Raw genomic sequence first — 70724 nt, forward strand, 5'->3', positions numbered from 1 at the left:
TTTTCTTCTTTGTAATTATTGCCTATTTATTTGTCAAGTGAACTTTCACAATAATTTTGTTGAACTCCAGTTTGGGATTAGAGGATTTAGATTGAAAGCGCAGTTAAATGTATAAATTAAATGAGAAAGTATTCAGTGTTTCCATCCAGAAACTGCTATATACTGCTTCATTCATTTCTCTCAAATCTATGAATACATTTTTAAAATTTTCTTAAGATAGGTAGCATTTGATAAGAGTATCCTTAGATGTGTTATAATTTCTGCAGAAGTGTAATATCTTATTGTATTTCCTCATTCTGGATTATCAGCCTATAGGAATGCTACTTATTGGTATCGCTTCTCCTGAAACATGAAATAATAAAATTACCGCTCAAAACCCACGAACATCGGAAAGGTATACACTTTATTCAATAGTGTTCAAAACATTCAGAAAAGATTTGGGTCACATGAAAGGCTACAAAGAGAATATGGTATTTTTAGTCATTGTTTATCTATGTTTTAGTTATGCATTCAAACTACTGTCAGTGATGCGTTTTCATATCATTTTCCCCAGAGTAAGGCAGGAGGAAACAAGCAAATTACGTCGCTCTCCATGACCCATCCCAAGGCTCACAGTTCAAGCTAATCATTGACAGAGCTTTACAATCACAAGCTTTACTGAAGCGTTTGATAAGACAGGCGGGCAGTGAGCTGCCAGCGAAGCCAGGCTGTGCGGCTGGATCTCCAGGGAATGAATGGATTTTCCGCAGCGCCCATGAAAGAAACATACACTACAGGAAAAAAATGTGCAACCGCGGTCTGCAAAGATCTGTCATCCTGTCGGCATTTATTCTCCTACGAGCTGTTACTGGATTGTCTGGGGACGGAAGCGCTGTATGGTCTAAAACTCCTCATTTTAGTCCGGTAAATGAAAGTCAGCTGTTTCTCTATGACACTTTTCCTAAAAACTTTTTCTGGGGTGTTGGGACTGGAGCATTTCAAGTGGAAGGGAATTGGAAGACAGATGGAAAAGGACCCTCTATATGGGATCATTTCATCCAAACACACCTTAAAAATGTCAACAGCATGAATAGTTCCAGTGACAGTTACATTTTTCTGGAAAAAGATTTATCAGCCCTGGATTTTATTGGAGTTTCTTTTTATCAGTTTTCAATTTCCTGGCCAAGGCTTTTCCCTGATGGGATAGCGGCAGTTGCCAATGCAAAAGGTGTCCAGTACTACAATGCTCTTCTCGATGCTTTAGTACTGAGAAACATTGAACCTGTAGTTACTTTATACCACTGGGATTTGCCTCTGGCACTACAAGAAAAATATGGGGGGTGGAAAAATGAAACCATAACAGATATCTTCAATGACTATGCCACCTACTGTTTCCAGACGTTTGGGAACCGCGTCAAATACTGGATTACAATTCACAATCCGTATCTAGTCGCTTGGCATGGGTATGGGACAGGTATGCATGCTCCTGGAGAGAAGGGAAACTTAGCAGCTGTCTACACTGTGGGACACAACCTAATCAAGGTACTGTACCACCTGTAAGCTGGCTTCATGTTAAAGCTTCCGAATGTAAGGGGCAGGAGTTAAAAAGAAATGCTAAGAAATGTATCTTGTGTTTAAATAATTCTTTTTATTGACAACAACTCAACTCATGGTAGTCTAACTCACAAGTTCTCGCCTCTAATTTCACATTTAAGGTCGAGCTTTATGTATCTAAGCTCTTAGTAATGTGTTAAGCCAATTTTTATCCTTAAGGGTTGCGCTTTAAAAATTTTTTTAACTCTTGGGGGCGCCGGGGTGGCTCAGTGGATTAAAGCCTCTGCCTTGGGCTCAGGTCATGATCTCAGGGTCCTGGGATCAAGCCCCACATCGGGCTCTCTGTTCAGCAGAGAGCCTGCTTCCCACTCTCTCTCTCTGCCTGCCTCTCTGCCTACTTGTGATCTTTATCGTCAAAGAAACAAAAATCTTTTAAAAATAAATAAATAAATATGACTTGCAAAATTAAAAAATAAGTTTAACTCTTAAAATCTACAAGTAGGCATTAGAGTGTGAGAACATGAGTTTCCTTTCATTCAGTGAAAAACCAGTACTTTAGAAATCTAGTTGCTGAACCCTTTTCTGACAATGTGTAACCATTTCAGAAATTTTTTACAGCTTGACCTTTTCCAGTCACCCTTTGTGGTTAGTATTGTTATTCTTAGTGACACTTAGCAGTAATAAGCTAAATACATGTTAACTAACTGATCTGTATTAAACACAGGAATGGAGAAAAATGCACTTCACAGTTGGTTTTATCTGTGTTACATGGCAGAAAAGATGAGGCTAACTGTTCTAGGAGGTAAAATTACACTGGTAATATAAAAACTGGGAAAACTATTCTCCACTCGGTTTTAAAAGCTAGAGTTAAAGTTGGGAGATGTTCAAGTTACTAAAACAGTGAAAATGTAAGCAAAGTAATAGCAAATATTGGTTGGATGCTTACTGTGTACCAAAGACAATACTAAGCATTCTGTATGCATTATCACAGCTAATCCTCATAATAACTTTGTGAACTAAGTCCTATTAGCATCCTCATTTTAAAGATAAGGAAACTGAAGCTTAGTAGGATTACGTGAATTAATTCATAGATGACAACATAATTAAACACCAAATGTCTTTATTAAGAATGTTTTTAAAAGAGCGATATTTCAGGGATTTTTTTTTTAGGATTTTTTTTTATTAATTAAATTTATTTATTTTCAGCATAACAGTATTCATTATTTTTGCACCACACCCAGTGCTCCATGCAATCTGTGCCCTCTATAATACCTACCACCTGGTTCCCCCACCTCCCCCCCCCCCCCCACCACTTCATTCCCCTCAGATTGTTTTTCAGGGATTTTTAAAGTGACTTCGTCTCACACTGAAGCCAATATCTAGAATCAGGTTAAACTTCTTGAGTCCAATAGTTTCCTTGGGGAAAATAAATTACTCTGGACTCTTGTCACATTTTGAAAATGAAGACAGTTTATTAGTACTGTTTCATAATGTGCTAGGAGGAGTAATTTGATTTTTGATAATCAAACGTGAAATGTGTAAAAGTAGAAAAAATGTATAGGAACATAAAATTACTCCAAGGTCTAAATTTGCACATTCAAAAATACCTACCCACCTTCTTTTCTTTTTGAACTTGCTGGGCGATTATATTATACACAGGTGTTGTACTATGGTTCAGTCGCATCTGCCTTTGCCATAAACAAATTGTATTATAACTTCAAGGTCATTTAAGGTATCTCTGACTAGCGTTGTCTATAGAACCTATGATTGCTGTGAGGGTGTACTGTAATTTGGCAAGTAAGACCTTAAAGGGGAGAAAACGTAGAGCTATTAATGATGAAGATTGTGCATATATAAGTTAGAAAACTGTTCCTTTTATCTAGTTCTTTAAATTATTAAAATGTATGCATTTATAAATGCTACAGGCTTGTGTAGATTGAGAAACATCAGATTGTACCAGAGTATATATAGTGAAAAAGTTCAATTCCTCTCTCCCTTTCCACCTGACAATTTCAGCCTCGGGGAAGCTACTGTTGGTGGTCTTTTATATAATCTTTTTAGAGTTAAATAGGCACATACTTGCCCATATATGTTTATTTAACCTTCTTAAAAGAAAAACGTTCTCAATTGTTGAAGTTTTCTGTCACCTTGAAAAATGTTCACAATAGGAATTTTCAGGAACAATATACTTTAGTGGTTAATTTAAAGCCTTAAAAACTGGCTATTGGATAAAAAAAATACACGGGAAAAAGTTGTAACTAACCAATAGACATTGCTTTCAAACTTCACATATAAAATGCTGTATTTTCAGATGTTTTTCATTGTCCCCTAATTCAAGACAGACTCTGCCTTTAACACAAAATTAGTACTCTCCAATAGTGAAATAAATTTTATTGTTTTAAATTGAGGCATTACATTTTTAAATTATTGACTTTTCCAAATAATTTCTCCTATCTCTTTAAAATTTCTAAATCACTAGCTCAAATAAGGAGTGTAAGGGGTCCCTTGAAATCAGCCAGAAAGTGGAATATCCTTCTTAGCCCAGAGACATAGAGCTCCAGAGAGAAATCTTGCAATGGTTTGGTAGCCCGAGGTGAACTCATTTTTCCCACTGGTTCCTTCTCTGTTCTTCCTTTGACATGGAAAAGATTAATTTGATATTTTATGTCGTAATCAGGTATTTATTCCTTATTTTCCCACCTGTGACCCAGAAGCAGCATTCTTGAGGATTTGTTTTGAGTCCGAGTTCAAACATTTCACTAAGTTTTAAAAAAAAGCCTAATATAAAAATCAACTTGGGGCGCCCGGATGGCTCAGTGGGTTAAAGCCTCTGCCTTTGGCTTGGGTCATGATCCCAGAGTCCTGGGATCGAGCCTTGCATGGGGCTCTCTGCTTAGTGGGGAGCCTGCATCCCCTCTCTCTCTCTCTGCCTCCCTGTCTGCCTACTTGTGATCTCTGTGTGTCAAATAAATAAATAAAATCTTTAAAGAAAAAAAACCTCAATCAACTTTATTCCTCACCCCTCAGACACTGATAAAAGATTTCATAGTGGCTCTTGGGGTCTTTCCAGTTCCAGGATAACCTTGAAAACTCCATTTCAGTCTGCAGTGTCCTGGTTTGGAGAAAACCTGAATGGCCTAGTCAGTTCTGAGACTGACCTGGACTTTAAATCCCAACTTTATTGCAGATTTGGTGATTACATTACAGTGAGTCTAAGCTTCAGGTAAAAAAAAAAAAACCAAAAAACAGAACTGCCATAATCATACCCATTAAGAGATGCTCCACTCTGGGTTTTGAGGAGTATTTGGAACAGAGAGAGTACATTTTTTGACTTGGCCATCTCTAAGCATGATAATCATGGCTTTAAATATATCTGCAATCTTGGCAACAACCTTGCCAGGTGCCTATTATTATCCTCCATGCTTTATGCACAGAGTGATTATTTCTAACATACATCCTGCCTTGCATACAATCCATTTAAGTGGCTCTCCAAAGCTTTTGGGACTAAAGTCCTGATTTTTCACCAAGATACTCAACCCACAACCCCTGGCCTCTATTCCAGGCTCCTTCCTGGCCACTCTCCCATGCCCATCACTAATGCCAGCCCATTGTACCCCATGATCTACTATAGTGCATGAATGGCAGTGTCTTGGTCTTACCTCATTGTTCCTCTCCCACTCAGCCTTTACTAACATTCTGTCCTGTGAGGATGCCCTTCGAACTCCCTACTTGACCCATCTGATGTCCTTCAAGACTCCGTTTAGGCAGTCACCACCTCCAAGTTGTTCTTGACTTGTTGGGGTTAGTGTCCCTCCTAACGGGTCCCATAATTAAGACAGGATTGCTTCTGTCATAGCACTCATACTATATGCTACTCTTTGGTCTCCCCAAGTAACCTGAGAGCTCCTGGAAAGGAGAGGCTCTTCTTTGTCTTTGTGTTTCCAGCACCGAGCACAGAATATTACATACATGCTGTAATGTATGTAATATTTTTGTTGCATGAGTAGTGTAGGATTTCTATCTCAAATCCTGCAATTGAAAAACCAATCTCGAGTTCAAAATTCATACTTCGTTGCATTATAGCTGATTCTTGAAATATTACCCATGTTGATCTACTGGTATATTAGTCAGGACTTTTTGGTTGGGAGGGACAGGAGCCTAATTCAAGACACCTTAGCAAGAATGGACGATTCCCTGGCTGAGTAGCCAAATCAAAGGACAAATGACCCCATAATGAGAACACTGTCAGAAGTCCTTCATCTCCCTCTCTCATGTCCTTTCCTTCTTGGGGGTTGGCATCCTTCTCTCTTCTGTAGAAGAAAGATTTCTCTCTTTCAAGTCCAGTTTTTAAAATCCTCGAGATGGATTCCAGCCTATATGGCCCTCTTGCTCTCATCCCTCAGATCAGCAAAGCCCCAAGTTTTCACATTAGTAAAGGCAGTTAAGATGTCTGTTTTCTTTCTATTTTTAAGCCAATCAATATGCATGAAAATTTAAATTTGTAGGTCCCCCCCTCAAAAGGGAACATCTGAGAGCCCCTAAGTAAACATGCACAGAAGTTGAGGGAGATGAGTTTGCTCGTAAGAGGGGAAGTCATTCCGTTTATTATGCCACAAAATAGCTTCCATGATAGTTTTGACTTCATTGCTTTAAATTTTTATCTTTCGTAGACATGCACTGTTTACATAGTGTCGGGATTTCTCAACCTCAGGACTGTTGACACTTCGGGTCAAGTAATTCTTTTCTGTGGTGGGGTGTTCTGTGCAATGTAGAATGTTCCTTGGCCTCTCCCCACTAGAAAATAGTAACTCCCTTGTCCCCAGGCTTATGACAGCAAAACTGCCTCCAGACATTGCCAAATGGCCCCAGCAAGTGGCAGGCAAAATTCCTCTCCTTTCCCTCTTCTGAAAAGCACTGATATGAACCTCTACTAGATAACTGGGCTGAAGACATGAAGCATAAATAGCAAGGATTTTGAAAGAGAAGTAGTATGAGGGACATAAAGTTCCCTCAATTTTAGAAAATCGTCTCGAGATTTTCACCAGAGCTGCAAGTTGTGTAGATAAACTCTAAATTAGTTTATGTCTAGTTTGGCTTTTCACACGTTGAGAATCGAGATTGCCCCACTAGCTCACGTTGTTGGTGAAACACTTGTAAGAACTGCCCCCAAGGGTTTCTCTCAGAGACTTACTTACTCACAAACCAAACACCAATTGTATTTTTTGAAAGCTTGTACTTTTTCAAAAGCAAAATTCAAGGATTCAAACAAACATAAACAATTTTTTATCCATTTTTGATGCCACAACAAAGTTCGGGTTTTTTGTACATGGCTTCATGTTGGGTTTTTTTGCTGGGTTTGGTTTTGAGGTTTTGGGTTTGTTTTGTTTTGTTTTGTTTTTGGTTTGTTAGCACATCCAAGTGCCACGTGTACCATTATTTACTAAAATGTTTTTCTTTAAAATGTTTATTTTGAAATGAAATTTTTTTTCCTGCAATACATGAGGCCAGTCAAATACCCTTAAAATAAGTTTGTAACATTTAACAAAAAATTTCATCTTCATTACACCTAAGGTGATGACTTTGCACAAAGTGCACAAAGAGGAGGATGTATCAGACTTGGAAAACACCACGTTAATACATTTGATCCTAAAACCAAACACAGTGTGCCATTTTAAAATGTGTCATAAAATGCTTTTTCTTATGTAATTAAAATAGTTTGAATAATGTAACACTATTAAATGGGAAAATGCTAATATTTATGCACATGTTATAGGAGCCTCTTAAATATCCATAATTTATTTTCTGAGTATTTTCAATTTATTTAACATAAACTTTTCAATACAATTTTTAACAAAGTAGGCTTATGTAAAATAAAATATATGCCAACACTTTTTTGTATATTACACACTAATGATGAAATTGTTTTTCAAATTCCTCAGGGGTTCAAGAGATTGCTTAATACTGTGAAAGAGGCTTTCAGGACAAGAAATCTTAGGAAACTGTACTCAAGGTCAAGGCCTCACCAGGGTGTTCCTGAGCCTGGGATAAAACTTGATTTATTCCCTATTTTTCTACCTCTTTGCAGAATGATGTCTTAATATTTCTTGGCATCATTCCCTCAGAGAAGCTCACACCAGGCTGGGTATGTGTTAAGTATCCAACAAATAGTTCAATTGATTTTCAATTATTTCAATAGTTCAATTATTTTCTATTTAAGGAAGATCTACCTGTCCTAGAGAGGATTTAAAACTGCCACTGAATAAAATTGAATTGAATTGAATTTCAATTTCAATTATTGAAATTGAAATGAATTTCAGACAGACAGACAGACACACACACACACACACACACACACACACACACTCCAGCATGGATTCTGGCATTAACACATAGTCTTTTTAAAACAAGCAAATCAATAATGTATGCCTGTTTCTACTAAAAAATTTTACATTAAAAGCCCATCCTGTAACAAGCTGCAGAATATTGAAGACACCTGAAACTGAGTAATGTGTTCATGAAGACCCACTATAGTATTCTTTCCATTTTTATATGTTATGAACATTTACACTGGGTGGCTCAGTGGGGTAAGCCTCTGCCTTGGACTCAGGTCATGATCCCAGGGTCCTGGGATCGAGCCCTGCATCGGGCTCTCTGCTCAGTGGAGAGCCTGTTTTCTGTCTCTCTCTCCACCCACCTCTCTGCCTACTTGTGATCTCTGTCTGTCAAATAAATAAATAAAATCTTTTTTTAAATTTTTAAAAAATAAAAGAAGTAAAGAGATTATTTTTATTTTAAAAGAAAACAATTGTCTTTATGTAGTATACTTCTTAAAGGCCCTATTACAATTCCTAACCAAAATTTAGTGTTAAAATTCAAGACACAGCAATGATGTGAAAAAGCCACCATTCACATGATTAATAGCCAAGACTTCTTTGCCAACAGGATTAGTATGCTGCAACTACTTTCTTGAACAAGAGGGCTGCAGTGTTTTACAGGCACATTTAAATAGATTGAATGTCATTTTTTAAACCTCTTCTGTCTAAGCCCCCACCAATAGCTGAAGACTAAGTATAATATTTTGAAATGGAAAGGGTTTTTTTTACCCTACAATAGTTGCCAGAGCCAAAATTCAAATCTTACCCATCCAAATCCAAGCTAACAAGGTTTGATGACATGAATCAGCTACGTAGCTTCGGTGAAAAAGAACAATTTATGGTCTTGAAGCCCATGGAAGCCACTTGCATTGACACTGACTCACAGACATTTAACTTCACTTTGCCTATTTAAAGACCAGAACCACCCATCGACATGTTCCCCCCCCCCAAAAAAAATCTATAAACAGTTTATCCCTGGGACAGCTGAGTGGCTCAGTTGACTAAGAACTGCCTTCAGTTCGGGTCGGGTCATGATCCCAGGGGCGGGGATCGAGCCCTGCATTGGACTACTTGCTCAACGGGGAGCCTGTTCCTCCACCTGCCACTCTCCCTGTGTGGTTCTCTCTCTCTCTGACAAATAAATAAATAAAATCTTAAAAAAAAAAATTTATCCTTGACTCATACATTAACCATGATATTTCCCATGTGTCCCCAGGATTCTAGAGTTTTATTTGCCCACAAATTTAGTGTCCCATTAAAGTAATGTTTGGTCCTTTCTGTGTGCACTTGGCAAAACCATCTGAAGTTTAAATAAATGTTAACACAATTATTCATTGAATTAGTTAATCCATGATGCTTGTATTAAATCCCAACTCATCTCCCTTAAGATCTAAGACATCTCTAATAAAATATAGAAAGTATGGATCCAACAAGTTAAGACTTGCATCCTTAGAGGCATTTCTGATCAAATTTGAATAAAAAGATAAAAACTGCCTGTGGGTAAGAATTGTCAAAGGCAGTTCCCATAACCAAAATACCATGGTTAGATATGAGTTCTATTTTTAAAAAAACCTATTTATAAAAGACAGTTTGTTTTCTAAAATCTTCAAGAGAGCAATATTTACTTTTTCTAATTGTTAATTAGAAAAAGTTATACTTCAGTGAATGATTAACAAGAGTTTAAATAAATGTAATTATAAATGTTCAGAGAGTAACATTATGATCATATTTAAACAGCTTGATTTGATACAGATACTTTCATACACGGAAAATTTGGCCCAACTAGAAATCAGAAAATACTATAAACACTGAAAGCCGTACTAGATATGATGCAATAAATGAACTGAGGAAAACTTTACATTTGCTGGTAGAGTACAATAAGCCATTTACTTGTATATAAAAAATTAATTGCATATGAAAAATCTTACTGAGAAAACTCAACACTCATTTAGTCTATGTTCAAAGAAGAGGGAAACATTAAACCATTAAACATGAAGGATTCTGTTGCTGAAAAGTGGTAGGAAGCGGAGAAAAGATCCGGACCTTCTAACTTCTTCACCAGGAAAGAGTGACTCACTGACGTCATTCAAATGGTTCCTGGGCGATCTTCTGGAAAATATTTGGGGGATGTCTCCCAGCTGAGGAAACCCCGATCTTTAGTACTGGGGGCAGTGTACTGAAGGGTTCTTCATAGTGTCATATCTTGACCAGAGATTATGCGACTAAATCTTTAAAAAGAGGGCTGGGGCTTTACCGCTATCATTCTTTTATGTTATCTGTATATGTATTGTATGTCTCCTGCTTTTCCCTTTGAATATCAACATACTGGGACACCTGGGTGACTCAGTGGGTTAATGCCTCTGCCTTCGGCTCAGGTCATGATCCCAGGGTCCTGGGATCGAGCCCCACATTGGGCTCTCTGCTCAGCCAGGAGCCTACTTCCTCCTCTCTCTCTGCCTGCCTCTCTGCTTACTTATGATCTCTCTCTGTCAAATTAAAAAAAAAAAAATCTGAATATCAACATACTACTATGGAGTAAAAAGACATCCTTTTTTTTTTTTTCCCCTAAGATTTTATGTATTTATTTGACACACAGAGATTACAAGCTGGGGGAGCAGCAGGCAGACCCGCTCAGCGGGAAGCCTGATGCAGGGCTGGATCCGAGGACCCTGCTATCATGACCTGAGCAGAAGGCAGACACTTACCACCCAGGCGCCCCCAAAAGGCATTCTTTAATAGACAATGGAATCTAGAATAACAACATTTCATTAAAGATGTCATTTATTTATTTGACAGAGAGAGAGAGAGAGATCACAAGGAGGCAGAGAGGCAGGCAGGGGGTAGGGGGAAGCAGGCTCCCCGCTGAGCAGAGAGCCCAATGTGGGGCTCAATCCCAGGACCCTGAGATCATGACCTGAGCCAGAGGCAGAGGCTTTAACCCACTGAGCCACCCAGGCACCCCTTAAAGTATTTTCATCAAGCTTTCCACCATGCTCTGCTTAGTTGTTAGTTCAGTTCTTCTTTGTATAAATATTTCTCAAACCAGCTGATGAATGAATAAGACTATTAATTCATTGTATGTGATATTGGTAACAGATAATTCAGCAATTGGATAAACACTGCAATTTCCAGGGCACCTGGGTGGCTCAGTGGCTTAAGCCTCTGTCTTCGGCTCAGGTCGTGATCTCAGGGTCCTGGGATTGAGCCCCATATCGGGCTCTCTGCTCAGCAGGGAGCCTGCTCCCCCCCCACCCCTGCCTGCCTCTCTGCCTACTTGTGATCTCTGTCTGTCAAATAAATAAATAAAATCTTAAAAAAAAAACACACGCACACACACAAAAAAAACACTGTAATTTCCAGAATTAAGGGCATTTATTAAAAGCCTGAAATATTTTTAGGTAATTTAAAAAAAATTTTTTTTTTAATGTATCTGAGAGAGAGAGCACGAATAGGGGCAGAGGAGCAGAGGGAGAAGGACAAGCAGACTCCACGGTGAGCAAGGAGCATGATATAGGGCTTCATCCCAGGACCCCGAGATTGTGACCTGAACCAAATGAGCCAGCCAGGTACCCCTAGAATAACAATTTTTTACTTAAGTTTCAGTTTTTTTTCCTTTGAGATTTTTGGAACTTTAGAGAAACTAAAGAGTAACAGCGTACAACAATTAAATTAGCAGACAGAAAACATTTGTTTCTACCAATTCTTGACTTTTTTAAACTACAAAAATAGGGACACCTGGGCAGCTCAGTGGGTGAAGTGTCTGCCTTGGGCTCAGGTCATGGTCTCAGGGTCATCCGGCTTCCTTGCTCAGTAGGGAGCCTGCTTCTCCCTCTGTCTGCTGCTCCCCCTGTTTGTGCGCGCGCGCGCTCTCTCTCTCTCTCTGACAAATAAATAAATAAATAAATAAATAAATAAAATCTTAAATAAATAAATTATAAAAAGAATGCATTTTTAATGCAAAACACTCAAGCAATACAGAGAGACATAAAGTAAAAAATGAACAGTCTCCTTTTTCCTTGCTTCCCAGCCCCACACCAATGTCCAAATACTTTTCTATGTGCATATGAACACATACATACAATTACTTCTTTCACAAAATTTGCATCATATTCTTACATTAAGTTTTGATTATCGTCTCTGATAAATTGAAATCCAAAAATATCCTGCTTTTATCCCTATCTTCTCTTCTCTTTCCTATTAGAGGTTATAGTTCATCTGAAGGCAGGAGCTATCTTGTGAACGTTGTTTTCTTTTTCCGAACGCCTACCAAAGTGCTTTGTATATGTTAAATAAGGATTTGTAGACTTGAATTTAAACAATTGTTAGTGTGAATGAATGCAGAGTGCAGAGAAGGACATCATAATAGCTGGGGATTGAAGGAAAGAGGTCAAATGATATTTTGCAACTTGCTTTTGCTGTTGTGTGTAATTTCTATAAGGGAGGAAAAAAAATAAGCAGAAGGTAATGCTGGTGAATTCTTGGTTTGTCTGGGTACTGCTGTGGTGTCCCAACTGGTAAGGGTGCATGACGGTGTCAACGCCAGGACTCACAGCTCAGCTCTTCCCTGAGAGTGTCGCTGGGATCCGAAATCACATGGCTTTTAGGGCGTGCTGGCCCTTGTTTTGGGGCCTCTGTGTCGATGGCATAAAAGTATGCTTCAAAGGCATACAGATTAAGGTGCATAATGTCCTAGAAATGACAGCAAATGAGGAAGCCGAAAGACTTCATTCTAATTCTAGCTTTGCCCCTGAGACCTTGGGCAAGTCCCTTATGTCTTGGGCATCTCATCCACAAAGAGGAGATTTTTGAAGGTTGGGTCAAGTTCAAGGTCCAGGTCCAGGGCCAAGTCTCAGGTCCATCCTCTAACCCAACATAGCAGGCAAGAGCACAGAACTTGGAGCAATAGGGTACCTGGGTGGCTCAGTCATTAAGTGTCTGCCTTCGGCTCAGGTCATGATCCCAGGGTCCTGGGATTGAGTCCCGCATCAGGCTCCCTGCTCAGTGGGGATCCTATTTCTCCCAGTCCTACTTCCCCGGCTTGTGTTCCCTCTTGCTGTCTTTCTTTCTCCAAAAAATAAATAAATTAAATCTTAAAAAAGTAAAAAAAAAGAACTTGGAGCAATACAGCATGCTGATTTGGTTTGTGAAACTGGGCAGGTTATTTATTTAACCTTCTTCCCCCTTGGTCTCCTCTCCTCTAAAGTAGAATGCTTATTAGAGTACCTACCATAATTCTCTTGAATGAGGATTAAATGAGATAGTATGTGGGAAGCACTTTAGAACAGTGCCCAGCACATCAGGCACGAGATCCGTGTTAGTTCTTATGACTATTTATATGATTCATTTTCTATGGTCCTGTAATTTCATCACTGTTCCGTTCTATCTGATCATGAAAGTCACTCATCTTTAAGGACCATTTCATTGTGATTTTCTTGGAAATTGTGCTGTGGGGAATGCTCTCTTCCCATCTTGGCTTTAACATTTACAACAGTGTAAAGATCTGGATCCTCAGTCAAGATGATCAAGTGTGGACGTGGTCCCTAAGGGCTCATTTAGCCTCTGACACCAGTGAGGACAATATCTAATGCCAGCTTTGCGGGTTCTCAGAAAGAAGCCCAGGGAATTACACATGAATGTTCCATGCCATGCTGGGCACTTGGACAATCACATGGCTTTTTGAAAACCCCAAATTTCCTGGAAAGTCCTCCTTGAACTTTGTAGGTGATCCTGAATTTCAGACATAATAAATATTTTCTCAGCATGTGAGAGTAGGCTACAATACCGTCATTCTATCACTCTTCAGCTCTTTTAATCAATTCCAAGCAAGTACAGCAGAAATTAATTTAACATATAACTTTAAAACAGTATGTTATGGTTCGTGTCCAATGGTCCTCAACTGCTTCAAAATTTAGAAGTGATGGGATGGGGCACCTGGGTGGCTCAGTCAGTTAAGCATCTGCCTTCAGCTCAGTTCATGATCTCAGGGTCCCAGGATTGAGTCCCGCATCAGGCTTTCTGCTCAGTGGGGCGTCTGCTTCTCCCTCTCCCTCTGCTCCTTCCCACTGCTCATGTGCTCTCTCTCTCAATAAGTAAATTTAAAAAAAAAAAAAAAAAAGAGCTGATGGGACATACAGAAAGCAGGATGGTTTGGTAAGGTGATCAGAGATGCCTGAGTTCAAATATAGCTTTCCCCGTGTTCAGCCTCTATGAATTTCAGTTTCTTTTCTAAAATGGAAAAAATGACATCTGCTTCGCGGGGGCTATGCGACCAATATCGTCTGTCAGGTGACCAGCTAACTAGCTGATCCCTACTGGGCATTCACTCAGCAAGGATTCTATGCCAGGCTTTTCTCTGTACAATTGTGAACAAGACAGATAGTAAGCCCTCGAGAAGCTCATAGGCCAGGCACAGTTCTACAATGCATGGGCCTGAGACATACAACCTAGGGGACCCTCTGTGAGAAAATGCCCCCAAAAGTATGGACACAGGGGCGCCTGGGTGGCTCAGTGGGTTAAAGCCTCTGCCTTCGGCTGGGGTCATGATCCCAGGGTCCTGGGATCGAGCCCTACGTCGGGTTCTCTGCTCATCAGGGAGCCTGCTTCCTCCTCTCTGCCTGCCTCTCTGCCTACTTGTGATCTCTGTCTGTCAAATAAATAAAATCTTAAAAAAAAAAAATGCTTCTAAATACAATCTGGCTTCCAACCCACTTAGAACATTTTATAGGGACCCACGCAAGTGAGGGGTTCATGGAAAATCGGCCTTTGTTGCCGGGCCTAAAACTAGTAGGTCTTATTTTCATATTGGAATAATGGTGTTATTTGTAACTTCCACAGTGGCTTCTGCATTGACTGTTCCTTCCTAAATCCTCAGGAAAAGCTGCAAGTCACTCATCCTGGCCATTTTAGCTTCAATTATACTCTGAGATATGGTCCTTTTGCATGAAAAAATTACCAACAGGATCCCAATTGTTAATGTAATAATAACAGGAAGCTGAAAATACCATTCCGACCTCTGGAGAGTTGGCACGTCAATGTTCTCCTCGCGCAAGGAAATTGAACTTTAGTTAAGCATCAATTTGCTGCTATTGATTTCTTCAAAGCTCCCTCCCAATGTGGGAAACCCACAAGTGCTTCACTTAATTAATGATGAGCTTTATTCTAGACCTCTTTTCCCCTCTGCATTGCCAGTTTAGACTCTGACTCAAGCATTAGTTGAATTTAGTAATAATATCATTGAAATTAGAATTCTGTAACAATGTTAAAACCATGGGTTTTTTGGTTTTGTTTTGTTTTTTAAGATTTTATTTATTTATTTGACAGACAGAGATCACAAGCAGGCAGAGAGGCAGGCAGAGAGAGAGGAAGAAGCAGGCTCCCTGCCGAGCAGAGAGCCCGATGTGGGGCTCGATCCCAGGACCCTGAGATCATGACCAAAGCCAAAAGCAGAGGCTTAACGCACTGAGCCACCCAGGTGCCCTGGTTGTGGAATTTTAAAATAAATTTTCTTTAACAGTTTTTATTTGATTCTTTATGAAATAATTTTAACAATAATCATGTTCAGAGTTCCCATGAAGATATTTCCACCACAATGTGACTAAAATCATGCACGGCTTTGGAAATTTAGCTTTTGACAAAGGATGCGGGGGCTCCTTAAATATGGACACGTGTGATGTGCTAGGATTTTTATTCCGTCTTCAACCCGTGCCCTCCACAAGCATCCCACCATGTCCTCCTGACCTCTACCCCCACTTACATCTTGTTTCTAAAGTTGTGCCTGCTATCTTATTTGCTTCCTATCATTCAGAGAACTTATCTGAGTCTGGTCTTCCAGAGGCATCCAAGAAAGCTGCTACATTAGAGAAAAGGAGGAACAGAATGAGATATTCGGCCCCTGGCTGTCTCTCAGTGACATCAGGCCCTGATAGCTGGTTCAGAAAGAAAAAGCGGCTGACTTCCCCTTTAAGCTACTGAACCTAAAGAACAAAGGTTGAAGCTCCCTTAAATCAATCATTCCAAAGGTAGATGGCCTTGTACAAGATAGAGGGTAACCTTGAAAATCGCACAAGGACTATTGTGCAAGGTTGCAGGGCCCAGGCTGAACTCCTGCACCCCATTTTAGTTCTCCCAGTAGACCTCCTTTATGAGTGTCAGACCAAAGGACACACCTAGATATCTCTGTTCCATCAAGATCTATGTCTAACTCACTAACTCGGAGCAATACTTTTTACCTTATTACTTGGCAAACAGGATCAAGCTATAACCCTAAGGGCCACTCGAAGCCCCTCCCCCACGGTCCCCACAGGAGAGTGGAGAGCGGTCTTCAGTCCAGAGCAAAGATAACCCTAGATACCTCGATAGCCTCTGCAAATAGTAGCAAAGGTGAAAGACACACTGTGAATACGAAGGTCACCTTGGGGCATGACCACACACGTGTGTATGTAACTATATATGCGCATCTCCAGAAAAGTCTCTTGGAAGGGAATTGCAAATATACGTTGTCTGTTGTCTTCTAAGCGGTCCTTGTTTCTCATTAAAATGCTGATGCAACCAAGATTTTATCATAGGTTACATCACTTTCATATTGTCACTGAACTAGGCACTAGAACATCTGTCTTGAAATCCCCTTCTCCATTTTTTGTTCCTAGGATGACGGATGTGATAAGCACTTCCCGATGCCATCTCTTCCCTTTAGTGTCTGATGACATCGTATGTGCGAGGCAGCTGGTTTGTGACTTGGAATCTGGCTTGTTTAGTGCTTTACGGTTTTCACATCAGAGGGCCCCACAGCCCTGAAGAGACGTATGGATCGCTGTGGTTTTTGTGAATGAAATTACTGAGGTTAGCAGGGGATTAAGGCACAGATCAGAATAGAGCTAAGAATGCTGCCTTTGGGTTCTAATGATTGCTTTTGTATCAAATCAGGGAAAAAAAAAAAAAAAAGCAGTCTTCAAGTCTTTCTATGGGGATTCCAGCCCCAGAAAAGCCCACAAAGAGCAACTAAGTCCACTTGAGGTGAAGGCTGTCCCAGGCTCCCCTGTGATTCCTTCCAGAAGCTGAAGTCAGGCGGCGGCCTGAAACTTCCCCAGAAGGAGACCATTCTTAAGTATCCTCGGGAATGTTTGGGTGCTAAATGATTCTGGGATCTTCCAGTGAAAATTGAGTAAGGACTGGTGGAACATAGGTAATACTTCAAAGCATCTGCTCCTTCCGAAAATCTTTCAGGGGGTGATTTAAATGAGCTATTTTGCGTAAAGCAAGGAGGCATCCATCAGTCTGGGAATCCTTTCTTCCTATGTTAACACCTATCTCTCCCCATCCTAGTCCAATGTATGGGACATTTTCAGTGTCCACAGGATCTATTAGGTTGTTGTTGTTGCTTTAAAGATTCCTTTATTTATTTGAGAGAGAGAGCACACGTCCACGCACATGCACACGAGCAAGGGAGGAGCAGAGGGAAGGGGGTCAAGCAGACTCCCGGAACCGGAAGCTGGTCGGTCGTGGGGCTCCATCCCAGGAGCCCAAGATCATGACCTGAGCTGAAATCAAGCTTCCGACCCTCAACCGACTGAGCCACCCAGATGCCCCAGGATCTATTAGGTTTGAACCATTGCTCAGATTTGATGGTTTCTGGCCTACATAAAGGCATTTCAGATCATTCAACCCAATATAAAATATTTCTAATGAGCAAATGACAAGCTATGGAACAGAACAGAAAGCAGATACTGTGAGTTAAAAATAGTAAGGGTTTGTGGGCACCTGGGTGGCTCAGGGGGTTAAGCCTCTGCCTTTGGCTCAGGTCATAATCTCAGGGTCCAGGGACCAAGCCCCGCATCGGGCTCTCTGCTCAGCAGGGAGCCTGCTTCCCCTCTCACTCTGCCTGCCTCTCTGTCTACTTGTGATCTCTCTCTCTCTGTCAAATAAGTAAAATTTTTTAAAAAATAGTAAGGGTTTGTGCACTTGTTTTAGAAACACCAAAGAGAGGAGAAATTGCAACACCTGGGAGGAGACATCAAGAGGCAAGCAAGTCTGAGGGGAAGAGATGCTGTCACACAGATAAAGGACAATTCTAAGCCTGTCCAGGTCACAAGGTGACCTTGAGCATTAACTAGCCTCGAGTCCTTAATTGTAGGCCTTGATATTTTTTCTTCCTGATACAGCTTGTGGCTCTTCACCAAACTTTTCTTTTTCTTTTTTTTTTTTTTTATATTTTATTTATTTGACAGACAGAGATCACAAGCAGAGAGACAGGCAGAGAGAGAGGGGGGAAGCAGGCTCCCCGCTGAGCAGAGAGCCCCGGGATCATGACCCGAGCCGAAGGCAGAGGCTTTAACCCACTGAGCCACCCAGGCTCCCCACCAAACTTTTCACTAATTTTTCACTTAATGACCTACTTTATGCCATTTTATATTTATATTTATATTTTATGCCATTTATATTTTCACACATTCAGTCTTATTTTCTCAATAAGATGATTGGCTCCTGAAGGCACATTCTCCTGCCATTTATTTCAGCCTCTCCGGGCAGGGCAAATCAAGCATTAAGTAAGCACTCAGTGCATACCTATTAAACAGACTGGAAACCTATCCTGAGGCTCTGTTATCAGAAAGCTCAACTGGAAATATAAATTCTGGGAGGACCAATAGTAATAACAGGCATCTTTGAGCACTACCTCCTACATGCCTTATGGTCTGCTACATATTTAATATATACGTTAGCATTGTATCTAACAACTTTACAAAGGGCATTAGAATTAACTTCATTTCACAGCTGAAGATACTAAGAGATTTCAGAAAGGTGAAGTGAATTGTCCAAGGCCACATGGTAAGTTCCTGAACTTCAAGCCCGAACCCAAAACCCACACTCTTTCCTGCTTTGTATAGTCCCTGCCACCCTTCTTTAATAAGGGTAATAATAACTGTTATATTAATAATAATAGGGTTATAAAAGAAGAGTTTTAAAAATAAAATCGTCTTAATAATAATAATGTTATAAAAATAATAGTCATAGTAGTAATAATAATGGCTTATGTAGGAGTTACTCCATGCCAGATACTGTTCTAAAGTCCTTTACATATATTAATTCAGTCAGTCTTCAGAAGTCTAGAAGGTGGGCTCTATTATCCATTTACAGGATTTTGAGAGTGCATTATCTTGGACTTCTAAGTTAGGGCTAAAAGGAGATTCCATAGAACAATGAAAGATCAGGACTCTCTGCCTGCCCCTTGACAATCATATAGGAGAGGCTTTCTGTTGAAGGCACAGGAAAAGGCAGACAGAGAACAGACTTTGAGATCATCAGGGTTCCCTGATAGCTCTCCCCTGGGTCACCCTGTGTGTCACTAGTTTGTCCATGAAAAGACTTTCTACCAGCCAAATTACAATACGTGTGAGTAAGGACAAGAAAGATTAATGATATTTTCTTCTTATCAGGCTCATTCAAAAGTTTGGCATAACTACAACACAAATTTCCGCCCACATCAGAAGGGTTTGGTGTCAATCACATTGGGATCCCATTGGATTGAGCCAAACAGATCTGAAAACATGGTGGATATACTCAAGTGTCAACAGTCCATGGTTTCAGTGCTCGGGTGGTTTGCCAACCCTATCCACGGGGATGGAGACTATCCAGAGATGATGAAAAAGAAGTCGTTCTCCATTCTGCCCCTTTTCTCTGAAGCAGAGAAGAAGGATGTGAGGGGCACCGCTGACTTCTTTGCCTTTTCCTTTGGACCCAACAATTTCAAGCCCCAGAACACCATGGCTAAAATGGGACAAAATGTGTCACTCAATTTAAGAGAAGTGCTGAATTGGATTAAACTGGAATATGACAACCCTCGGATCTTGATTGCTGAGAATGGTTGGTTCACAGACAGTCATGTGAAGACAGAAGACACCACAGCCATCTACATGATGAAGAATTTCCTCAACCAGGTTCTTCAAGGTTGGTTGCACATTAGCTCGATTTTTTAGACCTTTGAATACTTATACCATAGGACACTTAAAGTCATCTTCAGACATGATTATGGTTGTTGGGTTTTCCCATTGACCTATGTTAATGTTTATGTTAATTTTATGTTACTCTCATGTCCTTTTTAAATAAAAGTTTGGGTACAGAATAATACTAGACTGTAGATATATACCCTTAATTGGCAACAAGGGGCTTATCATGCTTTTTTTTTTAAGATTTTAAAAATGTATTTATTTATTTGAGAGGGGGGGTGCAGAGGGAGAGGAAGAAAGAGATTCTCAAGCAGATTTCGAGCTGAGCAGAGAGCCTCCTGCAGAGCTCCATCTCACAACCCTGAGATCATGACCTGAGCCAAAACCAAGAGTCAGACTCTTAACCGACTGAGCCACCCAGGCACCCTGATGCTATCTCATTCTTTTTAAAAGAACATATACTACAAGAGATATTCCCCAAAGTTTTCTAACAGTAGTAACGTGGTCTAAGATGCTGAAAGCTTTTCCTGAAATTGTGCTTTTTTTAAGGATACCTGGGTGGCTCAATCGTTGAGCATGCCACTCTTGATTTCGGCTCAGGTTGTGATCTCAGGGTCGTGGGTTCGAGCCCCATAACGGGTTCCATGCTCAGCGGGGAGTCTGCTTCTCTCCTTCTCCTCTTCCCCTTCCCCCAGTTGATCTCCAAATAAATAAATCTTAAAAAAAAAAAAAAGAAAGAAATTGTGCTCTTTTTATTCTATTACATGACTAAATGGTGAAAAGGTCTGAAGACAAACAATGAGCCATGAATGGCAAAGCTGAGTAATTTCTGTTGCTCCTGGATATTTCTCTGATCCCTACTAAGCCCCTCCTTCCTTTTCCACTACTCAAGTAGTGACATCTACAGGTGGCTGATTGAAATAATGAAGCAGAAGATAAGACCACGTTGTGGTAGGTCTTTCCCCTACAGAGCTTGGCTCCATTTCACCAAAGAAATTCTCAGCAGATCTTTCTAGAAGTTTGTAGCTCTCTTTAGAAGTCACATGCCAGGATGCCTGGGTGGCTCAGTTGGTGGGGCGGCTGCCTTCAGCTCAGGTCATGGTCCCAGGGTCCTGGGTTCAAGTCCCACCTCTGGTTCCTTGCTCAGCAGGGAGCCTGCTTCTCTCTCTGCCTCTGCCTGCTACTCTGCCTGCTTGTGTTCTCTCTGTCAAATTAATAAAGTCTTTGGAAAAAAAAAAAAGAAGTCATGTGCCTAGTGGAGCATGCAGCTATCTCTCTTTTTTTAGGATTTTATTTATGAGAGACAGAGTACGTGTGACTGAGGTCAGAGCAGAAGGAGAGGAACAAGCAGACTCTGTACTGACCACCAGAGTCTGTCACGGGACTCCATCTCAGAACCCTGAGATCATGACCCGAGTCAAAACCAAGAGTCAGCTGCTTAACCGACTGAGCCACCCAGGCACCCTTGAGGATGCAACTCTCGATCTTGGGGTGGTGAGCTCCAGTCCCATGATGGGAATATTTATTTACTCAAAAGTAAATAAACTAAAAATAAATAAATACACAAACTGATTAATTCATTAATTGATTATTTAAAATTTAGAAGTCGCAAGCCTAGAGGAAAGGTTCTGCTGGAGAACTTTCAGGGAGGGTCCTCGGGGAGAGCAAGATCTTGTTGCCCCAAACTTTGGGAAGAAGCAGCATGAAAATGAAAGCTTTTAAGAAAAGAAAAATAGTTTGAGGTTGATTTGGATATTTGTTACTTTTACTGTTGCTGTTGATTACCATATTTCATTTTTACCCAATTTCTAAAAGTTATTGAATCACAGGTGCCTGGCTGGTTCTGTCAGTAGAGCACGAGACTCTTGATCTTGGGATTGTAGGTTCAAGTCCTACATTGGATATAGAGATTACTTAAAAAAAAAAAAAAAGTTATTATTGAATCAGAGTTTTTAATGCTAGAAAGATCCTGAGAGATGTTTTCCAACCTTTTCTGTTAAGAAACTTGCCCAAGAGCAGCCTCCTAGGAGCACAGCAGCCTCCTGTGCCCTGCCCCTCTGCTGGCGCATTCTCCCACAGCACTGTCCTTGTTTCTTCTTATATGTACGTTCACTTATGTTCATTCCCAAAGCTGATTTTTCAGTCCTTAAAGGGTAGTTTCATAGAAGATGAAATGGGACCTAACCCAAGCTTGAAATGAGACACTCTTGATCACGAACAGACATCTGCCTTGGTCCCAAAGGGTTCTGGGGGATTTCTATGTCTTCTGGTGCAGATTTGCACACTACTATTCTCAGGAATATTTTTAATTTTATTTTTTTAAGATTTTATTTATTTATTTGACAGAGATAGACATAGCAAGAGAGGGAACCCAACCAGGGGGAGTGGGATAAGGTGAAGCAGGCTTCCCGCTGATCGGGGAGCCGGATGAGGGACTTGATCCCAGGACCCTGGTATCATGACCTGTGCTGAACGCAAACGCCTAACAACTGAACCACCTGGGGCTCCAAAGAAGAATTTTAAACTTGACCCTTGAACCGTGTCTTTCCCTTGTTGTAGGTAAGGGGGAGGAGCATTCCGGATGAAAATAGCTGCCGCTTTTCAAGTAGCAATGGGAATTTTCTATTGTCTATCACAAGCCTGCAAATGAGGATAAAAGTTGTTTCCCCATATGCTCCCGGCAACACGTCCCCCGGTAGATTGCGAATCAGAAACACAAACCAGAGTGAACATCTCTGCTTTTCTTCCTCTGTGCAGCTATAAGGTTTGATGGAATACAAGTGTTTGGCTACACTGCCTGGTCCCTCCTGGATGGCTTTGAATGGCAGGATGCTTACGCCACTCGCCGAGGATTATTTTATGTGGATTTGAATAGTAAGCAAAAAGAAAGAAAGCCCAAGTCTTCGGCACTTTACTACAAACAGATCATACAGGAGAATGGTTTTACTTTCAAGGAGTCCACCCCAGATGTGCGGGGTCAGTTTCCCTGCGACTTCTCGTGGGGAGTCACCGAATCTGTCCTTAAGGTGAGTGACGGCTTATGAAGTAACTCTAAATGGGTGCAAATAGGTCACAGTGTTTTTTTTTGTTTTGTTTTTTTAAGATTTTATTTATTTATTTGGCAGACACAGATCACAAGTAGGCAGAGAGGCAGTCAGAGAGATGGGGAAGCAGGCTCCCTGCTGAGCAGAGAGCCCAATGCGGGGCTCGATCCCAGCACCCTGAGATCATGACCCGAGCCAAAGACAGAGCTTTAACCCACTGAGCCACCCAGGCGCCCCAGGTCACAATATTTTATTTTGTGGACTTGATGACAGCCGTCAGACAATAGCAAATATGATTATTTGGAGGTTCTGGAGGGGAGTTGAGAGGAAGAGGAAGGAAGATGAGATTTGGTGCTTTCCCAGAGCCTTTCTTTCATATGCCAGAATTTCTCTTTGGCGATGGTGATGAGAGGCTGCCCTCAAGAAGTATATGGTCTAGGGCTCTCTGCTCAGCGGGGAGCCTGCTTCCTCCTCTCTCTCTCTCTCTGCCTGCCTCTCTGCCTACTTGTGATCTCTGTCAAATAAATAAATAAAATCTTTAAAAAAAAAAAAAGAAGTATATGGTCTAAAGGGATCTTAGTCATTGGTCAGTAGCATCAAAATCACAAATTTTTTTTCTAGATTATGTTTTGCCAAAAGCCAGTTATTGGTGGCCCTTGATTTAAGTGGTTCCTGTTCTTTGACAGGTTTGAAAAATTTGCCTTATCTCTGTATCCTCGTGAGGTCTCCCATTCTCATTCATCACCTTCGTTACATTACTCCTTAAATGCCGCCTTCTCAATAAGGCTTCCCTCCACTCCAAAAAAAAAGAAAAAAAAAGAAGAAAAATCACAATCCTCTCATTCCCCTTTCTTCCCTGTTTCCCCTGTATATCCTATTCATCACTAGCTAACATACTATTATGTACTTCACACATTTTTTTCCTTTAGCCTTATCGAGAGGTAATGGACATGCAACATGGTGTAAGTTTTTTTTTTTTTAAAGATTTTCTTTATTTATTTGACAGAGAGAGATCACAAGCAGGCAGAGAGGCAGGCAGAGAGAGAGAGAGGAGGAAGCAGGCTCCCTGCTGAGCAGAGAGCCCGATGCGGGACCTGATCCCAGGACCCTGAGATCATGACCTGAGCCGAAGGCAGCGGCTTAACCCACTGAGCCACCCAGGAGGACAACATGATGACTTGATATGTTTCTGTATTGCCAAAAACGATGACCACTGTAACAAAATTCCCCTTTCTTTCTGCGGTGAGAACATTTAAGATCTATTCTCCCAGCAACTTGAGAGTATGTCATACTAGTATCATTAGCTATAATCAGCAGGCTGTACATCCGATCTTCAGAACCTAATTTTGTCACTGGAAGTTGGTGCCCTTTGACCAATATCTCCCTATTTGCCTCCCCCACAGCCCCTGATAACTGCTTTATGGATTTTTGTTGATCGTGTTTTCCCCTTACTAGAATGCAAGGCTTCCCTGCATGAGGGTGGAGAGGTTTGACGCTTTGCTCCTCGCTGTGTGCCTGACCAGGGCAGCCACGGAGCACCAGCCACGTACCATGCAAAGTGACATTGTTCAAGTCAATTTTTAGGGCCAGATGAGCCAATTAGAGATCTCCTATTCCAAATCCTTCATTTTACGGATTAGAAAAGTGAGACCCTTTGGTTCCTAATTGAGACCTAAGTGACTTGCCCGAGAAAACAGAAATAGTGGCAGAACTGTTAACAGGCAACTCAAAAACCCTGTATTTGCAGTGCTCTTGTCACAATAATAGCAACTATCTTTTAAGCTCTTATTATGTGCCAAGCATACAACTGTTGTATATATGCACATTCTCTCTCCTAAATCATAAAGCCCTCATTTTACAAGCAAGGAAACTGAGGCTTAGGGAGGTTACATAACTTGTTCAGAGTACCCAGATCTGTTTCCTGACACCATGCTATAAGACGTCACAATGCCACACTACGGCCTGTATTCTAGAAGCAGATGAAAAGACAGCAAGATCTATAAGGGATGGGGTCAGACAAAAGGGCTCAAACCATGAGTGAACAGAGTTCTCAGGTCATGAATCTCAATGCCAGTTGATACTTAGGCATGATTTAGTAAAGGCTCAGAGATAATAACAGGAGAAAAGACACAGAGTAACCTAAATACAGAAGTGACTCATCTTCACTGTGTGTCCCCTGTAGAGCCAACTACTTACCCAGTCGCTGTCTCCACCACATGGAAAGGAAGGCCATCTTTTCCCTACCACTTCAAATGGGTTTATATTTTCTATAATTCCACACCCAGAGAAGAAATATCCCAGGAGAGACAAGAGTTCCTGCCTGTACATGACACAACCTGAACGTTTCTGCTTTACCTCAAAACCTATTTGTGCCCCAGTGATTAGCTGTGAAGGTCTACCCCATCGGGGGCCCCTACCCCTACTCTGAGGAACAAGAGTGAATCACCTGTGGCAGGGGAAGCAGTTCTGTGATCAACCAGTTCTGAGTTTCATGCTTATGCCTGGAGCCCAGTGAGGCATCAGCTTCCCTTGAACTTGGACTAAGAGTGAGGATGAATTGTTTGCCAAGGAAAATTAGAATGCTTTTTGAAAAATCAGCCAGAGGATGTATGAATAGGTGCCCAAAAAAATTGATGTCTTCTATAGAGTGACAAAATTAAAGTAACACCTGAAAAATAGTAGTGAGCCTACCCACAAACATCCCCATCTTATTTTCCCCAGCCTCTCAGTATTCTTTTCTCCTCTAACATTTGGTATTGAGAAATTTCAAATGAGTACAATTAACACCCATGTTCCCTTCATCAAGACTGACCAATTGTTAACATTTTGCCACATTGTTTTATCTCTCTTTTATAAGCCAGTGAAAAGTTGCAAACATTATTATTATATTATATATTATGTATATAATATATATATTATATTATTACCCAAAATATTTCTACTCAAATGTGTCTCCTAAAAATAAGGACAGTCTATGTCATTATAATATTGTCATACCCATAATATTTAATATTGATTCAATATAATCTAACATACATTCCATATTCAAATTATCCTAAATGTTCCCAAAATGTCCCTTATAGATTTTTTTAAAAATTTTAGATCAAGAATACAAACAAGGATGACACATTCATTGTCATTCATCTTTAGTCTCCTTTAACTCAGAATAATTCCCCCAAGAAAGGTATTGGGATTTTTGAAGAGCCCAGACCAATTGATTGTAGAATGTCTCATGTTCTGGATTTGTTTCTTTATTGGATTTGATACAGTTCTGGAAAGATACTATGTAAATGAAGTTGTCTGTTTCCCAATATATCACATCAGGAAGCACAGGATATCATTGTTTCATTATGGAAAATGTTAATGTGTTGAAGTAGTAGTTACCACATTTCTTGACTAAGGTAACATTTGCAAGATCTCTTCATTGAACGGTAACTTTTCCATTTGTAATTAAGAAGTAATGTTCTGGGGGTGCCTGGGTGGCTCAGTGGGTTAAGCCGCTGCCTTCGGCTCGGGTCATGATCTCGGGGTTCTGGGATCGAGTCCCTCATCGGGCTCTCTGCTTGGCAGGGAGCCTGCTTCCCTCTCTCTCTCTCTGGCTGCCTCTCCGTCTACTTGTGATTTCTCTCTGTCAAGTTAATAAATAAAATCTTTAAAAAAAAAAAAAGAAGTAATGTTCTGGTGACACTTTGAGACCATATAGATATCCTCCTTCCGAACAGCATGTCACTAAAATGGTCTTAATATTGATTCATAAACTTTACCTGAACTATTACTTTGCAGAGTATAAAATGGTTAATTTCTAATTATTCCCTCTTCATATATTAGGTAATTCTATTAATTTCAATGCATTATAATTCATTACTGTCATTGTTTTCATTAGTCCTTTCGATGCTCAGATTATCTCAAAGGTGGCCTTTCAAACTGCTCCTGTGTCTTTCTGACATTTCCTTTTCAGTTTTTTTTTTTTAAAGATTTTATTTATTTTTTTTATTTGACAGACAGAGATTACAAGTAGGCAGAGAGGCAGGCAGAGAGAGAGAGAGAGAGAGAGGAGGAAGCAGGCTCCCTGCTGAGCAGAGAGCCCGATGCGGGACTCGATCCCAGGACCCTGAGATCATGACCTGAGCCGAAGGCAGCGGCTTAACCCACTGAGCCACCCAGGCGCCCTCCTTTTCAGTTTTTAAGTACATCCTTATTTTTTCTGGCATAAGATGTACCAGCATCACCTCATTCTCTTCCTGCCGCAGACTGGAATAAACCATTTCTCCAAGGACTCCAGCATCCTCTCAGTGGGAAACAGAATTTTAGGACTAAGCTCTTGGGAGCTAGGGTTGAGATCATGGTTCACCACCCCCAATTAGATCTCTTAGCATAATAATCATACCCACTTGCTAAACTGAATACTTGTTGGAGGTTTTTATTTTTTTTTAAAGATTTTATTTATTTACTTGAGAGTAAACATTAAGAAGTAATGTTCTGGGGGTGTCTGGGTGGCTCAGTGGGTTAAGCCGCTGCCTTCGACTCGGGTCATGATCTCGGGGTTCTGGGATCGAGTCCCTCATCGGGCTCTCTGCTTGGCATGAGAGAGAGCATGAACGAGGAGAAGGTCAGAGAGAGAAGCAGACTCCCCATGGAGCTGGGAGTCCAATGTGGGACTCGATCCCAGGACTCCAGGATCATGACCTGAGCCGAAGGCAGTCGTCCAACCAATTGAGCCACCCAGGCGTCCCTGTTGGAGGTTTTTAAAAGACAGATTTTCATTTGATCTTGCCTTATCTCATAGCAAGATTGCTCTTTCTAAACACCCTTTCAATATTAAGATGTGCTGAGGTTTGAAAACACTGAGATTGCCAATCTAAGCTAGAAGGATTTTACTCAAATAATTATATGCAGATTTAACTTCATGCTCACATGATCGGTGTTCTCTCAGTTTAATGTTCTAGATAACTGGTTGGCAGATGGTAAGTGGGCAGTGATATGGTTTTGTAATTAGACTATGAAGGATGACACACGAGAAAACAATTAGAGGGAAAATATTTACCAAAGGTTAATTATCATTTTTTCCAGGTGCACTTAAATTCAACCACAGGAAGAAAAGTTACTTGGAAACAAGTACAGAACTTGTATTTTCTCTTATTAATTTCAAATTTGGAAGTGTTTTTTCTTAAGCTCTCTTCTGTTTTAATTTAGCCTCAAAGGCCTTGCAGGCAATTATTACAACCACGGAAAACTAAACCCAAGTAATGGCTACCTTATGTTTGTAGATTGCTTTAGAGTTGACAGAGTGCTTTCCCAGAGTCATTGACTCGTCACAACACACCTGTGAGGCGGGTGAGATTACTCTGTCACTAGACAGAGTTGCCAAGCCCCAGTTTCAAAAGGGTAAAATGAGGAAAGGAGTCGAGAGTTAGCTCCTCAGTGGGGGGTGGGGTGTAACACATCATCATCAGATCCAAGAGTCAATTTGGGAGTTTCTGGGGAAATTTTACTGTTTTTTTCCAGTCATAATCCAAACATCTTGCCTTAAGAGGGTGTTCTGTATTCTGTTGGATGAAGAAATGCGGTGTTCTCACAGGCACGTCGGTGGGGACAACATGATACACATGTGACATCACTTGGACTTTTCAAATATAATGTGTTAGAGAGTTGGACTCAGCAAGTGCAAGCGGTGATTTGCTACCTCACTGGCTTCTTTCAGGAACTGTGGCTGGGTCAACCAGCCACCTCAACTCCAAGTCCTGGTCTCCATGAAATCCTCTACGACTAGAATTTTAACTTTGCTGTCAAGTTATGGCAGGGTTTGGAAGGTCCAGCTTTCACGATTCCTTATGAGGGTACAAGCCCAATTTCCTGATGCATTTCAACAGAATCATGTGAGCCCCACTGGGTGACTTCAGTTTTTAGGACAAACGAACTAGGAAACAATTTCTCAGGGGGTTCTGAAAAACAACTTGTCTTTGAGGCCAAGCCCCTGTATGGTTCCTTCCCGGTTTTCTGGTCTCCCTGGGAGATTTCAAGAGCTAGAAGGGAGGTTCATCCAGCAGGACTCTTCTATGATGTCACCATGGGAACTGCAGGAAAGGGCCGGTGGTTTCGAAGGCTACATGCATCATTTATTTTCTCTATTGTCAGGAAGAGGCACAATAAGATGGGGCCCATCTTCCTCTTAGACGATGCATGCTAAGGGCCTGTCTGTGGGGTGTGATTCACTTGAATGTGCTTGTTTTTCTGGATGCCTGGGTGGGTGGCTCAGGCAGTTATCCATCTGCCTTGTGCTCAGGTCATGATCCCGAGGTCCTGGGATGGAGCCCCACATCCGGCTCATTGCTCAGCAGGAAGCATGCTTCTCCCTCTGCCCCTCCCCACTGCTTGTGCTCTCTCTGTCTCTCTCTGTGACAAATCAATAATAAATAAAATCTTGAACGTGCGTGTCTTTCACAGCCCAAGGTGGTGGCTTCCTCCCCACAGTTCAGCGACCCTCACCTGTACGTGTGGAACGTGACAGGCAACAGACTGTTGCACCGAGTGGAAGGGGTGAGGCTGAAAACGCGGCCAGCTCAATGCACAGACTTCGTCAGCATCAAAAGACAGCTGGAGATGCTGGCGAGAATGAAAGTCACTCACTACAGGTTCGCTCTGGACTGGCCCTCCATCCTTCCCACGGGCAACCTGTCCGTGGTCAACCGACAAGCTCTGAGGTACTACAGGTGTGTGGTCAGCGAGGGGCTGAAGCTCCACATCTCCCCCATGGTCACCCTGTACTACCCGACGCACGCGCACCTGGGCCTCCCCACGCCCCTGCTGCGCAGCGGGGGGTGGCTGAACCCGGCCACCGCCCAGGCCTTCCGGGACTACGCCGGGCTGTGCTTCCAGGAGCTGGGGGACCTGGTGAAGCTCTGGATCACCATCAACGAGCCCAACCGGCTGAGCGACGTGTACAGCCACACCGGTAACGACACCTACCGGGCGGCGCACCACCTGCTGATCGCCCACGCCCTGGTGTGGCGCCTCTACGATGGGCGCTACCGGCCGGCGCAGCGCGGGGCCGTGTCGCTGTCCCTGCACTCGGACTGGGCCGAGCCCGCCAACCCCTACGCCCGCTCGCACTGGCAGGCGGCCGAGCGCTTCCTCCAGTTCGAAATCGCCTGGTTCGCAGAGCCGCTCTTCAAGACCGGCGACTACCCGCGGGCCATGCGCGAGTACATCGCGCTCAAGAACAGGCAGGGGCTGTCGCGCTCCGCCCTGCCGCGGTTCACCGAGGAGGAGCGGCGGCTGGTCAAGGGCGCCGCCGACTTCTACGCGCTCAACCACTTCACCACCCGCTTCGTGATGCACGCGCGCCAGAACGGCAGCCGCTACGACGCAGACAGGGACGTGCAGTTCCTGCAGGACATCACCTGCCTGAGCTCCCCCAGCCGCCTGGCGGTGCTGCCGTGGGGGGAGCGCAAGGTGCTCGGCTGGATCCGCAGGAACTACGGCGACGTGGATGTCTACATCACGGCCAACGGCATCGACGACCGGTCTCTGGACAACGACGAACTGCGCAAGTACTACCTGGAGAAGTACGTTCAGGAGGCTCTGAAAGGTGAGGCGCGGGCCGACCCCGCACCAAGGCACCGCGGGCTCGGGCGAACGGAGAACCAGGGCAGGAGGCGCGCTAGTGACCGCGCCCGCTCCTGACGGGAAATTCGGCAAGGTTAGAAAAGTATGAACACAAAACACAGAGCACAAAACCAAGTCACCTGAAATCTCACTCCCGCAAACAAGCTCTGTTGGTATTTTACTGGATTATACCGTCCCAGCAAACTAGACAGTTTTAGTACAAGTGGAAGTTTTGTATCCAAATAAAGTATCACACGATGTGTCCCATGTCACTAGAATTGCCTTAATTTTTTTTTTTTAAGATTTTTATTTATTTGAGAGAGAGAGAGCAAGCATGAGCAGGGAGAGAGGCAGAGGGGAAAAGGGAAAAGCTGACCCTCTGCTGAGCAAGTAGCGGGATGCGGGGCTCCATCCCAGGCTGCTGGGATCATGACCCGAGCTGAAGGCAGACCGTCACCGGCTGAGCCTCCTAGGCGCCCCGTCTTAATATTATTTTAATGATTGCTTAATATCGCATCATATGGACACATCTTTACGCATTTAAGCATTCCTGTTTGACCTGGGTTTTTTTTGTTTTCTTTTTTTTTTTTTTAACTAAAACAAGTACCTTTGAATATAAATCTTTGTCTTCATTTCTGATTATCTTCTTAAGGACTGCCCACTGTGGAATTATTGGGTCAAATGTTATAAACAGCAGTTTCCATCCCCCTGCCCAAACAAGCTCTATTTTTTAAGTATTTTATTTATTTTTGCAAGAGAGTGTGGGAGCACGAGGTGGAGGGGTGCAGAGGAAGGAGACGCTCTGCTGAGCAGGGAGCCTGACACACAGGACTCGATCCCAGGACCCTAGGATCATGACATGAGTCAAAGGCAGACATTTAACCAACTGACACACCCAGGCACCCACAAACTGTAATTTTTTTAATACTTTTTTTAAAAAAATTCCTCAATTTTATCTATTTTAGTGGAAGCAAGCATCAGTGTTTGAGAGTATCTTATATACTCTTCCCAGTACTGGCTAACATTTTTTAAATATTTCTAAATGTCTACAATAGACTTGTTAAAGCAACAAAAAGATCCCAGAAATATACTTATTTACTGAGCACCTAATACAGGCAGAAACTCATCACTGAACAAAGTAAAGATTACTGTCCTCATGAAGCCTCAATTTTTGTGGGATGAGAGTCAACAGATAAGATAAATAGCATGTCAGAGGCAAAAAGTTCTGCAGAGAATAGCAGGGAAGAGGGTGACCCGGAGTGGGGTGTAGGAGTAGTTACAATTCTAAGGCGTGGCTGGGGAAGTCTTCAAAGACCTGGAGGAGCAACAGGGCAAACCTGTGCAGTTCTCTGTGAAGTGTTCCAGGTGAGAGAAGAGCAAATGCAAAAACCCTAATATGGGAGCATGCCTGGCCTGCGTGAGGTTCAGAAAGAAGGTCAAAGTGGTGGAAGCAGGAGCAACAGAAGTAATCAGAGATGAGGTCAAGGAAATAGAAGAGGCAGATCAGACAGGGCTTAGTAAGCCATCAGAAGAACTGTGGCTCTTACACTCTGGAATTGGCAGGCTATGGAAGGTTTTATTTTTTTTTATTTTTTATTTTTTTTTAAAGATTTTATTTATTTATTTGACAGAGAGAAATCACAAGTAGATGGAGAGACAGGCAGAGAGAGAGAGAGGGAAGCGGGCTCCCTGCTGAGCAGAGAGCCCGATGCGGGACTCGATCCCAGGACCCTGAGATCATGACCTGAGCCGAAGGCAGCGGCTTAACTCACTGAGCCACCCAGGCGCCCTATGGAAGGTTTTAAACAGAAGGGCACATGATCTAACCCATACTTTTAAAAAATCACTCTGGCAGCTCTTTTTGGATACGTTGTAAAGGACAAAGAACAGAATCAGGGAGGGTTGGAGTAGTCTAAAAAAGAAATAATGGGGGATTGGATTAGGTTATTAAGTGGAGATGGTGAGAAGTGGCTAGATTTTGGATTTATTTTGAAGGTAAAGTCAACAGAATTAGATGGAGTGTGTGAGAAAAGAGTGAAGAATGAATCTGTTTTGGTTTGAGCAACTAAAGCGGCAGTGGCCATTTACTGGTTGGAGGAGACTGGTAGACTTTTGGAGTTGTTTGGTTTTGCACAGTTTAAGTTTGAGATGTCTATTAGACATCCAGTTGGAGATGTCAAATAGGCTAACTGGAGTCTCAGATTCAGGTAAGTCTGGGGCGGAGATACAGACTCGGCAGTTAAGTGCAAGAATGGTGGGACTCCTGGGTGGCTCAGTGGGTTAAGCGTCTGCCTTCATCTCAGGTCATGATCCTGGAGTCCTGGGATCAAGTCCCAAATCTGGCTCCTTGCTCTGCAGGGAGCCTGCTTCTTCCTCTGCTTGTGCTCTCCTAATGAGTAAATAAAATCTTAAAAAAAAAAAGCAAGAATGGTATTTAGAAACAATAAGCCTAGATATCACAAGGGAGCAATCAGAGAAGCCTGAGCCCTGGAACACTTCAAAGAGGTCAAAGAGATGAGAAAGCATTAAGAGTGACTAGAAGCCATGCTATTAAGATGACTAATGGAGAGCCAGAAGTTGTAGCACGTTCATACGGAAATGACCCAATAGTGAGGGGTAATACATGAGAAGGGGAAAACAGACGGAGATGTCCTTGAGTAAACAAGAGAGAATAAACTTAGTGTAGAAGTGAAGAGTCAGCCTTCTAGGAATATGGAGAGGTCATCCATAGTAACAGAAGTATGATAGTAGGTGGACAGATGTGATGGCGCAAAATTGAAGAATTCTCCCCTGAGTACTTCAGTTTTTAAGTGAAGTAGGTTGGAAGGTCATCCTTTCAAAGCAAGGATGACAGTTTGAGGGAGAGGTATGTATCAGTCAAGACTAGGGGAAACCATGTGTGGTTATTGGGCAGCACCAAGAGCACATTTGAGGTCTGGAAATCAGGTCAAATAGACAAGATTTTTCTGCTTGTGACCAAATGAACATAATGGCAGTTAAATCCTTTTATCATGGCTCCAGTTCTTCTTAAGTTTGCTTTTGTGCCCTGCCCCCACCCGTTTTTGTATTACTTATGAATCAGTTTTACTTTGAATTTTTAAAGCTTAATTACACATATTTTTGCCTATTTTTCAATCATAAAAGAATGTCAGGGCGCCTGGGTGGCTCAGTGGGTTAGGCTGCTGCCTTCGGCTCAGGTCATGATCTCAGGGTCCTGGGATCGAGTCCCGCATCGGGCTCTCTGCTCAGCGGGGAGCCTGCTTCCCTCTCTCTCTCTCTCTGCCTGCCTCTCCAACTACTTGTGATTTCTGTCAAATAAATAAATAAAATCTTAAAAAAAAAAAAAAGTCAGAACCCTTTAATGACAATTGCTATTTCGAGTTTAGCTTATTTCAGTGGAAACTAAATTCTAACTCAGATATTTTATACTTCATTTGTGATTAATGTTCATTTCTGATATTTTTCAGCACACCTAATTGATAAAGTCAAAATTAAAGGCTATTATGCATTCAAACTGACTGAAGAAAAATCTAAACCCAGATTTGGATTCTTCACATCTGATTTCAAAGCTAAATCCTCAGTTCAGCTTTACAACAACCTGATTGGCAACAGTGGCTTCCCTTCTGAGAACATGAGTCCTAGATGCAATCAGACTCAAAGAAACACGGAGTGCATGGTCTGCTTATTTCTTGTGCAAAAGAAACCATTGATATTCTTTGGTTGTTGCTTCTTCTCCACCCTGGTTCTACTTTTATCAATTACCATTTTTCATAAGCGAAAGAGAAGAAAAATTTGGAAAGCAAAGAACTTACAACATATACCATTAAAGTAAGGCCACAGAGAAGTTCTTAGTGAAACTGATCCTATTTCTGTCGGCATGATAGAAAGTCTGAAAATCCACTCCAGTTCCATACACTGGTAACTTATAGAAGACAATCTGAAATACTAGTGGTAACCAAGGTGATGACAATCGAGGTCTCTGCTGCATGGTCCAAATGAATTTTCCATTAGGTGTTCACATTCCTGAATTCAGTTCTTGCATCTGAAGATAAAAGCTTTACCCAGACAGTAAGTTGGGAGGATTATCTGATACTCTGCTTCATTAAGTGTAATGAGCTGTTATCCATCATTCTTCTCTAGCTTTCTTCTATAACTACCATCGATAGTTATAACAAATTACATAGAAAAAAGTGCAACTTTTGCTAGACTCACAGCAGAAATTTATAACTCTTAACAGTGGATAGTCAGTGATTATTCTGTCACTTCTAATTCCCTTGTAGAAAATACGTAATAGGCTAAGTAGTGCTTATTCATCATCAGCTCCAGCACAGACTCTTAAGCACATTGATCCTAGTTTTTCTCAAAAGAAATAAAAATCATCACTTATAAAACATGGTATTTCGTGAGGCCCCTCTCATATCAGATCTGACTTAAAAACACAGAACTTCCATGACTCATTTCATGGTAAGATCACAGAACTAAGATTAAGAGCTAGACCCAACTGCCTATGGAGACAGCACTCAACCTCACAGTAAAGCAAATTCCTCTTTAGGCAAAATGACAGCATTCTTCCTCACTTGGTTTTTTGTGAGGCAACAAACAAGATCTTACATAGTTAGGAAAGCTAAATATTCTAAAATAATGTAATGTTTGTTTTATTATAAAGTTATCAAAGGATCATATTATTCCAGAAGACTTGCGCTCTCCTGGGGAGCTCCACTGTTCTGACACCATGTGAATATAGGCACCTCTCAAAAAGGTATAGAGCGCAGCTCAGTCTGGACCTTGCAACTGTGCCTCTGGATACAATTCAGAATGTTGATGGGTCTGAAGGAGTTAAAACTTTCCACTGCATCTTTTGAAGCTGGATTAAGTAAATTCTTAAATCTAAATTAGGAGCTTGACTTTCTTGAACTCTTATACTTAAGATTTGTTCAGTGTATTCTAAATTTTAGAGGAAGAAAACCTGAATGTAAACCCATTCATACCCATTCTTTAGGTTACTCAGCATTTAAATAACTACCCATTTTGCATAATAGCTAATCACTGTCCACACTCTCCAAGAATTTACTGAGTCAAAGGAAAGTTTTCTTCAAAAAATCTTGGTAGGAAACCATCCTAAATTAAGGCAGTTGTGATTGCTTTTCAGGTCTACCTGTCAGAAGCCAAATTATCAGAATGAGAGATTCAAACTGATAATGAATAGAAGGAAGTTTCAAAGATACTGTAATGAGGTAACACAATTGGTCAAGTAAATGCAAAACTGATGGAAAATCGGTTTGCTTTTTGGCTGGTCAAATTCAAACAGTAATTGTGGTTTCCTATTCTTCTTCTCCTGTATACACTCTCCCAGCTTTGGCGGTTAAGCTCTTTATGCTTTCAAGTAATTTTTGTTATTTCCTGTTTGAAAACTCCCATCGTTGACCTAAAGCTATCCACAATTACAACTGGTTGTTTTAATATTAACTATGTAGGAAGTTTTAATGTTAACTATGTGGAATGATGGTCATTTAAAAACACCACCTGGCTGAAGCCACATGGATTCAGATTCCAAAGTTTTAGTGAATATTCTCATATGAATTATCAGTTGAACAACTTATTGCCAACTTTTTACTTCTTAATATCCTACATCTTGAAAAAGGGATGCATATTCAGTCATAGGAATAACAAAGATTTAGAACTAAGGTTTTGCTTAACCAACTGAGCCACCCAGGCGTCCCTGGGTGGCTCAGTCGGTTAAGCGACTGCCTTCACCTCAGGTCATGATCCCAGCATCCTGGGATTGAGTCCCATATCAGGCTCCTTGCTCTGCGGGGAGCCTGCTTCTCCCTCTGCCTCTGCCTGCTACTCTGCCTGCCTGTACTCTCTCTGACAAATAAATCAATAAAATCTTAAAAAAAAAAAAAAAAGGTTTTGCTTTTCTCATGTCTCAATACTTTGTGCTCTGATTTAAAAGTATCTTGTATTCAGTTTGCCATTAACCTTCAATACTTTGTCTTGACATTTAGAGCTGAAGTTAAAACTTGTGTCCTTTTTCAAATGTTACCTCGCCTTAAACTCCCCGTCAAGTCGCAAACCAATGCTTACACCTGGGAACTCATCATACAAGAATCCTTAGGTAAATATTTAATCTAAGTCATGATTGATTATACTTAATGTTCAGGTTTATCCCAAACTCATTTAAAAATTGTCATTTTAAACTGAAAAGCTTTTGACTGGGTATTTTCAGAATTTAGGACTGGGACTTGCTGGGGGGTGGGGTGGGGAGTCCTCTTAAAATCTAATTAACGTGTGTTCTATTTTGTATGTGTGTATTAGTTTGTATATTCAATGTAACAACCCTGTCTTTCACAAACAAGTCTGGTACATATGGAAACTATTACAATATAGCCATGGTGTTTAAAGATCCTCTGTAATATTAGGTGGTCAGTACATTTCGACTAATTATTGAATTCTCAATGTCATTTATTCCAAATAAACTGGTTTATGCTGATCATTTATACTAACAATCTGGTCAATTTTAAGAACCATAAAATATGAATGGGTCTGGTGTATAATTGGATTCTACCCAATACTACCTCTGTCCATCTTCCCAAACTGTGCATCCTAGATAACTTTCTTTGGAGTATGTTTTCTCATTATAAAATGTGGGTATCTAAACCTCAGAGTTGGGAGAATAACACACAAGTGCTTATTATCCATTGTAGACACTGAAGACATGGAATTCTTCCCAGGGGAAACTAGATTTTTCCTTACCACATCCAATTTAAGTGAAAAGCACCACTTAGCTACAACCAGCTTCCAACAGTTACCCTGTGAAGTCTCAGCCACCATGTCAATCCACTTTGCTGTGAGAAATTACACTTACTCCCACAGCTGCTACCACGGCCCACACACTGACATTCTCAATTTTAACACCCTCTGTAATAGTAACATTTGGAAACTTCTTCCTCAACCCTCAAAATCGGTTTTGAAATCCTCAATGCCTTCCAAAACACTTCTTTCCAGCCCCACTGATATTACAGTTTTTATACTTTAATCTCCCTGGCAATCTATGTACCATTCACTCAGCAAATAGCTATATACCAGACCATTACTGTTCCAGGTACTTGGAATATCCTAGTGAGAAAAGATCCATCCTCACAGTTTACATTCTAACAAGAAAAAAAAGCACACAATCAATACACAACAAAGTGAAGAATATTACATTCTAAATGCTATGGACAAAAACAAGTGAAGCAGAGGGAAAGGTGTATATGGTAAGACAGCGGTGAGGGGTGAACACAACTGATAGGCAGATCAAAGCAGGCTTCACCGAAAATGTTTGACAACAGACCTGAAGGTTAAGTTGCCACTCCAGAGGGAAAGAACTTCTAAAGGTTTTAAGGCAGTGGTACTGAGAAAAGCAAGGTCAGTTCAGCCAGTCTATCAGAAAGGTTAAGAGGGAGTGGAGTTTGAGAAAAGCACTCTGGTTACTGCTGAAAACAGAGGACAAGAACAAAGCAGACCAGTTCAAGAGCTATTATACTAACCCAAGCCAAAATGTAGTTTATTTTGTTACAAAAAATTTCAGAACTTAAAGTAGGCACAGTGAATCCTGTTTAGTTTCAACAAGTTATCAACTTATAGGTAGTAAACAGCACTTAGAGCCCCACCGGTGCCTTCCCTAACCCCACTTCAAATATTTCAAAGCAAACTATAGTTGATTATTTCACTTCTATTTCTTAAAAACTTACCAAAGATTAACTCCTTAAAATATCTAGTTGGCTCATTTAAAATCAAGATCTCAGTAAGATCCATACGTTCCAAACAGTTGCTCCTTTTTTTCTTCAAGATCAACAAAGCGAGAGGGCACAAGTAGGGAGCAGGCAGAGAAGCTCCCCGCTGAGCAAGGAGTCCAACATGGGGCTCAATCCCGGACCCTGAGATTATGACCTGAGCCCTAAGGCAGATGCCTAATTGACTGAGCCACCCAGGTAGCCCCCCTCTTCTTCTTAATATAAATCCTTAAAACATACCTTACTTTGAAGGCAGAGCCTACACTTCTCCAATGGATTTCATGTATAGTGTTTAAGAGAAATCAAAGTTGAGTGTTTTGCCCGAGAAATCAGAATGCTGGAGTTTTCAACAAATGAGACGGGAAAACTGGAGAGGCTGAGGGCAACCAGTATGGTAACACATTTCAAGTGTGACACATAGAATTAAGATTTTGGAAAGGTTATGTTTCTAAATATAACAAGGACTATCATGTGGGAGTAATGGCTGAGGTAGGGTAGAGTGTGAAGACTGAGAGCATTTTAGACACATTTATCACACACAAATTAACCCTATCACTTTGTCCCCCCCGCTTTTTCCAAGTTAAGGGTATACAGGAAAGTGGCTCAAGCACACTTACCTAACAAATATTCAAAATTTATGCCTCTGCAAAATTAGATACCTTCAGGAGCTCCCCCCAAAAGTTCTACATCCAATGATGAAGTCACATGCTGTTGCCTGTCACTGGTACTACATTCCTCTTGCCTGAAATGCCCTTGATATTCCTTCAAAAAACTAAAAGCCAATTCTCCCTCGAAGTTTTACTAGAAAAAACTCCTATTTTATTCCTTGTTACTATTCTTAGCACACTACAATTTACTTCCGAATGATTACCTGCCGAATAGTTGGGAAGGCTTATTGGTTTAAGAAAAAGTCCCAGAGACGTCTAAGTGGCCCAGCCTACTGCTCCCTCTCCTGTCCCTCCCCAGTCCACTCACGCTCTCTTGCACTGTGTCCATCAAATAATTAAAATCTTAAAAAAAAAAAAAAGGAAAAGAAAAAGAAAAAGCCACAAATCAGTAAAGCTTTTATTGCATCTTTAAAATATCACAAATAAGTCTGAAAAATCATCCGGCTTCTCGCTGTTTCTGCAGATGGACAACTGTAAGAGGGAATAAAAAGATCTATCAATTTCCATCAATACCCTCCAAAACTAAATTCTACTCTCAATAACCTAAAACATCGTTTAGATTACTAGTTTATAATAAAAATGTATGTCACTTTTCTTATTCTGCCATCTACTGTATTCCAGAATGTAACTCACCTTCTGCCATTACAACTCCAGTTTCAGACTCTTAGTAAATTAAGACCTCTAAAAATCAGTATGGAAACTTACAGACACTGCAAGAACCTACCTCAGATCTTATTCATCAGCCTGCTGAACTGTTCCTTTTTCAGAAACATAGATACCATCCAAAAATTTTCTGATATCCTTGTTTTTAACAGTTGTGGCTTGCTGAATCAAAGCAGCTATTAACAGTAAAAAAGATAAGGAAATTACATTACCAGCCAAATTCATCTTAAAATAAAAGGATTTTATTATATGCCATACTTAAAACCTATTATCTTTGAGGTACTTTTTACTTAATTTCACAAATGAAAAAGCTCACCCAATGAGCAGAATACCACGTATTCAACTACAAGACAAAATTCTGTAGACATAATTAGGCATACTAAACAAACAAACCTGAGTTCGATACAAGTTCAATGTCATTTCCTTCAAGAATTAACTCATCTTTTTGGGCTTGAGATACAGAACAAGCAACACCTAAAAAGGGGAGAAAGCATTCACACAGGGTAAACATAAAATCAAATCTGTACAATACTTACTTTAAAAACATTTACAGTAGCAACTTATTGCATTTACAATTTTACACAACAAATGACACTTGTTGAGATTCTGATTTTTATAGGACCTGACTTAATCTGGACAAAATCTTGTTTGTGTTCCTGCTTGAATGAATCTTTTCCAGAGTAGTTAGACTTTCAGGGATTCAGTCAAGGAGTATGAGAAGATAGTATTCAATTTAACTGTCCACAGCTTTCTTATCAAGTCTTATTCCTACTGTATAGATTTGGTACCTCTCAAGTTTTTTTTTATATAAGGGTTCCCATTAAATGCTGCTGACCATAGCTAATACCACAAAGTATTTTTGTAAACTCATTAAATGGTACTAAGAATTCCTTCTTCCTACCCCAATGGAATCAAGAGAGCAGCATCAAGAGAGCACTAAGCTTTAAAATTTTTAATGTTGGGGCACCTGGCTGGCTTAGTCAGTGGAGCATTTGTTTCTTGATCTTGGGATTCAGTGGAGATTACCTAAAAATAAATTGTTTAAAAATACGCACATACAATTTTCTAATGTCAAAATTAAAAATACTTTTAATGCTTCTGTGTTTATTATGTATCAAGCAAGAAATGTTCCAAGTATATTTTAATTTTAATTCATCTAGACATGAGATGTTCCCAATTTTGGATAAATAAAATGAGCTAAAAGTAGATGATTTGCCCAAAGCCAATAGAACTGAGATTTGAACCTAAGCAGTCTATGCTATTAACCACTAGTCCAATATTTTTTAGGATTTCAGTTTGCAAAGAGAATTAAACATAGCTAACACCCCCTGAAACTAACATATAAGCTTTTAAGAATCACAATGAGTATGAATACAATACAAAACCTTAACATCAAGAGTTATTACATACATAATCAAAATGGACAATTCTGAAATAAATAAGGATTTATAGCCAGCCCAAACACCAGTCTTCACAGGTAAACATTTCAGAACCATATCTGAAGGTAGGCACATACCTGGCCTCATCCGAACCCTGCGGATATATTTTTCACCCAAGAAATTTCGGATTTCAACAAGAGAACCATTCTCCTGAATAACAACGTTGATGGGGAAGTGAGCATACACAGACCTCATCTTGTATCGGAAGCCCTATCAAGAAAACAAACTATTAGCAAAGCTGACAATTTGAAAGACAAATCCAGTTTTTAAATTTTGTAGGGTGCTTACATTATTTGTAGTTTAAAAATGAAACAGTCCTCACTTAGCACTCATTGTCAAGATTTTGTAACAGTGGTCACTTGTACCAAATCTTCCAAATTGTATACATGCTTCTGACTTTCTTCAATAGACTCTCAAGTTCTTTAAGGAAGCATTTATTTTACTACCTCCTATGACCACAGTAAACAAAGTCAGCTTTTAAAAATGAGAACCCCAGGGGCACCTGGGTGGCTCAGTGGGTTAAAGCCTCTGCCTTTGGCTCAGGTCATGATCTCAGGGTTCTGGGATCGAGCTCCGCATCGGGCTCTCTGCTCATCGGGGAGCCTGCTTCCTCCTCTCTCTCTGCCTGCCTCTCTGCCTACTTGTGATCTCTGTCAAATAAATAAAATCTTAAAAAAAAAAAAAAAAAGAGAGAGAGAGAGAACCCCAAAGCCCTTCATCTTGGGCACTAGACTAACATTTACTGAGTTACTAAGGTATACCCCAGTATACCAGATGACAACTCAGACAGGCCCTCTGCCCTCGAGGAACTTAGCCTGGCAGCCAAGAGTAAATAGGGGAAACATGACCCAACTGGCTTATAATGGAGCTGAAGGGTGCCATTACTGAGGCACATTCTGAAAGGACCGAGTTTTAATGTGAAGAAAAACATTTCAGCAAAGACAGCAAAATGAACTTTATCTTAAAGACTTGGGGGAAATAGAATTGTAAAGAGAATGACAACAAAAACACTTTTAGGAAAGTAGACAGGGACTGCTGAAAGGAGATCCAGCTTCTTCTGCCCCTTCAAGAGGCGCCTTTGGAGAGTGGCAGGCTAACAAGAAATCAAAACCTGTCCTATGTGCTACGTTTCTATATAAAAACAAAAACAAAAACACCACACATCCTACCCCCCCCCCCAAAAAAACGCCATTAGCCTACTATCAAGACTCAATCCTCAAGACCCACAGATGCCGATTATAAACTGCCAAGATCACCCTTCCCCAAATACCTCCATGAACTACAGGCATAGTCTACTTTCCGCAGCAGACACTCAGGCTGCATGCATGCGTGACAGCAAAGAAGCCTCCCCTCCCGAAAGGAGGCCGTCTGACCGTCTGCTTACCAGTGTAACGCCCTTGATCATGTTCTGCACGTGACTACAGATGGTGCGAACCGTAGCCAGCTCTTTTCTGTTCCCCCACCATTTGTCAACTCGGAGCTGAAACAGAACAAACACGTCGTATGATTCCTTCCTGTAATACAGATGCCTGAGAGAAAAATCCACATACTCAGGGAATTGCTCTGGATTCGAGCATTAGCCCCCATTAAAGCAATCACGTCTGAAGTCCTCCATTATGATCTTTTTTGATACTAGACGTCAGGAAACACATTTCACAAGGGAATGCCAACCCCAAAAATACTCATTTTTCAAGTTACATCCAACTTCACTCCTAGAAAACTAAAACATCAGGCTTCCAAGACCTGCCTGGTCCCTAAGATTCCTAATACTGTCACCCACTGGTGACCCACTGGTGACAGTATTAAGATCCTGATGCTGACGACGACTACGGTAGGAACACTGAGCTTTATCATCAGAATTCGCTCTCCCGACCTCACGGAAGCAGTCCCGCCGACCCTAGCCACACCATCCCACACCCGATTTCAAGCTTAAACAAGGAATCTCGGTTCTGTCATTCCTACAGCCACCAAATCCGGGGTTACTACATCACTCCCTTCCACCCCAGCCACGGATGGGTCGGAAGGGGAAACAGAACACGACACGAGCCGCATCTCACCCTCTTCTTTTTCTTTCCAAGAAGACTGAGTTCTACGTTGATGTGGTTGAAGTCCCTTCGCAGGGTTCCTCTGGGGCCCTTCACGATCACCGTGCGTCCCTTCAGGGTGATGTCGACTGAAAGAGAGCATCTGTGAGGCCCCGGAACCAGGTACAAAGCAGGCAGTAAAGACCAAGAGGAGCACAAACATCAGGTCTCATACCATTCTCCGGGATGTCGACCGTCTGATTGCTGAGAATGGTCTTCATCCTGAAACACAGACCCCTGCGGTTACGAGGCCGGCGCGGGGCCTGTCTGCGGCCACACCACCCCGCACGGAGCTCCGCTGCCCCCGGAGACCCGCAAGCAGAACCCCCAGGGCGGACACAGGACGACCCACCCGGAGAAAGGCCCCCGCCGAGTCCTGCCCAGGAAACCGAGGCTGCTAGACAGGGGCTATGAGCACAGCGGGCGAACTCGCGCTCGGCGCACCCCTAGCAGTCATTACGGCTGCGCCAGCCCGGCAAGGCTGAGGGGTGGGGGCAGGCCCACAAGCCCAATACAGTTCTCGAATCCCAAGGCCGCCAGATCCATATGGCGCTCGCCGCGCCGGGAAACGACCAACACAGGATGCGAGCGCCAGACCCGGGCCCCGGGCTTTCCCCGAGCCGATGGCTTCAGATTCCCAAAACTCACAAATTTCCGAAACAACCTTACCTCGCAGTAGATGCAGCAAAGAGAGAACGTCTTTCGTCATCACGTTCTTGTAACCCGTCTGGGCCCTGCGTATGACGTCATGAGCGCGCGACCCTACCAGGCTAAAGCAGCCAATCGCGGAGCAGCTCAAGTATCGCTGGGTCTGTGGTGGTTCAGGTTCCTCGTCATAAACCGAGCGACGGTGTGTTGATCTGTCTTTCCCAGGAATTAGTGATCCCTCGACCCTCCTAGGGAAAAAAAGAGAGGGATGTCTCTACGCTGCGGGGGCGCCGCCTGCACCGTGGGGCCCCGGGTGAGCGGCGGGGCGAGCAGGGTGCGGGCCCGGGGTGGGGGGGGCTCACATCTCTTTAGAGCGCCCAGTAGTAATAAGGCCAGCACTTACTAGCGTTTACTTGAGCTAGACGCTGTTCTAAAAATTTTCATGTAGTATCTCATTTAATTCTCCCGACACACGATCGTGTAGTCTCTGGTATTGGTTTGTAGGTCTCTCTGGCAGGCGATGAGAGGTTCCACCCCCCCGCCAACCCGCCCCGCGTATCAGAGTGATCTGAACCCTGTATTATTAGTTGGAGCTTTATAGGAGCACGGCGTTGAGCACGCCAGATTCCTACTTTGTGTTCGGGTCAGTCTTTGTACTAGACACCGGTCTGGGCAGTGAGAACAAAAGCCTGTGTTCTGCCTTTAGAGGCAGAGTGATCCAGTGCGGTAGCAATACCGCAACACCCCAACAGGCATTCTTTTTTAATTGCTGAAGGTTCTCTTGCGTTGCATGTACTGACTTGTGAATTTTAGTGTTTTGGCTATCTTGTACACGTTCGTGTTCAGATCTAGAAGCCAGTGTTTTCTTATGGTCAACAAATGGACTACCATGTTCAAAAATAGAATGTAATCTAAAAAATTAAAACATTAGGTTTGGTTTCCCTCCTTCCAGTTCTTTAAAACCAGCTGCGCGTTACCTCTACGTTTTAACACTATGCCTATCACCAGAGAGGAGAGACTTAATGCAAATTTCCTTTCATACGTCCTTGACTCGACTCAAGAGCGGAAAATTCAGAGCTGTGGCATCTCCAGTTATTGCAGTTTAAACTGTATGAAAGACAGACTTTTGGTAGTTAAGTGGGTTACATGAAAGTGTGACGTGTTAGCCAGGTCCAAAGGTTTCCAAATCTGTTGTATCTCTAGCAGTAAACTGTTAGCTCCCATTCTCTTTTAGGTTTCCTTTGTTCTTGAGACTTAAATCCTAGATTCTGAGCTCCTACACAAAGCTTTTAAATTGTTCGACATAATTTCTGTATCATTTCTCTGGTTCTACCCTCACTTTTAGGTATTAAAGGAGGTTCCCACTAAGCTACTTCAAATCTCACTAAAAACATGTCCTAATGAACTCTCTTTAGATATTCGGAAGATATTTATGCAGTCCAGTCAGAGCAGTAAGTTCCTTGCCAGATAAAAAAAAGGAATTCTTACAAAATGGACCAGACCTTCAAGATTTTTTATCTGGTGATCTTGTGGACAAGAGCAAGTGGGATGAATATAAAGGAAACTTAAAACGCCAGAAGGGAGAAAGGTAATTGAAATTTTGAGATAAATTCCTTCATTGTGCATTATATTCACGGATAACCAAGCCCTGGATTATAAATTAAATCAGACTTGGCAAATTGAGCTAAAAATCATTAGAAGTGATACAGACATAGAACAGGTAAATAGCTGAAATTGTTGGAATCCTCTGATTCTATCCTATCCTTTTGATAGTTGTTCTTCAATCTTCCTAGGACCTAGCCATCCCATTGTGCATTCAGCATAAAATTTCTGCATAGAGCAAACATTATCACCTTGCTACTAGTCTATTTGATCTTGATGAAATTTCCATTGTTACTGCGTATTGATGATCTAACTTGTTGCTTCTATGTACATATGTCCTACGGATACCTTGCCTTAATTCAAAAGAATGGTGAGGGAATTTCACAGAGGGCAGATTGTTTTGGGAGAGACCTTACCCAACAACTTTTACTCCACAAGTGGATATAAGTCAAGGGGAACCTGAGGAAACATATTCTTCTCTCCAAATTTTAGATTTTTTTCAGTAATAACCATCATAAATCTAGAATGCAGAGCAGAAAGTACACTTGGGGGATCGCTCCTTTCTCTGACCACATATAGAACTTTTTGTCAATATTATTCACTGGGGAATGAGATGTTCAGAAACTTCCTCATTCTTTCATTAGGATGGTTTTACTCTGTGACTTTGCAAAAGGTAGACATGAGCATATTGCTCTGTTAGACACAATTATGAGTGTGTTCTGAAGTGGTTTGAACGAGTCTAAATGTGACTCTCTGTTCTTACTCTTCTGGCAGAAATTAGAAGAGTTAGCCCAGGATTATGGGGCAAAAAAACCCAACTCTGCAGTAAGAATTGTTATAGAGCAAATCTGCGTGATTATTTGGGAACATATTTGTTAATGGATAGTTATGTTTGGCTTTCCTCAGGTTAAGACTACCTCCATGGCTAAAGACAGAGATTCCCATGGGGAAAAATTACAATAAACTGAAAAATACATTGCGGAATTTGAATCTCCATACAGTAAGTTTCAGAGTATTAAATGTCCCTCTTAACTGAAAGTCATAGTGTTTCTGCATATGTGTTACTTACACTTTAATAAAGCACGTATCAAAAACAGCAAGGAAGGGGCGCCTGGGTGGCTCAGTGGGTTAAGCCGCTGCCTTCGGCTCAGGTCATGATCTCAGGGTCCTGGGATCGAGTCCCGCATCGGGCTCTCTGCCTGGCAGGGAGCCTGCTTCCCTCTCTCTCTCTCTCTGCCTGCCTCTCCATCTATTTGTGATTTCTCTCTGTCAAATAAATAAAATCTTTAAAAAAAAAAAAAAAAAAAACAGCAAGGAAAGTGAATAAAGATATTTAGGGATGCATTAGTATCAGGAATGGAACTATATTTAAAAATTATTTCCCCCCAGGGCACCTGGCTGTCTCAATAGAGCATGCAACTTTTGATCTTGAGGTTGTGAGTTCAAACCCCATGTTTGGTGTAGAGATTACTTAAATATAACATTACTTAAAAATAAAATTAAAAAAAAATTTTAAGGACGCCTGGGTGGCTCAGTTGGTTAAGTGTCTGCCTTCAGCCCACATCATGATTCCAGGTCATGGAATGGAGTCCAGCATTGGCATCAGGGTCCTTGCTCAGCAGGGAGCCTGCTTATCCCTCTGCCTGCTGCTCCCCCTGCTTCTGTGCATGCTCTTTCTCTGTCCCTCTCTCTCTGACAAATAAATAAAATCTTAAAAAAATTTTTTTAAAGTCATTTTCCTTGCAAAAAGAAACAAAAATTAATCGTATTTCTTAATTTCAGATTTAATAATACAAAAAAAAAAAAGATTCTTTCCCCCACAATTTGGGAAATGGGGGGTTTTGTATATATTTTATATTACAAATTAAATACACTTATTGGAAAAAATATAATGTTAAATGTGAAGCATCATGTATGCCATCCCAAATGTTAACTACACCATTTCATTTTTTAGCATATTTCCATCCAGACCTTCTTTGCACATGTAAAATATATACATTCATGTTGGTGGTTCTTTTTTTAAGTTTTATTTATTTATTTGACAGAGAGAGACACAGCGAGAGAGGGAGAAGCAGGCCCCCCACCAAGCAGGAAGCCTGATAATGAGGCTCGATCCCATGACGCCACGAAGGCAGAGGCCCAACCCCCTAAGCCACCCAGGCGCCCCACATTCATGTTGTTTTTGATTTAAAAATGGGATCCTAATATATATACAGTTTGGCAGTTTAATAACATTTTTGAATAGTGAATTTCTTCATAAATACATTGTAAAGAATGGACAGTTTAAGCCTGATCACTGATTTGCTTAGTTGGTTAATATTTGCAACTTGATTGTATTCCATTCCTTATTATTCCCAGGTGTGTGAGGAAGCTCGATGTCCCAACATTGGAGAGTGTTGGGGAGGTGGAGAATATGCCACTGCCACAGCCACAATCATGGTAAGAACAACCTCGGACTCAAAAGTTTTAGTCTATAACCGAAAGGAATATTTTATGTCTTTCTCCTCAAAATGTGCGTTCTGAGTCTCTGACCAGATTTTTTGTTACATATGAATTCATGAGAAATATGAAGGAAAAAAGTCTGAAAGTCTGATAGAATAATCTAGGCTGATGTGCTCTCATCCTTCTCTGAATAAATCTGTTATTGATTTTTCCATATATCTGACAGTTAATCACGTGCTGCCTTGAGATATCTCCTCTATTAATTTTTGGAAATGTTATTCATGATTGCTTAACTTTTTTCCCCTATACAATAATAAGCATTTATTTTTCTCTCTCATGACCCTTTAGTTGCCTGGGGTACAGCTGATCTCAACTGGGCTAAAACTGGACTGCAGGAAGTAGGTTGAGGTCTCAGGGTTCAGGTCTGCTCCACAGAGCTTTATTTTCCTTAGATCAGCAGGTCTCTATGCCAAATTCTTCATCATAAAGAATGGAAAGAGCACCAGAGGGCAAGCCAACCATCCAGGCACATTTGAGGCATCTTTTTGGCCATGGCTGCTATCATTCTGTTAGCCAAAGCAAATCACATGGCCAACCTGAACAGCAGGGAAGGTAGAGACATAAGCTCCTCTCCCTGGATGGGGGCCCTGCAAGTTAAATGACAAAGAGTGAGACATATAGGCTTAATAAGGTGGAGTCAGAATTGATCCCGGGACCCTGAGATCATGACCTGAGCCCAAGGCAGAGGCTTAACCCACTGAGCCACCCAGGCGCCCCACTATATGAGATTTTAACCAGTTTGAAGGTGGGACATTAACATTATCTTTGAATCCCCCCCCCCCCCCCGTATAGCCTTTCCTGATCACATCACCTTTTTTTTCCCCCTTTAACAGTTGTTTTTTTCAGGAGCCTCCACACTCAGCTTGGAGCTCAACATGGGGCTTGAACTCTTGACCCTGAGATCTATACCTGAGCTGAGATGCTTAACCAGCGGAGCCACCCAGACGCCCCTCCTTTTAACAGTTTTTAATTCTGAACTTCTCATTTCCTTTTCTTTCCAGTTTTGTTATATATATCTGTATTCCTCAACAAATTCTTTAATTTGAATGTTTCAAATTTTGTATAAGCGGAATCAAACTATATGCATTTTTTGGTAACTCGCTTTATTCTCTCAGCATATGCTCTTTTGGGTCATCCATCTGTGTGTTTTAAATTATAACATTTCTGTTCTAGCTGATGGGTGACACATGTACAAGAGGTTGCAGATTTTGTTCTGTTAAAACTGCAAGAAATCCACCTCCGCTGGATGCCAGGGAGCCCTACAACACTGCAAAGGCAATTGCAGAGTGGGGTCTGGATTATGTTGTCTTGACATCTGTGGATCGAGATGGTTAGTGGGTCATCATTGCCTCTTCCAGAAATTGGCCCTTAATAACTTGTGACATCATCTTGAGCAGTGGACTCTTTTGTTTCTAGATTTGCCTGATGGAGGAGCTGAGCATTTTGCGAAGACTGTAGCATACTTAAAGGAAAGGTACTTGTTTTTTTTGCATTTGCTTGTGTAATTTGAGGACTTTTCTTTAGCCCATCTGAATTCAGTTTCTTTAAGGTGTTTACCTTAAAGTGGAGGTCATTAACCTTTTAGGGGATTATAAACCCTTCTGATCACCTCCTGGAAATTATATGGTCTTTTCTCCAGAAAAAGTCCGTCCAAACATACAAATACATATTTGCATAAAATTTTAGGAATTCAGCAGCACAGACTTACAGACCTTTAGGTCATAGAACCTGTCCATCATATTTGAGTGGCAGTTTTAACTTGGGGTAATTTTTAAAAGGTGGATAAATCTGCAGACTTCCCCAGCATTAATAGTGAATAAATCACCATCTAGAAGTATATAGAAGGAGATAATTTCCCACATTGTTAAAGTATGCAATACTTGGTATAGATTTTATCCATATTCATATACCCTGGGAAATTTACCCATGATCCACATTTTATTAATATTTAATCCCAGGGCACCTGGGTGGCTCAGTGGGTTAAGCCACTGCCTTTGGCTCAGGTTATGATCTCAGGGTCCTGGGATCAAGTCCCGCATCAGGCTCTTTGCTCAGCAGGGAGCCTGCTTCCCTCTCTCTCTCTCTGCCTCCCTCTCTGTCTACTTGTGATCTCTCTCTGTCAAATAAATAAAATCTTTTAAAAAAAAATTTAATCCCATCTATTTAAAAAGCACTGAAGAAGGAGTTACGCTTGCTTCCTACAGCATAGTGCTAGTTGAGCACCTGGCACTTAGTAAATGTTTTTTAATGATCCCCCAGTATTTTCTGTTTTTTTAATAGTTTACTTTAAAAAGTTCTGCTTACAACCCACTAAACTGATATCACAAACTACTGATGAGTCTCAGCTTTACAAGTAAAAAAACAGTGAGTTATAAGCTGTGTTCTTTCAACATCTCTTATCTATGAAAGGGTATGTATGTGGTCCTTTCTACATCTCTTCTCTCAGGAAATAGCTCCAGAAACTTGGCCATTGGGTTTGTGAAAGAATTTATCAGCTGTCCTAGTCATTTCTACTGCTGTCAAAGGGAACAGCACTATGACCTAGTTCACATTTTAATGCTTGAATGCATAGATATAGTCAGAATATAAATAAGAAGATTAATGTTTAACTTGTATTTCATTTAAGCAAACTCATGACTCAGCAGCTCAGAAAATCGTTTTTAAAACCCACAGCACTTGTGAAATATTTGCCTGAGGAAAAGAAGATGACACTATATGATGAATTTTTAAAGAAACCAGAATTAAAGCAATCGAATACTATTTGCATTCACATAAGAAATGTCCCAATTTGGGGCGCCTGGGTGGCTCAGCGGGTTAAAGCCTCTGCCTTCAGCTCAGGTCATGATCTCAGGGTCCTGGGATCGAGTCCCGCATCGGGCTCTCTGCTCAGCAGGGAGCCTGCTTCCTCCTCTCTCTCTCTGCCTGCCTCTCAGCCTACTTGTGATCTCTGCCTGTCAAATAAATAAATAAAATCTTAAAAAAAAAAAAAAGAAAGAAATGTCCCAATTTACTTTCCAAAGAATAAAAAGATATTTTATATTTCATGTTTTATGTTTACATTTTAATTGTTTTGAGCAACATTATTATCTTAATACCTGCTTAATAAAGTATAAGTCTATTAATCTCAAAATTTATTCTGATCACTATTTGCAACAGATCTGTATTAACTGCTGTGTACATAATATTTGATGTTCAGAATTTTTTTTTTCTTATAATGGTTTCTATATGAACATTTGGATGTTCATGCTTTTCCTTGGCATTGAACATTTAGGATTTAAAGATTAGGATTGGCATTGAACATTTAGGATTCTAAAGATTACTATGTTGAAACCGATACCAAATGATTACTGGTAATTTCTGTTTTGAGCAATAACCTTGTCAATTCTTTGCCTCAGTTTGATGCTTTTATTTTTTTTCCCCCATAGGAATCCAAAAATTCTTGTGGAATGTCTCACTCCTGATTTCCGAGGAGATCTAAAAGCAATAGAAAAAGTTGTTCTATCAGGACTGGATGTGTATGCACATAATATAGAAACAGTTCCAGAATTACAGAGGTGATTTCATGTACAGAGCAACACTGGCAAGTTTGGAGGGCGAGGATCTACTCTATTTTCTCACTTTTTTCAGGAGAGGACTTCCTATTTGACTTACAAAATGAGCTCTTTTTTTTCTTAACAAAAGCAATATATATGTATTATAGGAAAATCAGAAAATTTTTTGAAAATCAGAAAATAGCCAACAAAAAGAGCATAAGCATCAAGCATAATATTTCCACCCAGTAGTATCAATTACTGTAACCTAAGTGTGTGTATTTATATGCACGTGTGTATGTTTTGGTGCAGACACATCATGAGCGTCTTTTCCTTTTTTAAATAGTATCATATTGCAAGTGCCAATGAGTTCTTTTTTTCAAAGAATAGTTTTCAAAAATAAGAAAAAATAATACAAGAGCAACTACTCTGATTGTAATTCTAGAAAGAAAAGACTTAAAAAACACATTTGGCACTAAAATATGCAATAAGTGATACAAAAGAAACACTGTTCTCATTCAGATGTATTTTCAATCTCCTTAAAAGTAGGTACTGTTCTTTCTAATAATGTTAATAATTAGGAAAATTTACAGATTGCTATGCCACATTAATGACCATATTCATACTTCAAAAAGAAAATTAACCTTCAGGCAAAATTAATGTTTATTTAATTTTAGTAAAGTATATTTGGCAGTGAGCTTAGTAGCTGCTACACATTATCTGTATTATAGAACTTGAAAAAGTATGGTAAACAATAATCAGCATTTCCACTAAATCATAAACATTAGGGAACATGACAAAGTCAATGGAGAAATACTTTCTAGAGTAATTGTGTTTGGTGTTGTCGGTTTTGTGGTTATTTTTAAATTCACAAATTGGTTTCCTTTCTTCCTTCCTGTGAACTGGTCTCTGATTAAAAATACCAGCAAGTCAGGGGCGCCTAGGTGGCTCAGTGGGTTAAGCCTCTGCCTTCGGCTCAGGTCATGATCCCAGGGGCCTGGGATTGAGTCCCACATTGGGCTCTCTGCTCAGCAGGGAGCCTGCTTCTCCTCATCTCTCTCTCTGTCTCTCTGCCTATTTGTGATCTCTCTCTCTGTCAAATAAATAAATAAAATCTTTAAAAAAAAAAAATACCTGCAAGTCAGTTACACAAAATAAAGGTGCATTAGAATTCAAACAAATACTGGATTAACATCAACTAATCAGCAACTCTGTCCTTTCGGCCTTCTCACCATTTAAAATATGGTGGCTTGGCGGCTGTTGAAGTCTAACACACAGCCTGTTCCAGCCCTGTCATTTCTCATGATGCTACCACCAGTGGGTGCCAATTTCCTTGGTTTCACTTGAGAAACATTATCCTTTCCAGTGAAAATTCCAGAATCGTGCATTTTTACCTAAGAGGTGTCGGTGTCATATCGTCACCAGCAGAGGGCAGCTTGGTCTTTAGAAAAGAACTGAACATAAAAGTTGCAGACCTCTGAAATGTGGATTCATGTTAAGCAGTTTTTCCTTTGTCCGGTATTAAGATTTTCTTACTTCTACTCTTTTTCTCTTCTTTCTTGACTATCCCTTACAATCACTCATTTTCCGCTTTGAATTTGGGTTTCTCAATGAGTAATTCATAAACTGAATTATTCTGTTCTAGTTTTCTCTGCCCCAGGCTTGAAAGGCCTTAAAAGTAGACAGAATTTGGGGCCCACTAAAGCCTGATTTTCCTTACAAAAGTAACAGCTAGATATTTGTTCACAAATGCTGGTATTGAACCACATGGTGTAATATGATGTCCGGAATGTCCTTTCCTGGTCTTGGAGATGGCTTGCATAACTGTGTACTTAGTTGAACTTGTGGTTATTCTTGCTGACAACAGCTCTGCTGTTTTCAAGGAAAGTTCGTGATCCCCGGGCCAATTTCAACCAGTCTCTGCGTGTACTGAAACATGCCAAGGAGGTTCGGGCCAATGTGATTTCTAAAACATCTATAATGTTGGGTTTAGGCGAAAATGATGAGCAAGTATATGCAACACTGAAAGGTAAAAAAAATTGAAAAACGAAAACTCTTTTTCATTTGATTTGAGTAATAGCAGGAACCCCATTTTGAAGGCCATGTTACATTTCCTCCATAGTGTCAACAAAAGTGCCAGTAAGAACAAAGTGCAGGATATGATTATAACAGCAGCATAAAAGGGAAAGGAAGTATGTTTTCTTTTCTTTTTAAGATTTTATGTATTTACTCGAGGGAGAGGGAGAGCACAGAGGGAGGATAAAAGGGAGAAGCAGACTCGCCGCTGAGCAGAGAGCCCAATGTGGGGAGCCCAGGACCCAGAGAGCATGACTTGAGCCAAAGGCAGATGCTTAACCAACTGAGCCACCCAGGCACCCAGAAGTATGTTTTCTTAGAACATTATGGAATGATACGCAGAAATCTCAGGACATGAAATTGGTACCTCATTTTATTCTGTACCCTTTAATCAAGTGAAAATGAGATTTTATCCACATGTCTTATGTAGTCATTGCCTAGTTGTAAGAGCCAGCCAGGGGCCAGGAGCTTTCACAGGCCTGTCGAGATGAGTAAGATGAAGCCAGGCCTCTGAGGAAGAGCTGACTGGTAACATTGTCAGATAACATGATGTGCTTTGGACTTGGCTGAATCTTAGTCTCATAAGCCCATATGCTTTGTGATTCTCGGGCTTTATAAATTGCAAAAAAAAAAAAAAAAAAAACACAACAACAAAACAGCCTGTTACTTACATGAGGATCCTTTGCCTACTTGCAGTTACTTATTGGTTCTGTGAGTACCAAGTGTGAATAGTAATGAAAAGTTCCTCTTTACGAGAGTAAAACTACAGTTTTACTAGAAAGATTCTGATATGTGAGAGGTCAAATCACATCCCCCAGAGCATATCTTGCACAGTTAGTAAAACTGCGTTCAGCAAGTCTGGCCTATAATACAGGTGATGTCAGGCCTTTCATATACTGTTCATTTCTTTTCTGCCTAACAGACTCTTGCTTGAAACCCCTTCACCCATGTTTGAGCATTTATTGCATAATATTAGAGTACCTTGTCCTTCTTTCTGTCAGCCCCTCATGAGTATCTTTCTCATTCCTATGTTTTCAATCCTTTTCATATTCCCTGGCTCTTTTGAATGGATAGATACAGTCTTACTCCCCAACTTATGACCCTAGATCTCAGGGTTCAGAATTTGAATCCCACTTTGGGTGTAGAGGTTACTTAAAAATAATCGTGGGGTGCCTGGCTGGTCCGGTCTATGGAGCATGCAACTCGACCTCAGGATTGTAAATTCATACCCCCTTTTGGGTATAGAGATTACTTAAAAATAAAATACATATTTTTTAAACTAAAAAATCTTGTTAAAAATCTGCTAATGTAATGTGTGCCTTTTTTCTGTAGCACTTCGGGAGGCCGATGTGGACTGTTTGACCTTAGGACAATATATGCAGCCAACAAAACGCCACCTTAAGGTATTGCCATCTTGAGTTGCCGAATGTTCGCTGGCAGTTTGAATTAAATCTTTGTCATCCATAGGCACAACTGAGAAGCTGCTGACTTTCTAGTGTAACATTCCATGTATATTTCCAAGTCCCAGTTCCCATTTGTCGGCATAAAGCCAGCAGATAATACTGGCACATTTTTGCTGCCCTGAAAATTGTGTGACTTAAGTGAATGTACAGAAAAAGAATTAAATAGTTGGGAAATTGCATTCATTCACACATGGTCATCTCGTGATTGGTTTTAGAGTTACGTGAGAGCCAGAGGTGAAGTAAAAATGAAGACTCTGTCTTCTTATTTCTGTATTGAACATTCATTCATTCAAGAAACTTGTTGACTAGTGACCATGTGCCAGACACAGGGCTGAGCACAAGAGATAAGACAAGACCAGGAAGTCTGGTCCTCAAGAACCCGATAGGTGTGATTAATTCTTGATTATACCTGTTAGTCCACAAAGGGGGAATACAGATATATAATCTCTGTAGGTGATCTCATCTTTTTCAACTTTCAGAACAGCTGATGTACTACGAAACTGATGTTTTCCCTCCGTAATCAAGTGCTGATAGAGAGGCCTAGTAACCAGTAGGCAGGTCATCTGTGAGAAAGGAGAGGCAAAAGCCTCAAGGCAACTGGATAAATTATGAAGTGAAAACCATCCTGAATGCATGAGCGTAGATTTTCTACAGAATCACAATGCTTTAGGGAAATTCTAAAATCTATCTGAATGAATTCTCTAAATGTAGGTTGAAGAGTACATTACTCCTGAAAAGTTCAAATACTGGGAAAAAGTAGGAAATGAACTTGGATTTCATTATACTGCTAGTGGCCCCCTGGTGCGTTCTTCATATAAAGCAGGTAAGTTACACTGCGGGGGATAGTTTTATTCAGACCGTAAGTTCCCACGGTAAAATTATAATAGCTGTGCTTGCCTTTTGAAGGAAGAATTGTTTTTTTGGAACATCTTAGGTACTTTGCTCCATAGAGGACTTGTTAAGGAAAAATTTCTCTTAAACCTGTTTTTTTCCTGAAATAAAGAATCCCCTCCCCCTTTCTAGCTCAGCCACTGTAATGAAAACAGGAGTAATTAGCTTATTCTTTGTGTGGCTTTCAGTAGTAGGTTATTCAGAAATGACAAATACCAGTGAAGTATATAACACCGTTTTCTGAAAAATGTGTATTCATTTGACAGCCATGCCAGCTGCATCTCTAAATAAACTCCTAATTTCAGATCAGTTTAAATCCTAGAAAGTATTGGTTTGATGGCATTGCTGCATACCCATTAATATCTTTATGGTTTTCTCCCAGAGGCGATAGGAAAAAATTTTAAGATTCTTTTCCATATAGAAATTTCGACTCTTTTTGCTAGCCACACTGCAGTTCTTCACTTTGTAATTTCAGCTCTTATTTTGATTAGGAGCTTGAGCTGACTTACAAAAAGAAAAGCCTTTTCCAAGGGTTAAAAAGTCATGTGATCGTGGCCATCAAAAAGTCTATGAGAACATATCTGAAGCCCAAACTTAATCCAAAAAAATGTTTATAATGTTTTCCCTGTCAGTTGGACTTCACAATTATAATTTCTTGAAGAATAAGTGTTATTTTTTTTGGATAGGTCCAAATTACGTGATTACCGTAAATGATCTTTTAGATGATTGTGTTACATATTGGGCTTAAATCACAGATATAGGGGCACCTGGATGGCTCATTGGGTTAAGACCTCTGCTTTCCGCTGAGTTCATGATCCCAAGGTCCTGGGACTGAGCCCTGCATCTGGCTATCTGCTCAGCAGGAAGCCTGCTTCCTCCTCTCTCTCTGCCTGCCTCTCTGCCTACTTGTGATCTCTGTCTGTCAAATAGATAAATAAAATCTTTAAGAACAATCACAGATACATTTAAATTAGGCACACATTCTTTTGATAAAAACTAATGTTCATGTATGAGTGATATTCAGTGTGCTCCTATAAAGAAATTCAAGACATTTCAATGAACTAACCACAGCTTATCCTAGTTATAAAACTCAAGACTTTGAATCAACACTGACTCACAGGATGTGGGGACTTTGGAAGCCAATAAAGTGATTTATTCTTCAAGCAAGAAGAATTCTGCCAGCAAGCTGAAAACCTTTGTAAAGGATAGAACTAACATCAGCTTCCGGAGTGGTTAGAGTAAAGTAAAATCATTTGAAAGGGGTTTTTATTTCTTTTTTTTTAAGGAAAATGTTTAACATTTATAAGAAAGTAAATTATGAACTTTTTAAAGTTACCAGTAAAAGATCGAATTCTACTATGTAGAGCATTAGACTCCGCTGATGGGTTAGGGTCCGAGAATGTTGGTTCTACTCCTGCCAGATTTAGATAAGTTCTGGAGGAGCGTGGCTAACTCTTCATTACTTGGCTGGGTTGTGAACCTTGGGATTCTTGACGATTGGGTACAGATACGCTCATTGCAGTTATACTAGGATATTAAGATGACAAAGCAAAGTTCATCAGACTCCTCATAAAACCAGGCCTGCGGTGCTGGGCTCTGCCAATAAGCACTGAGCCGTGCGGGAACAGTGAGACACTAAATGGAACCCTAATGACCTGAGAAGGGAATGTACCCCCTCTAAGCAGCCGTCTTAATGCACAGGCACACCGAGGGGGTGGGGAGCAGGCCCGTTGTAAATGAAGAGCTCTTGCCTCCCTAGAGGGGGATAAGCTAACGGGATTCCATCAGATGAGTCGGCTCAACTGCAATGAGGTCTGTTTTATAAACATCAGATCCAGGCTAATAACGTAGCAGAATTGCTCTCTGAAATGAATCGTGCCCACAGCAATGCTTTGTCAGAGACAAGGAATAGATAGTGCAAGTAGAGTGGAATAAATAAATGTTCAAAAGCAGACCCACAGACATAATAGGGTCATCTTTACAATACTGAAGTACTAGAAAGAATAACAGAGACTGTAGTGATAAAAAATTTTTTTGTAAGCAATGGGGGTAGAGTTTACTTTTTTAAAAAAAAGAGAGGGAGAAAGAGATAAAGCAGGCCTCCTGGGTGCCTCAGTCATTGGGCATCTGCCTTCTGCTCGGGTCGTGATCCCAGGGCCCGGGATCAAGCCCCGCATTGGGCTTCCTGCCTGGTGGGAAGGCTGCTTCTCCCTCTGCTGATCACCCTGCTCGTGTTTCCTCTCTCACTGTGTCTCTCTCTGTCAAATAAATAAATAAAATCTTTAAAAAAAAAAAAAAAGGAAGATGCTAACGGGGTGCCTGGCTGGCTCAGTTGGTGGAGTGTGTGCCTCTTGATCTCAGGGTCACGAGTTCAAGCCCCACAGTGGGCGTAGAGCTTAACATTAAAAAAAAAAAAAATGACTAAAAAGAAGGGAAACATGGAAGTATAATTCTGAAATTTACATTAAATTGATATTAATGTATTTTCATTTTTCCTTAATAGGTGAATTTTTCCTGAAAAATCTCGTGGCCAAAAGAAAAAAGTCCTCTGAAGTATAACAAGACCTTCAAGATCACAGGAATTTTTAATATCTGATTCCAGTTGGTAAGAGAAGTGGTACCAAAATGCCTGACTTCAGTGGACATACCTCAGTCTCATTGTTTTAAGAAACATGTTGGGTGGCTCAGTCGTTAAGCGTCTGCTTTCGGCTCAGGTCATGATCCCAGGGTCCTGGGATGGAGCCCCACATCAGGCTCCCAGCTCGGTGGGAAGCCTGCTTCTCCCTCTCCCACTCCCCCTGCTTGTGTTCCCTTTCTCGCTGTGTCTCTCTCTGTCAAATAAATAAAATCTTTAAAAAGGAAAAAAAAAAGAAAAGAAAACCACATCGATAGCTGTGCATATTTAATTAAATAATTCACTTGTCTTTTAGCCTTTCTTCTTTGTTCTATTAACAATGGCTTGCTGTGATGTAATCATAAAATATCTTTCTAAGAGTTTTACTATTAACAGTATAATTTAAAAATACATGAAAAACTTCCAGAGAAGCTTCCAAGCCTGTTACTTGTACATCGTCATCACATTTCACTTGTGAAAAATGACACACTGTGATGAAACTGCACAGGTTGAGGCTCCTTACAGTTGGTGTATGTCCTTTACCGAACACCGCAGCAGCGCTGGGATAATTTAGAAAGGCTTTAGAGTTTGCATGTCGTTTCTTTACATTGGGATGACTGCTTCAGACCTGCAAAATAGTTTCACATTAGTTACTTGGTTAGGACCTTTGGGAAACCAAGATCACGATGGTATCGAAGACAGAGAAATATAACCTGAGAAAAAGAGTAATAACCCTCATCCAGTAGTATGCTACATGCACGTGCACTAGCCCATTGATTCCTTCTGTTTTTCACCCCACTCTGGTGAGGTGGTTGCATACGATGGTAAGGACCTGAAGGGGAATTTTCTTTCCTAGGTACTGGATCTCAACTTCATCTTTAGACTCTAAATCCTGTTTTTGCTACTACATTCTTGCAAAAGAAGTTTTTAGACAGCTAAATTGTAAAATATATAATATGAAATACCAATTTTATTTTGAATTTTTAAATGGGCGAACTAATTTTTTTTTTTTTTATAAAAGTAATGCATAACTTTGAGCATGAGTTACATTTTCATTTAACCCAGGGGGAGCCATATATGCTTTGCCTTAGTTTCTTTATAGATCCCAGTAAATTTTGCTGTGTAAAATTAACCCAACTTGAAACATCTCTGGCAACTGCCTCCTTAAAATCTGTTACTTCTCTTGCCATTTGCAACTACATGGATGGAACTAGAGGCTATTATGCTTAGCAAAATAAGTCAATCAAAGACCGTTATCATATGATCTCCCTGATAGGAGGAAGTAGAGAGGCAATGTGTGGAGTTGGGGGGGGTAGGAAAAGAATAAATGAAACAAGATGGAATTGGGAGGGAGACAAACCATAAGAGGCTCTTAGTCTCACAAAACCAACTGAGGGTTGCCTGGCGGAGAGGGGTAGGGAGAGGGTGGTGGGGTTATGGACACTGGGGAAGGTATGTGCTATGGTGAGTGCTGTGAAATACAAAACTGGTGATTCACAGACCTGTACCCCTGGGGCTAATAATACATTTTATGTTAATTTTAAAAAATTATGTTAAAAAATAAAAAGTAAAAATAAATCTGTTATTTCAGAGGCACCTATTTGCTCAGTCAGTGGAGCATATGACTCTTGATCTCAGGGTTTCAGGTCCGAGCCCCCATACTTGATGTAGAGACTGCTTAAAACTTTAAAGTTTTTAAAAATCTTTTTTCACAGGAAAAACGGATTACTTTTCAGATTCTGATTCTATGAGGTAATCTGGATATTTTCTAATTTTGCACAATGCAGATGCATGGTAATGAAATATTTTAGCAGAATAATTTTGTCTGGGTGTGCCTGAGTAGCTCAGTTGGTTAAGCGTCTACCTTCGGCTCAGATCATGATCCCAGGGTCCTGGGATTGAGTTCCAAGTTGGGTTCGCCGCTCAGTGGGGAGTCTGCTTCTCCCTCTACCCTCCCCCCTGTTTGTAATATCTCCCTCTCACGGTCTCTCTCTCTCAAATAAAATCTTAAAAAACAACAACAACAACAAAAAAAGCAACAACAACAAAACAAAGTGGAATCACAAACTGTAGCTTCTGGATTTGTTATTTCTTCACTCCTTATTCCATAACTGGCCATTATGCTGTGACTAGACTATGTGACAGAATTCCTGGGTCTTGCTGGACATTTGATTGTGCTTAACGTGTGTAAAGATACACTCCCTTGCACAACTATACAAGAATGGACAGGCCTGAATCTTAAAAAGCCAGGGCAGAGCTTTGACATTCCTGAACAGTGATCCATTAATAAGCAAGTTTGAATGCACAGACATGACAGGAGGTCTATATAAAAATTCTTGATTGAGTAGGAAAAGTGAATGCATCAGTGGTCTCCGATATATTAAAATTTGGTACGTGCTCATTTCAGTATGATCTTTTTCTTTCTGTAGCAAGCACAAATGGCATTTTTAAGAAAATGAAAGTGATCAATGCACATAATTTTTAAGATACCAAGTAATACAGGAGTCCCATGGGGCGCCTGGGTGGCTCAGTGGGTTAAAGCCTCTGCTTTCGGCTCCAGTCATGATCCCAGGGTCCTGGGATCGAGCCCCACGTCGGGCTCTCTGCTCAGCAGGGAGCCTGCTTCCCCCTCCCCCTCTGCCTGCCTCTCTGCCTACTTGTGATCACCCCTTTTCCAACCACTGAATCTGCTGACCCTGAAAACCACTTCCTGTTTGGTGAGATAATAAGTATCTGTATTAGTGAAACTAGTTTTGGGGTGCCTGGGGGGCTCAGTCAGTTAAACATATACCTTCTGCTCAGGTCACAATCCCAAGGTTCTGGGATCGAGTCCCACATCTGGCTCCCTGCTTGGTAGGGAGACTGCTTCTCCCTCTGGCTGCTGCTTCCCCTACTTGTGCTCTCTCATTCTCATTCTCTCTCTCTCTCTCTCTCTCTCAGAAATAGTCTTAAAAAAAATGAAACCAGTTTGAATAGGAGTATCTCCTACCTGAAGCTGAAGGCATCTAACTTCAGAGGTATTATCAATATTATTACATTAACAAACATGAACACCAGTGACTTTGCAGAAAAGTGGGAATAACATCCCAAAGAAGGATTCAGAATGTAAGTAGAGCAAAGTAGCAGGAGCAGCCATGACAGGGATGTGAGAACATGACCTTCTTTCCCCTGAGTTTCCAGCCACACATGCCTTCACCTACATTTGTGCTAATAAAATACCATGTTAATCCATTTTACGTTGGGCTTCCAGGAAAATTTCCTCTGACAATGATTCCCTTGCTAAAATTTGGACCACTGCATTTTCACTTTTTTTTTTTTTCTTTTAAGACTTTGTTTATTTTAGAGACAGCGAAAGCAATCACAGAGGGAGAGGGATCACAGAGGCAGAGGGAGAAGTAGTCTTGCTGCTGAGCAGAGACCCCGATGCGGGGCTCGATCCCAGGACGCTGAGATCACGACAGGTTCCAGAGGCTTAAACAACTGAGCCGCCCCCATTTTCACTTTCAAGAGTTTGATGATCCCTTCTTTCCTTCTTTTTTAAAATACCATCCTGTTCTTGTTTCCTAGCTGCAAGTTCTATTTTTCTCTCTGAGGATAATTAGTCTTTTGAAGTTGTGCTTCTCCACATTGAGCACTGTCTGTTTCCTTTGTTTTATCTCTGCCTTTTGTGTTGAAGGCTCTCCTCAGCATCCCGTGATCCTGGGCAAGTGAGAGTGGCCCTAAAGCTGACAGGAAGCTGGAGGGCAAGGGGAGCCTCCCTGTAGGGTTTGGGGGAGCGGTGAGCTGGATTCCTCCGTGAGGGACTCCCAAATGTTTGGATTATTTCTCCACAGCCATTCAAGTCTAAAAAGACAATAATATTTTTTTAAATAGCCTTGAGCATTACAAACTTGGCTGCTGACTTTCTCAGAAGCCGGTGAGGAAAAGCAAGCAGGATGATAGGGGAGTGTGGGTCTCCGTTCAGCATGCAGGCTTTTAATTAGTTCTCTTGTTTCCAGGCCAGCATCTCACTAACACCCTCCCTAAGTCTGAAATTTTCTGACTCTAGTCCTCCTGAAAATAAACTTCTAATATCCTGTGAGAGTGAGGGGTGGGAAAGGTAGTTTCTTCTTATAAGGGAGGAGAGAGACCATGCGTAACTGACCAGAACATGTACGATCTTTCACAGAAGTCTTTTGATTTCAGCCCTTTGGCTCCTTCCTCTGTGGTAAATGGTGTTTCCAATCCTTGAGATCTCCCAAGGAGCCAATGACCTACACCAAGAAACTGTCCTTTACATGGGCACCGAAGTTTCTATTCACTCTTCCTAAGTTCCTTAGGCTCCCAGTGCTTTCCATGTAAGATTGGTTGACATCTCTCATCCATGCCTCCTTTCTCACTCTCTTTGCCGTTTCCAGCTTTCTCATTCCTCTCCTGCCATTTTATCTTATTTTTCCTTTACCGCCATGTTGGTGAGTAAGCTCAAGTAAGGGCTCATCCTCTCATTCAGGGGAGAATGAAAATAGCGCATGTGTGTTAAACTCAACGCATGTAACTAGAAATCCAGACCGTCTTTTGAATTAATGGTTTGCAATAGGGCGACGTGGTGTTGGACTCAGAGCGCAGAAAAGGCTTAGTTCTCGTGCAGGACAAGTGTCATCGCTCTAGTTCTCCCCAAACAGTTTAATCAATTTCTTTAGAGAGGAACCCTGTCCCCAACCCCAACTGGTTTGTTGGTTTTGGCTTTGGTTTTTGTTGGGCCCCAGGGACTGGGAGAAGTAGTCACATAGGGGTAAACGCACCAGGCTGTCTGCCATTCGGCTTCTGGAGAACGACTGGGTGAGAAGGTCAGCGGCTGAAGTTAAAGACCCTCAGTTAAGTGTACCCCCCACCCGGACCCCATGTGTGCCCCTCTCTCCCACATCCTTTTGGGTAGAAGACCTGCTGTTCCAAGGGGCAGGGTCTCCCCCCCTGCCAATATTCCAGGAAGTAGCTCTTCTCAGTCAATATACATCCATCTGCTCAATGCTTTCCAGAAATTTCTTTTAATCTCTTGACCACAGATGGCGCCTTCCTATTCTCTTTGTTTTATTGGATTATGCATTTTCCCCATCTTGCTATTTTTAAAAAATATTTTATTTATTTATTTGACAGAGAGAGAGAGATCACAAGTAGGCAGTGAGGCAGAGAGAGAGGGGGAAGCAGGCTCCCCGCTGAGCAGAGAGCCCAATGCAGGGCTTGATTCCAGGACCCTGAGACCATGACCCAAGCCGAAGGCTTAACCACTGAGCTACCCAGATGCCCTTCTGCTATAATTTTAATGGAGTTCTAAGAAGGGAGAGGATATAAGTGTGTGTTCAGTATACCAGGCTGAGAGGCAGCTCTGCTTGCTGTCTTTTTAATAATAGCTTTGCAGGTCGTTTTACATATATACTGTAATTATCTATGTTGTATATATGTATTATATTTAAATCAGTCTTCTGCAGGGTCCTTGAAACACCTCTGTAGAAATGCTTGGGTCCCAGTTTGAAAATCATTGCTAGAGAACTATGAACACCTAATTTTCACCTTATATCTGTATGTTTGCCATTACATAGGCATGGTCTTTAAGTGTTAGAAAAACTATCATCCTTGATAGTTTCTTAAGTTTTGTGTTAATAATTAAAACTCCCAGTGTGTTTCCTAAGCTCTACTCTTTCATACACAACCTCCATAATTTTCACCCCATCTCGATGGAAACTATGGTATTAAATTTTTTTTACAGTTGACTGAATTTCTAAACTTAAATTCCTTTAAGATGAAACTTTATATCCCCCACCATCAGCAGTAATAGCAAAGAAAATGTTAATTTTATGTGTAAGAGTCTGCTAATTGTTCCCAATTTCTATAACCCTCCTATAGTTTTAGAATTTTTAGCTGGCATATAGTCGGTGATCCTACTAAACATTAAATTTCCTTTGCAATGCCTGGGTGGCTCAGTGGGTTAAGCATTAACCTTCAGCTCAGGTCATGATCCCAGGGTCCCGGGATACAGCCCCACATTGGGCTCCCTGCTGCGAGCCTGCTTCTCCCTCTGCCTCTGCCCCTCCCCCTGCTCGTGCTCTCTCTTTCTCTCAAATAAATAAATAAAATCTTTAAAATAAAATAAGTAAATAAGATAAAAATTAAATTTTCCAGACTCCTTTACAGCTAGTTGTGAGTATGAGGCTATGTTTTGAGCAGCAGTGCGTGAACAGAGATGATTTATGTTACTGTTCTCATGTGTCTAAGTGTGTTGTCAAAGGGTAGGTCATGCCTTTCCCTTCTTTCCACTCCTCCCTGTTGGCCAGAAAGAGAACAGGACTGTGGACCTGGAGCAGCCATCTTGGACCCTGAGACAGACTTGCGTCAAGGAAGGCAGAGCGACCAGGTGAAGAAACCTAGACCTATATGACCATGAAAGCGCTCTACCAGTCCTGGACCACCTGCCTGGACTCCTCTAGGAAAGAGAAAAGTATTTCATCTCTGCCTAAGACACCATAATTTGGGGTCTCTGTTAGAACAGTCAAGTATATATACTAACTTATTTATTTATTTATTTATTATTTTTTTAAAAATATTTTATTTATTTATTTGAGAGAGAGACAGTGAGAGAGAGCATGAGCGAGGAGAAGGTCAGAGAGAGAAGCAGACTCCCCATGGAGCTGGGAGCCCGATGCGGGACTCGATCCCAGGAATCCAGGATCATGACCTGAGCCGAAGGCAGTCATCCAACCAACTGAGCCACCCAGGCGTCCCTATATTAACTAATTTAATTTGTAAATGATGCTTATTCTAAACCTTTAAAATAAATTCTTAACTATTAAAATTAAGAAAAAATGTATATTCTCCTCAAAGTAATCTCCCATATTAGTAGCGGTATATTGTAAAATGCAGATCTACAATAATACATACTGTTTTTTTCTCTGTATGCATTTAGGTAAAAGGAAGGGAAAAAGGAAGCAAGAGGTCATTGTATCCAACTTATCCTCTGAACTTTGAAGGTTATTTATGGGAGTGCCTGGGTGGCTTAGTCTGTTGAGCAACCGACTTGAAGAAGTTCAGGTCTTGATCAGGGTTGCGAGATCGAGCCCCGTGGTGGGCTCCCTGCTCAGTGGGGAGTCTGCTCCTCTCCCTCTGTCCCTCCCCTGGCTTGCTTGTGTTCTCTCTCTGTCAAATAAATTAATTTAAAAAATCAAAGTCATTTATAAATATTACTTTGCCAGGCTGGCACTAATATATTTCTTCTAGTGTTTTGGTCTAAAACTTGAATTAAGAGCCAGAATATGAATAAATTAGATGGTAACATCTAGTTTGGGGCTGCACACTCTAGTTTTTGTTTGTCTGTTTGCTTTAAAGAAAGTGACTACATTTTAAAACGAGAACCTTCAGTGTTCCTTTTATCACTTTAACCATTCAAAAGTGTAAGTGAAGGAACTAAGTACATTCACAGTGTTGTGTAGCGCTTGGTGTCTCCATTTTAATGACTACATGAAGCCCCACTCAGCTACAGTCTGCTCTCAGCGTGAGCTTCCGGATCAGCTCTTCCTTCTCAGTTTCCTTTCAACTCCAGAGAAAAGACAACTTGCTTTGCCAAAAACCAGTCTGAATGTTCCCATGACTGTCTTTCCACTTCCATTGGTTCTGCCCCTGACGTGCTCATTCGACCCACCCCTTCCTTCCAAATCACGTCTGCTAAGACCCGCCTCAAATGCCATCCTGCCTCCAGGAAGCCTTCCTCTCTTCCTCAGCTGGAATGAACGTTACCTTTATGTCCAAATAGCATTTCATTTTCATCATTTATGGCCATTCTCATAGTTCATCAATTATTTCTGTAGGTGTCTTCACTTCTCCACAAGATTGCTCTCATTCTCCTAGGACCTCCACTTTTTTTTTTTTTTTTAAGATTTTATTTACTTATTTGGCAGAGAAAGACACAGCAAGAGAGGGGACACAAGCAGGAGGAGTGGGAGAAGGAGAAGCAGGCCTCTGACAGAGCAAGGAGCCCGATGTGGGGCTTAATCCCAGGACCCTGGGATCATGACCTGAGCTGAAGGCAGACACTTAACGACTGAGTCACCCAGGCGCCCCTGCCCTCCATTTTTTAGCACCTCACGACATCTGCCTTAGAGTGGGTACAGACAGTTAATTTGAAATAGTTTAAATATTGCTCCCTGAATGCAAATACAGTGGATTTGTGGGCAGCTAGACCTTAGTTTCACTGTGTTGACCGTCTCTCCTTTCTTTTCTCAGCCTCCTATCAAACCTCCTATCAAACCTATCAGACCCTCTTCTGGTAGTTGGGAGTCTCCAAGAGGATGAAGGGCAGGGACTCCCCTCCTCAGTTTTGCCCTATATACCTTCTGATTCTTTCCTTGGGGTGGTATTCCTTTAGTCTGCCTAAGGCCACAGATGCTCACTCTTTTCATCGTTCCTCTAAAATGAGGCTTTCAACGTCAAGAAAAGCTCCTATTCAAATGGCTGTGACCTTGAGCAAATTACTTCATCTCTCTAGCTTTCTGCCTTCCTCTGAAAATGGGGATAGAACTCATCTCAAAGGACGTATGTGAGGAATAGATGAGAAGATGCACCTAAAGGGCCTGCCATCGAGCCCGCATCGTAAACTGTGTTAATTACGAAACTCTTAGTGATTCCAGCGCCTACGCGTGGCTCTGGTTCAGTGGGACCAGCTTGTCACCGTGTCTAATGGCCATGTCCGTCACCTGCCCACCACTGTGCAGTAAGAACTTTGCGTGAACATTGATTTCACATAATCTTTGTAATAACTCTTCGTGTTAGAGGTTAATTATCTCCAGTTTACAGGTGAAGAAAATAAGGCTTTCAGGTAACTTAGCCAAAATATCCCATGCTAATCTGTAGTGCGGTTAGGATTCAAAGCTTAAGTGGAATGACACATTCTGGAGAACACGTCCTGAGACAGGTTTCACTTTTCTATATATACTTCTCTGTTTGAATGTTTTCTTTTGTGCCACATCCCTCTATTGTTTTCTTCCTTCCTCCTTCCCTTTTTTCTTCCTTCCTTCCTCCCTCCCTTCCTTCCTTCATTCCTTTTTATTGTAGAGTAGGACAGGGGCAGAGGGAATCCCAAGCAGGCCCCATGCCCAGCACGGAGCCCAACGAAGAGTTCCACCTCACAACCCCAAGATCATGACGTGAGCCAAAGCCGAGTTCAACCCTTCACTGATTGAGCCACGCAGGTGCTGTCCCTTATTATTTTCAGATGTAAATCCTAGTTAATAAACTCACCACTATTCATTGCCCCAATCAAAAACATACCAGCTAATAAAAATAGAAACCTTATGTCATTTAAAACACACACACACACACACGTATACACACACACACAGTCTTTAATTTTCTTAGTAGCGAGAAAAAGCCTAACCACCTTCTTGCAACTTTTCACATGAAGGACTCAAATTGCTGTGTTAAGTTACTTGTCCAGGGGCGCCTGGGTGGCTCAGTGGGTTAAGCCGCTGCCTTCGGCTCAGGTCATGATCTCAGGGTCCTGGGATCGAGTCCCGCATTGGTCATTGGTCTCTCTGCTCAGCAGGGAGCCTGCTTCCCTCTCTCTCTCTCTGCCTGCCTCTCCATCTACTTGTGATCTCTCTCTGTCAAATAAATAAATAAAATCCTTAAAAAAAAAAAAAGTTACTTGTCCAGGTACTGGTTTCCCCCACCCCCCTCATTACAAGGGGAAGGTATACATGGTTTTATATCTTTCCCTTTTCCCTTTTTAGTCAATAACTATACTTTAGGGGTGCCTGGATGGCTAAATGGGTTGAGCCTCTCCCTTTGGCTCAGGTCATGATCTCAGGGTCCTGGGATCGAGCCCAGCGTTGGGCTCTCTGAGCGGAATGGGAGCCTGCTTCCCCACCCCTCTCTCTGCCTACTTGTGACCTCTGTCGAATAAATAAACAAAATCTTAAAAAAAAGAAAAACTATACTTTACACATAATTATTTATTTATCAGTCCTAGGCACTGAAGCATCCTGCAGCTAAAATCAGTGCCTGATTCTATCTGCTTTCGTAAGAAATCTTTGGATTATAATTCCCCTTAATGGGATATAAGATTATTAAGCAGAAAACAAGAATATTTTCAAGCAGGAATGTAAAGCAAATTCTAATTAATAAGTTCATTCTCACCTCAGGGTCTTTTGAGTAAGGGTTCATTTTATGTTCAATCACTCTGATGCTTTTCTCTTTCTGATGTTTTTTTTTCACTCTGATCTGCAAACGTTTTCTTAAAGAGCCAGATAGCAAATATTTTAGGCTTTTCACGCCAAGGGGCAAAATTGGGGACTTACATAACCATTTAAAATGTAATCATGTGAAAACCATTCTTAGCTTACAAGTGGCTGCCCAGATTTGGCCCATGAGCTTTGGTTTGCCAATGCGTGATCTATTTGCTAAATTCCCACCCTTTCTTACATCACTTGAATGATGTAATACCTTTTCTCAAAGAAGCAAGGAGTAACATTTTTCTGTCTAATGTCAGACTGTCACAACTCATTTGTTACTTGCACTATGACAAAAAATACACCCATGCAATTGTTGATAGAGAATATTTTATTTATGTATTTGATATCGGTACAGATGTCTGTCCTCATCTGTATATTTGTCTCTGCATTCTTACTGAGCTGCAAAATTCCTAAAGGATGACACTGTATCGTTCACTTGATTTGTACATTCTCAGCAAAGCACAAGCATCAGATGGACATCTGACATATTTCAATAATGATAAAGGACAAGAGAAAATAAAAGTCAATAAGAGACATAAGAAAAAAGCACATGGAAACATATAAAAATTCTCATTTTAGAGTTATGCTATACAGAATTTGTAAAATCTACTGCTTTAAGTTCATACATATTGGTTTTCTTATTTAAAGAAAAAGGGGAAACTTCAACAAGCTATAGAAATAAAAATGCAAAATAGAGGCAACAAATATTTTTGGCTCTTGAACTAAAATAATAGTGATTGGTGAGAAAAAATGAGGTGTGAAGACTAAACTAGACCAATACTGATATTCTCTTCATGTTAAAAAGAAAATTGCCTTTTAGTCTTATTCGAATTGATTGGAATTGAGCAGTGATGATCTTCTGGGGGTAAAAAAAACAACACAGCTCCTTAAAACAAAAGGAGCAAAGGAACATTACCCAAACCAAACTTGTAGTGTCACTAGTAACATGGAAGCAGAGGGAAAATATTTTGAGCACATCCAAAGGAAAAAAAAAAAAAGAAAAGCACACAAGGCCCCATGCTGCCCGCTGCATCCTCCTTCCAGGTTCAGAGAGACAGGAAACGGCTTGGCAAATGCCTTACCCAGTTAAGCTGGAAATCTCTAAGTCTCCAGGACACTTTTTGAAAGAGTAGCAGGTTTAGCCCAATATTTAGGACAGCAATCTCATGATTTAAAATACATATTTAATGACAAGTAAATAAACCAATTATCAGAAAACCCGAGAGAGTGCCTTTTCCCTTATAATGTGATATTAAAAGTGCTGCCTATGGACATTTTGTAAAGTAAAAAGTGTTTCAAGTTTAATTTTTATTTTACAAAAATCGACACCATTAAAACCGACATGATTATTTACCACTCATCCAATCACTTAAGTAACAACATTATAAAAATATGTAAAAAATATTCTAGATTCATAATACCAGATACGCTAATTCTCATACAGCTAATATAAATTTGATTATTAAAAAAATAGCTTATTTCCTTAAAAACACTTTGTTCGTTTACCATTTAATATCAGGTAGATATCTGCTATCCTAAAGTACCAAAAAAATTATAAATAAAAATGGCAATGTTTATACTCTGGGTTTCTTGTTCGGTGGATCCTGAAGACTGAACTTTGGAATTTCCCCAGAAGGAGCATATGGAATTCTCTTTGAAGACACTTTTTTTCCAATTGTTTCAATCTAGAGGAGAAAAAAAGACTTTAGAAAGAAAATCTCGAGTATTCTTTTTTCCTTTTATTTATTTATTTATTTTTTTTTCCTTTTTTCCTTTTAAAAGCAAAAGAGGGAGGCGCCTGGGTGGCTCAGGTGTTGGGTGTCTGCCTTCGGCTCGGGTCATGGTCCCAGGGTCCTGGGATCGAGCCCCGCGTAGGGCTCCCTGCTCGGCAAGAAGCCTGCTTCTCCCTCTCCCACTCCTCCAGCTTGTGTTCCCTCTCACTGTCTCTCTCTCTCTCTCTCTCAAATCAATCAATCAATCAATCAATCTTTAAAAATAAATAAAAGCAAAAGAGG

At 41.0% G+C, this 70724-nt stretch overlaps 4 protein-coding genes across 7 annotated transcripts in view; 2 read left to right on the top strand and 2 right to left on the bottom strand.

Annotated features, from left to right (window-relative positions):
* Window positions 1-683: 683 nt before the first annotated feature.
* On the top strand, window positions 684-35735 carry KLB (klotho beta). Its single transcript, XM_059382659.1, has 5 exons — window positions 684-1521; window positions 19337-19847; window positions 22604-22872; window positions 29335-30478; window positions 33963-35735. The coding sequence occupies exons 1-5, from the start codon at window positions 784-786 to the stop codon at window positions 34325-34327; spliced, it is 3027 nt and encodes a 1008-aa protein (XP_059238642.1). The 5' UTR covers window positions 684-783; the 3' UTR covers window positions 34328-35735.
* Window positions 35736-39320: 3585 nt separating this feature from the next.
* On the bottom strand, window positions 39321-43349 carry RPL9 (ribosomal protein L9). Its single transcript, XM_059382692.1, has 7 exons — window positions 43303-43349; window positions 43101-43216; window positions 42428-42523; window positions 41121-41253; window positions 39998-40078; window positions 39666-39780; window positions 39321-39412 (listed from the first exon to the last, which is right to left on the bottom strand). Exons 1-6 carry the CDS (start codon window positions 43346-43348, stop codon window positions 39674-39676), a joined length of 579 nt encoding a protein of 192 aa, XP_059238675.1. The 5' UTR covers window position 43349; the 3' UTR covers window positions 39321-39412; window positions 39666-39673.
* Window positions 43350-43929: 580 nt separating this feature from the next.
* Window positions 43930-58766, top strand: LIAS (lipoic acid synthetase). 3 transcript variants are annotated; one of them, XM_059382673.1, is made up of 11 exons: window positions 43935-44088; window positions 45191-45363; window positions 46284-46377; window positions 47736-47816; window positions 49053-49209; window positions 49296-49353; window positions 51305-51433; window positions 53293-53438; window positions 54818-54888; window positions 55660-55771; window positions 58343-58766. In XM_059382673.1, exons 1-11 carry the CDS (start codon window positions 44044-44046, stop codon window positions 58396-58398), a joined length of 1122 nt encoding a protein of 373 aa, XP_059238656.1. In that variant the 5' UTR covers window positions 43935-44043; the 3' UTR covers window positions 58399-58766. The 3 variants fall into 3 exon arrangements, with proteins under 3 accessions (XP_059238663.1, XP_059238669.1, XP_059238656.1); XM_059382686.1 differs by lacking the exons at window positions 46284-46377; window positions 49053-49209; window positions 49296-49353 and having other exon boundaries at window positions 43934-44088; XM_059382680.1 differs by lacking the exons at window positions 49053-49209; window positions 53293-53438; window positions 54818-54888; window positions 55660-55771; window positions 58343-58766 and having other exon boundaries at window positions 43930-44088; window positions 51305-51392.
* A 10253-nt stretch (window positions 58767-69019) lies between these two features.
* Window positions 69020-70724, bottom strand: part of UGDH (UDP-glucose 6-dehydrogenase) — a 32914-nt gene continuing 31209 nt past the window's right edge. For both annotated transcript variants that reach the window (XM_059382704.1, XM_059382712.1), the window contains one exon: window positions 69020-70394. In XM_059382704.1, the coding sequence (XP_059238687.1) occupies window positions 70284-70394 (111 nt within the window). In that variant the 3' untranslated portion in view covers window positions 69020-70283. The remainder of the gene's footprint in view (window positions 70395-70724) is intronic.

This window comes from Mustela nigripes, chromosome 1 (assembly GCF_022355385.1).
Source record: "Mustela nigripes isolate SB6536 chromosome 1, MUSNIG.SB6536, whole genome shotgun sequence".
NCBI classification, from domain to species: domain Eukaryota; kingdom Metazoa; phylum Chordata; class Mammalia; order Carnivora; family Mustelidae; genus Mustela; species Mustela nigripes.

Coding starts and splice junctions, on each gene's coding strand:
- LIAS (XM_059382673.1), top strand. CDS start 44,044: ATGTCTCTACGCTGCGGGGGCGCCGCCTGCACCGTGGGGCCCCGG. Junction 47,817..49,052: donor CTGCCACAGCCACAATCATG/GTAAGAACAACC, acceptor TTTCTGTTCTAG/CTGATGGGTGACACATGTAC. Junction 49,210..49,295: donor GACATCTGTGGATCGAGATG/GTTAGTGGGTCA, acceptor TTTTGTTTCTAG/ATTTGCCTGATGGAGGAGCT.
- KLB (XM_059382659.1), top strand. CDS start 784: ATGTGCAACCGCGGTCTGCAAAGATCTGTCATCCTGTCGGCATTTATT. Junction 1,522..19,336: donor TGGGACACAACCTAATCAAG/GTACTGTACCAC, acceptor TCTTCTTATCAG/GCTCATTCAAAAGTTTGGCA. Junction 22,873..29,334: donor TCACCGAATCTGTCCTTAAG/GTGAGTGACGGC, acceptor TGTCTTTCACAG/CCCAAGGTGGTGGCTTCCTC.
- RPL9 (XM_059382692.1), bottom strand. CDS start 43,348: ATGAAGACCATTCTCAGCAATCAGACGGTCGACATCCCGGAGAATG. Junction 43,217..43,302: donor GGTCGACATCCCGGAGAATG/GTATGAGACCTG, acceptor GCTCTCTTTCAG/TCGACATCACCCTGAAGGGA. Junction 39,781..39,997: donor TGAACTTGTATCGAACTCAG/GTTTGTTTGTTT, acceptor TACTGTTAATAG/CTGCTTTGATTCAGCAAGCC.